The sequence below is a fragment of the Coenobita brevimanus genome, chromosome 71 (assembly GCF_032717465.1).
Source record: "Coenobita brevimanus isolate Jiangsu-jjx chromosome 71, ASM3271746v2, whole genome shotgun sequence".
In the NCBI taxonomy this organism is placed as follows: Eukaryota; Metazoa; Arthropoda; class Malacostraca; order Decapoda; family Coenobitidae; genus Coenobita; species Coenobita brevimanus.
Genome location: NC_137024.1, coordinates 46,666,652 through 46,719,151, shown reverse-complemented (window position 1 = coordinate 46,719,151; position 52,500 = coordinate 46,666,652). Strand labels below are relative to the sequence as shown.

Below are 52,500 nucleotides of genomic sequence, written 5' to 3'. Positions count from 1 at the left end.
GCTGGAAATCTAAACCGTGGCAGCTATAATGGTGGTGTGCAGTTAGTGTGTTCTTTTCTTTGCCTGCATATGTCTGTTCTCTCTCTCTCTCTCTCTCTCTCTCTCTCTCTCTCTCTCTCTCTCTCCATTGCCGTTACACTTCAGTTTTCACATGCCCTGCCTCCATTACAGATATCCTTTTACGGTTTACACTGAACCACATGAGGATGTGTTATTTCGTGGTGTCACACTGCCTTCGAGGAGGTCATGATCTGTATTTAGCCAGTCAGCCGCAGGACAGGAACCACCAGTCTACAGCGTGAAAGTTTTGTCAATAACCAGAATTTTCCTCTCTCCATTTAGGTCCAATACAACTCTGAAAGGGTGTCTGTGATGTAGAAAGATTTGCGAAACTCTGAATAATGGCAGATATTACTGATGTAAATCGTCAGGATGTGAACAGTTGCTAGCATGTGATAGGATATACACTGGCACCTATATTAAATGTTTTCACTGGCCTGTATTCCCGTTCCCAGACTCATGGTACACTCTTGCTGGGAAGCGAATGCGGTAACCACTGATGTGGCCACAGAACACCTATTAAGAAAAATAATTTGAAAACAAAGGTGACATTTTGGTGCCATATTGAAGGGATTTATAAGGAACGTGTATAACCTCTTCAGGCTGAAGAAATTCCGGAGCTTACCATATCATGGTTGAGCATGAACAAAAAAAAAATAAATAAATAAATCTTAGTTACGGTTGGATGATGAAAAAAATTCTTCAGTTTATCATAACAATCACAGAAGCCGTCAAAGAAAACTGAAGAAAATGGATGTATGAGGGGCCTAACTACTTTATATTTCACATGCTTATTTAACAAAAATAATACGACTTCAATATAGATATATACCAGGTGTGACTAGCAGCTTTAACAACATGTGATTTTATTTTCGTAATCATTGTTTCTCTTCAAGACTTTCACCACTTTATTTGACACCACACGGCTTCTGTAATGTCCGCTTGTGATGTTACATCATTCGGAAACTCTACGACGCTCAGCTTTTTTCTGTTTATCTGTACAGACGATAAGGAATACCTCTCTTCAGTCTGATTAACGCGCTGATGATCCTGTCAGCTGACGTTTACTTGGCAGAGAAGAGATACTTTTTTTTCTCTTTTTTTCTATTTGACATAAAAGAGGGAAACCGTTTCCTCGCCAACAGCCGCAGGAACCTCATAGAGAGAAGCTATTTTGTGCCATGAGTTTTGGCTGGTTAGTTGGCTGTAGACCAGTGGCACGGAGGGCAATATTAGATGGTTGTGTTACCTGCGCGTCCTCTAGTAATAAGTTATAATAACCATTTCAGGCAAAGGTACCTCATTTGAATTAAATGGTTCAGATTTAGGCTTGTATAGTAGCAGTAGTAGTAGCAGTTGTTGTTGTCCCAGCATTAACTGGACATGAACCTGGTGGACTGAACGTTGAATTTTCCTTCCCCGCAGTTCACCATGGACCTCTTGGGGGATGGGGGGTGGGGGAGGCAGATGATAGTCATGCGCTTACCCAGGTAGCGGAGCCGCCCAGATGTGTGGGTGCCATCCCGTTCAGGCGTCCCACTCCAGCCCCTACAAACCATGGACTGGGTTGTGATCGCCGCCTCCCACCGCCAAGAAAATCACGAACAACTTTGCCATGTCTATAAAGCTGCAGCCAGGATCAAATATATAAGTGAGTCCTTGTTCCCTGCACTCTCTCGGCCTGGGGGCGTAGAATACATTATTCGATATACCATTACCACCAGACGATTTCATTAAACAATTTTATTCAGACAGAGGGTTTAACTGAAGATTTTGATGACCCCTTTGGTTCGCAGATTATCTCCTGATCTGAGGGATATAATCTATAGATAGTGGCAGTATAAGGTACATCAGACTGAAGGCATTTTGATTTCTGTTAATTCATTTTACGTTACTGACTATTTTAGTGACACTTTATTTCGTATATATATATATATATATATATATATATATATATATATATATATATATATATATATATATATATATATATATATATATATATATATATATATATATATCTGATTACGGTGGTCTTTTACTATAATAATTGAGCTACCCATGGATGATACTGTTCCTTTTAGGAGACACTTTGGAAAATGAAGGGGGTAGATTAAATCTTCATTTATCCATCATTGCAAAAGACATCCCCACCTCACCCCACCCCCAGCTAACTGTTGTTGGACGTATCGAGAATAAACCAACAAGTCTCGTCACTGGATTCCAGGGGTTAACTTAAGTCAGTGCGAGAGTTGCTGAGTTTTTTCTGACATCTTCACTTCAGCATTAGCCCTTTAGTCTGATATTTTTTTTTCCCTTGCTGCCTCTAAGCGATTGTATTTAAGAAGACTGTAATGGAAAGAGGAGATTATTAAAGACTGATTGTAATCACTATTCGTCGAAGTGTCCCTAAGGCAAAATAAAACCGTCTGAGAGTAGTAAGAATGAAGTAAATGCTCGTCATGGGAGTATAGTGGCTGACTCCATTAATCCGATGACGTACGAGTATGTTTCTACTTTATTCGTCCTTATTATAAACGAATTTATTCAACTTGAAATATTTTTTTAACTGGAGGAGTTAGGTATAGCCTACCCTCCATTTTCTCCACTGTGGAGGCGCTCTCCCAGAGCGAGTAAAATTGTCTGGCATTAGCAGGAATAAACTTATAATAAATCACCGATTTGCATGGGTTTACCTAATGTTGAATATAAACCCTTTTAAAATCTGCATTGCACCGTCCCCATTTCCCCTACAGATTGGATAAATAATTTGGTCAATGTATCCACTGGTCGAGAACACAATGTATATTCTGAAGCCATATTTTCAGATTAATACAATCTGTGTTTATTGAAAACAGTGTAATACATTCTGTGTTTATTCGTAGTAAGATTATGTGTCCACGTGTGTCGAAGTGATCACGTGCTGGTATTAATTCAAATTGCCCTTGTTTATTCATGTGTATTTATTTATATATCTAGATCTTTTATTATGTAATATTTAATAGTAATTATTTGTATTACGTAATATTTACTAGTAATTGTTTGTGCCAATAGATATTTCTACAAAATATATTAAGTGAAAACTAAAAACAAAATACTGCGGTTTATGGTTGTTATATATTTTTTTATTAAGTACTTATTTTCATTTCTTTTTCAGAAAGGTATTGTGGAGAGAAAAGGGTAGTACGGTGTGGTTCAGAGACGAGGCGGCTTAACGGGCTGATTCCCCACCTGCAACAGCACCACCAGGTATGTGGCCACGAAGCTGCCAACCTGCAACAGAGAGATAGGTAGTGTGTGAGATAGAGAGAGAGAAAGCATTGGGGTGAAGTATGGAAGAGTAGAGAGTGGATTTAAGTAGTTTGGAAGGCTAGAATTTATTTCATTTAGAAATCAGTTGTTAGTCCTCATGCTATTGTGCTAAACTTTTATCTGGTCGTTCCAGCTCCAGTTTTTGTGGTAATTTAGGATTATAATTATGACGACGATGATGATGATGATGATGATGGTGATGGTTGTGGTGAATCATGAAGCTCTGCACAGATAAATCTCATATGAAATTCTTTCTACTTGAGTCCCTTGGGGGTGGCTTCCAGGTTTTTCAGTCCTATTTCATTAACATTTCCTTCCACGACATACCTTCATTCTTAATTTACTCTCTCACATCGTCCCACTAATCTCTCTTAGTCTACTTTAGTAATGCCGTTAATTATGTTTCGTGTGACTAAAATATTCAGGGAGACCTCTTGTAATGAGGTCTCATGAGGCTAAAGTGGTGAAGGGAAGCCTCTCGTAGTGAAAGGTTGAATTAAGTCTCGTGTAATACTGTATAGAAATATTGTGAGATTAATCTTTCAGACAGTAATAAGAATATACTACCGGGACGAACGTGGCCGAGGACAGGTGGTACCAGTCGCAGACGCTGAAGGGGATAAGGGCTGAGAGGCGGTGGCAGAGAGCGTCCACCTGAGGGGAATGTGACATGAACATCACTGCAGGACATGGCGAAGAGGACATAAGCACTGCATGGTACTATACATTGTATTCAGGTTTCATGCAGTCTTATTCTAAGGTGCCGTATCTATCGTTCTGCGTATCTCTCCATCCATCAGTCTGTTCAGCTAGCTATTAATCTAACACGGCGAAACTCCTAAGGCTCTTAAAAGTTAGTGACAGTTTCCTAAATATTTTCTCTGTATACCTTACCTACAGCAGATAACATGCACAGTACACATATAACGCCTTTAAAAACGGAACAGAGCTTCTGTTAACAGCTAATGCCTCAGAGCCCTCTAGAAACAGAACCACAACTATTTCTTTTAACTGGCATATTTCGCAGTGACAATGTATGTGTCGTCATGAACCATTCTGTGACACATTTTCCACAAACTCCTACAACATTCATGGGATTTTATTATAACTTTTTTTTTTTCGCACATTATCTCACCATATCTTCGCTTCATCCTTTGCTCACCTAGATTCATGTGTGTATGCTTATGCTAACAGACACTTTTTCTGTATCCTACTTTATGCCCAAGTAGCTGTCTTTGCAGAGAAAACACAGTGTTATAAACCAGTTTATTCTCCATAACTTAAATCATAAACAACTGTCTCGATTACCTGCTTGAATACAGCTACGTCTTTTTTATTTTAGCTGTCTTGTTACTTACCATTCATCCATCCATCATCCAATCCTACGTTGCCCCATGAAGAGCGTAGGGGCCTGGGGCTAGGCAAGTTGTTCCTGACATTTAAGATGAGAGTGACCAGCCTCACTCATCCCTGAGTGGCATTACGTGATCAATATTACACAGGATTATATGCAACTTGTAAACGAACCCTGGTACCGTAGTGGTTAATGAAGGCTATGTCTGACTTCTCTAGTTCGAAAAGTTTCTTTCAACTGGATAAAAGCCCTTCCGGGCAGAATGGATTAAGCAGTGAAATTCATCTTTGCATACCTGTGCCTTTAACTGCACCTCCATTACCTGGCTGCTTAGATCTCTCAGGTGACTCACTGCTTCCTTCACCTGGCGGAAAGAAAAACATCAGTGCAGTACTGAGGAGGAATAAAACCTGGAGGGACTTTATGGAATGAGTTGGTTGCTAATGGTGTTGTCTGTAAATTACTTGTTCCTATTCCAGGGCCATGGCCCCTTGAGGGCCCATAATGTATTTCTCTGGGGGCCAAGGAATTTTTGTAAGTATCTGAAATCACAAAATTTTCTCATAATTTTCCTAAGTCAGAATTTCTGGGGATTTTTATTTTCGTAAACCTTTTTGTAGAAACCAAGATAATTCCTCGAATTTACGGGCGATTCCCTTGCCATGGACACATTCGGAGAGGTTCTTGATGAAATTCAGGTTGAGAATTGGTTGCTGCTTTGTTTTCAGCAAAGCGGTTATCGGGTTGCTTCTGGAATTCTCGTCTACGTATGTCTGCGAAGCCGTGCTGTCCAAGATGCTGATCATCTGATCGAAGCAACATAAATCGTTTTACGTTCAGGATGATCGCTGCCGTGCCTTTACTGTAACTGAACCACTGTTAGTCTAGCATGTAGAGAAAATGCAATCTAAGCCTTACCCTGCACATAAATTAACACTTTTAATTACTCATTTATATGCATACACCATGTCCTTAGTTTTGATTACCCGAACTGTTTTAAAATCTTATATCCAAAATGCTCTTATGAACGATGATCCTCAGTTTACTGCAAAGATGGCCAGATGGAAACCACTGAGGTTACCTCATTTTGTTCGGGGAGCAATGGAACGGAAAAGGTTGAGAACCACTGGTGTAAATATTTATCTTCTTTTTGGTGGTGTTGTTATTTGCTGTGTCCATAACTGTTTACCGGACATATACCAAAATATCAACTACATTCCAACGCAGAATTATCCCGTCAGGACCGCTGTCTGCATACGTATAAATTCATCTGTATCTATCTATCAATCTATCTATCTCTCTATCTATCTGTTTATCTCTATCTGTCTTTCTATCTATCTGTTTATCTGACTATCTATCTGTCAGTCTATCTGTCTGTCAGATGCATTATCCTTATGTAAGGGATAACCACGCCATAGTCCTCTCCATGCAAAACTATCCTGCCACTATACCTTGCTTCCGTAACTCTGTGCAGCGAGACACACGAAGGTGAGGGCTCCAAACGGGTAGCAGAAGGTAGGCGCGTGAAAGACCCAGTTCGAACGGTTTTGGATCGTCAGGAACAGACTGGTTATGATCATTGTGACGAACGTGCACAGTAGACAGCTTAACGCTGGACTCCAACACAGAGCTACCCTCTCTTGGACCACCTCCACCTGGAAGTCAATTTTGAACTTTATAATTTTTTTATGCAGTACTCTAACCACTTGGCCTGAAAATACCATCTTTCCATCTTGAATATTAAGCTGTAACACGAAATTAAAATTAGAATATGAAATCAAGTGTAGTTGGAATTGTATAAACCATAGCATACTCCTTCCTCTGTTACGTGACCTAAAATTGCTATATCTTCATCTTGAATGCATAACTGGAACAAAATCTTATCATTAGAATATGAAGCTAGTCACGAGGCCGTGCTGTGGAAAGGATGTAGCGCCGTTATAGTGTCTTATTTTGATAATTGAACTACGTGAAATAGACTGTGGACATCAGCCCAATTAAGTTACTTGAAGTATTTGTCTTGCTTTAATGCAGTGACATGCGACCTTTGCATTTTATTCCACTCATCACCAGACTATTTTACAGCAGAAATAAAAGCTAAAGGCTTGTAATATAACTTTGAAGCTGCTTGTTACACACCACGTACAGTGCTACATTTTCGCCAACTCCACACGATTTTACTTAATTCAGGAAAACGCACTGCAGCTACAGCGTTAATCCATGCATGCATTCCAATGAGACAGCACTGTAATCAAAATGAATGTCACCTCAGAACCACACTTTTTCCCTGGGGGGGGGGGGAGAGTGGCAACCAAAGTTAACAGTTTCTTATGTTGGCGAGGTGCGACTGGGGAAGGTGTGTCAGTAGGAAGAGTATTGCATATTAAAGTAGAAGTGTTGCAGTGATGTGTTAGTATGTATCAGAGTCTGTATGTCATCAGTAGAGCCGACAGATTGAGAACATATGCATGCATATGAAATTAAATGCTGCCAGCATCACTTCAAGTGTCCATCACGCTTTGGGTTTCGAACTCAGCGCTTATGAAACAAACACAGCGAAACGAATTTGCTAACTCCCGAGCCACCGCAGCTCTTATCTACTTTTATTTTCAGACACCACTGGTCACAAATATTTACAAAAAACTGAACTATTCTGCAAAGACGTCAATTTAAGCAAACAGCACTGCATTAGGTTATCTACCAACATCAGATTTGAACATTTCACTTTTCACCATCCCGCACCATATTTAACTTACTTTCCTTCATTTTCCATTTGACTTCCCTTATGACCTTATGCTTATGAAACATCACTAATTCTTGTTTCTCTCCAAAACTGGTAGTGGACAACTCTCTCAGACATGCTTCATTACCATCAGCATTCAGCCGTTTTCCCCTTGTAAAATAAATTCTTCCATACTCCTTCCTAGTTTCATCATAATAGGCCTTTATTAATCCATAGATAATTTCTAAATCTATAAACTTTCTATAACATTATACTAGTTACAATAACTGAAGTTTTGAATTTGTAATGCTTATACCTAGTCAGAGATACTGTACACCAAATTCATGATTCAGATGAATGAAATAATATTTTATAGCAGGTTACTTTTTTTTTCTGTGGCTGTATTTCATTAAACACCACGTATCTTACTTGTCTGATCAGTCGTTCAAGTAAATGCAGGTCCTTCATAATGCTCGTGACACCATTCTCTTGTTTTGTCATGATGCAAAGAGATGAGACCAGAGTAGGTGAAGATGGTAACATTTTCTCAACACACTGCTGCGTCGCCTTTGTCAAACCAGTCCCAAGGATTTGTAACAAAGAGTAGAAGAGCGCCATGTACAACATTATTCCTCCCCAGAGGAAAGCAAAGTGAAGCACCTTTAATGACATTAATGCAGTTTGTCCAGCTTGTGTAGCGAAGTATGAATTTGCTGTAAAACCAATACCTGACATGAATGTCATGGTCCAAACAAGTCCCAGTATTAAGTCGTTGTATTTTAGACATACTGTCTCCCAGGATGATAAGTTTTCCAAATCAATGAGAAGATTTTTGAGTTTCGGACAAGTGATGATCATAAGATACATGGACAGCAGGAAAAAAATGTTGCTGAGGTTCATTGAGAGTTTGTGGACCACTCCCCCAACGTCAGCTGATGGGAGGCTTTCTAGGTCACTGAAAATCAGTATCACACAGCAGGTCTGCAGCACCTTCGTCGCCATTAGCCACAGAAGAAGATCCACACGCAACTTTAGAGAATGATTCTTTGGCCATGAGTATGGAAAGAAACCGAAAACCTGGAGCAGAGTGACCTGCAGGTTGAGGAGCCGTCTAAGACTGAAAGTCAGTTGCATTTTTTGTTATTCCTGTGGGACGATTTTGTCAGGTTGCTGACACAGTTCGTCTCGGAAAGTTTATGCCTGGTGCACAACCTCTCAGCGCTACTCCCAGCGGTGTCTAAAGAAGACTGCCTAGCTCACACGTAAAAAATTGAAATAGAAAAAAGAGAGAGAGAGAGAGACTAACATGAGCAGGAAGAACAGATCAATATACTCCGTTATATCTCCCAACGAAGAATTTTATGCCTTGGTCTGCATTTGAATTGGATAATTATATATTCCAACCATAACGCCATTACTAGGACGCATCGAACGTAGGTCTTGTAAATACAGTTTGCAAGGGACACGTGAGCACTGCAGCTATTATTGTTAAGAGATGGGTATGATTACTGTCATTGTGCAGATGATTGAACATAGCAAGTACTGCCCGCCTAACCGATCCCTTTTATCCTGGTGATGCACGAGACCTGTTGCTTTTACCTGATAAAGAAACATGGTGGTTAAGAGCGTTTGGAAGAGTATTTATTTTTTGGAACCTATAATTTGAGAGTTGACGGGGTGTTTGAGGGTCTCCTACCTTTTACTTCTATAGCTGGTTCGTTTACGAGTCTTATGACGTTTTCAGTATTTTTTTTGTCTGCTTGATCATCTACCATCATCCAGCAGTTGCGAGTACTAATGCTTAACCAAAAACGAACTCCGCTGCCCCGTTCGCCCCAAGGTTTGGTTGTTGTTTTTCTGTTTAACTTCTCCCTTTCTCTCTCCCTAAGTGATCGCTTAACTGCATGTGCTCTGTTGTGCAGTTAGAGTCTTTCTGTACCAGCATGTGCATTAAACGTGATGATGAAATTATTTTATTTTAATTATTTATATTTCGTAATTTGGTCCCTATCCAGTCCACCTCTTTTTTTTTTTTTCCTATATACAGGAAAATGTTCATTATCTGCCTATCTCCAAATTCCACAAGCATTTCTCCATCCCGCTTGCATGTTCCTCTCTCCAGTATTCACCACTTCCCCTGCCTATAACTTCATTATCCTTCCCCACCTCCCCTATCCAACTCTTCCCATCGCATTTACCTTTTTCCACCTCCCCTACCTCAATCTCCCCCAACCCCAACCCCACTTTCCACCTCCCTTACATAAATCTTCCCCACCCCCTTACCCGACTTTTGCTTACCTGACTCTGATGTACCCTGTCCTTCCCCCTTTCCCCTACTCACCACTTCCTCACCTCCCTTTCCCATCTCTATTTTTCATTATTCTTTTCTACCTTCCTACCTACCACTTTTCCACCAAACCATTCCCTATTTCCCAAGTCCATCCTTAGACCCCCTACCCAATTCTTCTCCTTTCCTACTCTTCCGCACCTCTCCTCCCCTTCACCACTTCCGCCCACCCTTCTCCCGCTCCCCTCCCCATCTCCCCCTCCCTTTCCCAACTCTCCCCCACCTCCCTTACCCAACTGTTTCTCATCTCCCCTGTCCAAGTCTTTCCCTCTCCCTCCCCTCTCAAACCCCATCTGTCATCTCCTCCCCATTCCTACATTCTCCCCTCCCCATCGCCAGCTTCCCTTTCAATTTCTGGCTTTCCCTTCCCATGCCCAACTCTTCTCCCCATCCTCATTTTCCCTTCCATCCCCACCTCTCTTCCCCTCCCCACCTTTCATCCACATTATCATTTTTCTTAACCTATCCATCTTCCTCGTCCAACACCATCTCTTTTCCCCTCTCGAAATTTCCTTTCTTCCCCTTCCCCATCGCTCCTCATTATTACCACCTCCCCTCCCAGTTCTCAGTTTTCCTTCCCTCTCCAACTCTCCTTTCCTTTCTTATCTTGTCCTCACCTCTCCTCCCTCCCCAATTCCTCATTCATAGCTCCCATCCTATATCTTTTTCTCCATATCCTTTCCCTTCTTTCTTTTCTCCTCACCTCGCATACTTTTTCCTCTCTCCCCACCCCTGTTTCTGCTTTCTCCTTCCTCATGTGCTCTCTCTCTCTCTCTCTCTCTCTCTCTCTCTCTCTCTCTCTCTCTCTCTCTCTCTCTCTCTCTCTCTCTCTCTCTCTCTTTCTCTCCATCCCTTACTCTTCATCCCCTCCGTTTCATTTGTCCCCTCCTTTCCACCTTCCTCTCCCCTTCTGCTCCTCCTCCCCCCTGCCTCCCTATTAAGTATGACGTCGGCTGAAGCCCTACCAGTGGAAATGAAGCCACAGCAGCGATAACATTTTGCATCAGACCCCCCTACTCCCTTCCCCCCCCCCCCCCCGCTCGTACATCTCGCTCACTCTACTGTACACCTCCCATCCTCCTTCCAAACCTACTCCTCCTGTACCTCGCTTCGCCTCTCTACTCTTTGTTCTGTGCTTACCTCACCATTATCTTCATTGCTGTGGTCGCTTGCGCACAATTGTATGCAACTGAGGTCTGGATTAGTAGTAGCAATTGTATTATTTTTCATTAGCAATTCATACATTCAGGTTAGGAGAGATGTACAGTAGTGACGGGATTAGCGACAAACCTTAAAATAACCTCTTTTGCTGGAAGAAGCCTCTAATGAATATATATATATATATATATATATATATATATATATATAAATATATATATATATATATATATATATATATATATATATATATATATATATAAGAAGTGGCTAGAGCGGTTACAGGACAGGGATTCAACTAAAATAAGAAATGAATATATTGAGCAAGAAGCACGTAAAGAGACTATTGAAGAGGAAAAAGGAGGTACATGATGATCTAGGAAGAAAAATGAATGCAAACTGCTCTGAAAAGAGGAAGTTGTAATGGAAAGAGGTGCGGAAATGTAAAAGTGAAAGCGAAAAGAAATGTGATGGTGTGAAGGATGTAGGTGGCATATTATTAACCCATAGGGATGAAGTAAGGACCAGATCGAAAGAATATTTTGAAAGCCTGATGAATGGAAGTAGAGAGAGCAGAGCGGCTGTAAGCATGATATGGTTTGGGGGGGAGGGGTGCAGAGAAGGAATGAAGTGGAAGTGCCAGGAGACGTGACACTCGCACAGGTGAAGAGTGCTGTGATGCAGCTGAAAAATGGGAAAGCAGCTGGGGTTGATAAGGTGTATGCAGAGATGATAAAGTGTAGTGGAGAGAGTGTAATGAAGTGCTTGTTGGAGATATGTAAGAAGGCATGGATGAGTGCAACTGTGCCAGCAGAGTGGAAAAAGGCTGTGATTGTACCCCTATACAAAAATAGAGGTGAGCGAAGTGATTGCAAGAATTATCATGGCATAAGTTTATTGAGTGTGGTAAGGAAGGTATATGGAAGAATTATTGTAAAGTAAGAGAGATATCAGAAGTCCCAGTGAGTGATGAACAGGGTGGCTTTAGGAGTGGCAGAGGATGTGTGAATCAGATATTTGCAGTGAGACAGATAGCAGAGAAGGCTTGTGAGAAGGACCATAACGTGTTTATGGCATTCATGGATCTGGAAAAAACTTACGACAAAGTGGACATGGAAGGATTATCGGAAGTTTTGTGCATGTTCGGTATAGGTGGTAAACTGCTAGGTGCCTTCAAGAGTTTTTATGATGGCAATGAAGCATGTGTAAGGGTTAATGGGAATCTAAATGAATGGTTCACAATCGGTTTGGGCGTGCGACAAGGTTGTGTGATGTCCCCATGGTTGTTAAACATATAAATGGATGGGGTGATGAGAGTAGTAACAACACGAGTAATGGAGAGGGGGATGGCGTTGGTAATGAATGGTGATGGATGGAATATCTCAAATGTGTTGAATGCTGATGATGCAGTACTGCTTGCAAATAACGGACAAGAACTTGGCAGGTTAGTGCAGAGTTTTGCTGTTGTCTGTGAGCGTCGTGCTTTAAGAGTAAATGTAGAAAAGAGTAAAGCGATAGTTACTGAGAGAGAAGGTGACTCCCAGTGCGATGTTACAGTGAATGGAGAGAGACTGTAATTGGTGAGAGAGTTCAAATACCTGCTTGCAATGATAGACAAGAGAGGAAAATGTACAAAAGAAGTGGAAAGTGGAGTAACACAAGGAAGAATAGTAGCTGACGCAAGGAAGGCCTTGATAAGAAACAGAAGCTTGAGTGTTGCAGCTGCACGAGGCTTATATGAAGGAGTGTTATTGCCAACTTTAACGCATGGATGTCAGACTTTGGTGTGGCATGAAAATGAAGTCAAGAGTAAGAGCAGTGGAGATGGGACTGCTAAGGAATGTATGTGGAGTACAGAGAGTGGACAAGATACGAAATAGTGTGATTCGTGAAAGATGTGGAGTGAGCAAGTCTGTGGACACCAGAATCGAAGAGAGTGTACAGAGACGGTATGGTCATGTGGTGAGAATGGATAACAATAGAGTGGTGAAAAGGGTATATCTGAGAGAATTTGAAGGAGGGAGGAGGCAAGTTAGGCCAAGGAGAAGGTGGAGAGATATGGTGGATGAGTGTGTGAGGAAGAGAGGTTTGGAAGTCGGTGAGGCTAGGGAAATGACAAGAGATCGAGCTGACTGGATGATTGTTGTAAGAAGTGCATGATCAGGGTTTGGCACCCCTTTTTAACGTGGCAGCGCCCGGACTGACTCTGTCGGATACGTTTAACGTTTATGTGAAGCTACAGAACGTGATGAATGTTTTTGGTGTATACGATGGAGCTAGGATTCCGAGCGCTTGAATGATGAGTGATTGGAGGCGAGCCCATTGGATTGGGCAGATTTGGGCTGTCTGGACATTGCTACTCCTTACCCTGCCCTAGGGTGGGAAAGGAGGTTCGGATGATATATATATATATATATATATATATATATATATATATATATATATATATATATATATAAATAAATAAATATATATATATATATATATATATATATGGAGCCTCTGTGGTACAGTGGTAAAGTGTGCGTGTTCGTACACTGAAGAACGAGGGTTCGCGCCCCGCCAGGGTAATAAACTTTGGGAGCGTTCTTCTGGCCACGTATTGCATTGGCGGACATCAGGGGTGCTGTGGTTGAACCAGTGTCGCATACTATAAAGTATACTTGCACCCAGTCGGCTTGCGCGGGCCGATTACACTTGGTTCACCGACTACACACACGTCCAAAGCCACTACAATACACTTACAAGCACTTCCCACCTTACATACAATCTCTATCAGACAGCCTAAGCCACTTGGTAGAGATACATTGGCTGTATTGTCCCCACTTCGGTCGGGATAGGCCGGTCCTGCAGTGGATACTCAAACGGCCGATGATGATGATGATTATATATATATATATATATATATATATATATATAGAGAGAGAGAGAGAGAGAGAGAGAGAGAGAGAGAGAGACAGAGAGAGAATCATAAAGGCTCCAGCACACACACACTTACAAGGAAAGTGCTCCTTCCCTGTTAAGAACCGCTAAGACTGCTATGTTAGACAAACCCTTCCCAGGGGTCATGTGCGCCACTCACCTTCTCATGCTTCTGGGAATATCTACCATCCATACTGAATCTGTGCATGCCCTGGCGGTCTCATTCAGGACTGATGGAATTGTATTGGTGGGGATGCTTTACACGTCGGAGGTTCGTGTGGGACATTATTAAATACTGTTTTAACGAGGGGTTTCTCGATGACGCATACAGACCTTCATATATAGTGAAACTCAGGTAAAAGTTCCACATGATCTTCTCACCCATATACTTTGTGCTTACCACACCTATACCCGCGAGCGTAGGAGGAGGTGAGAGTTTGTCAGCTCTTCAACAATAGTAGTAGTAGTGGTAGTAATAGTAGTTAGTAGTAATAGTACTACTACTACTACTACTGATAATAATAATAATAATAATAATATAATTTATATAGTTCGAAATATTTACGCAATACAATTTTGAAGGTTAAAAATCAAAAGGCTGAGCCCATTCAGTAAAATATATATATATATATATATATATATATATATATATATATATATATATATATATATATATATATATATATATATATATATATATATATATATATATTGTGGGCCTTTTATTAAATAATGGAAGACTGTTTCCCAGGTCAAGGATCTAAGCAGCAGTAGCGATATTTCTTGTCCTACTAATCAATTGTCCTTAATGCACAGTTTGAAAGAGCATAGTAAAGCTGCCCGTCCATGCCAGGCGTTTATAAATCGGAAGCTATGATATATTTCTTCACTGCAGTAAAAGATAATAAGTACAAACGGAAAATAGACATGCATAATCATCTCTGAACAACGCTTTGCAGACTGAAGTAAATACCCCTGAGAATTCTCGGGTATTCATAATGGAGATGAAGAAAAGAAGAGGCAACATTTGCAAGAAAAAGCGAAACCATTTCCCGACTCAGACTTATTAGTTGCTTGTATTATTAACTTAGATGGAACAAGCGAATCGCAGAAAAAGCAACCTAGAGGTCTTGTTCAATCAAACTCCCTCCGTCCCACAAATTCATCCAAAGACAGACAGAACACGTACTTGTACTGGAATGGTTGTCTTGGTACCTTGTGATTTGCGTTAATCTTTTGGCGGTTACTTGTAATTTTTTTGTTGTGTACAGTTTAAGGGCTCAAGAATAGTTATCGATGCTTTAATGTTAAAAAATGAGAAAAGTGCCTCGAGGTACTAGCCCAGGTGTTTGCATGGTAATTTTCAGGCTAATTGACCGAGAAATTAAGGTGTGAGGCCGTGGCAAAGAGCGCTGGTAAGAAGAACGAGGAGGAGAATACTAACGTCACAAGCAAGAACTAGAAAAAAAAAAAAAAATCTTGAAGTAAGAAAAATGATGACTGACGAGACTGTCACTAATGGGAGGCAGAACACAGAAAGTTGGGATGTGTAAAGAGAAAAGGAAAACCTAGCAACTAATGATAGGTATGAACTGAAAAGATAATACTGTGTTAAATGTCTTGCCAATCAGAAAAAGTCAGCACTCACAAAAACATGATATAATGCAGCCAAACTCAGACTCTGTGATAATGTCAAGTCTAGTTGGCACCTACGGTTCAGTGATGCAGTTGCCTCTGATCTTGCGACATTGACCCTTGTGGACTAGATACTCAGTGGTTACATCTCGTGATTCTCTCTCTCTCTCTCTCTCTCTCTCTCTCTCTCTCTCTCTCTCTCTCTCTCCTTCCTTCCTTCCCTCCCTCCCTTCCCTATTCTTTCCCATCCCATTCCTTCCTGTGTCTCTTCTTCATCCTCCCTACATCTTTCTCGCCGTCCATCCTTCTCATTCTTTTCTTCCATTTCTTTTTTTTTTCTGTCTCCTTCCTGTCCATCTTTCCTCTCTCTCTCTCTCTCTCTCTCTCTCTCTCTCTCTCTCTCTCTCTCTCTCTCTCTCTCTCTCTCTCTCTCTCTCTCTCTCTCTCTCTCTCCTCCTCTCCCTCCCCTCTGTAGTAGGGTGCTGCGTTTGCCTGGCTTCCCCCCGTGGCAATAAGTACAGTAAGTGCGTCGACATACACCAGAGTCTGTGCTCAATCGGTCTCCCTTTGCCACCTCAGTTACGTCGGTTAAATTACCCGGCACCTTTGTTGTGTTCTCCTGTCAGGGCGTGGGTGTGACGAGAAGAATGGGGGCAAGCAGTGTCGAGGAAAAGAGACGATGAGAAATAGAATGAAAAGGCTTTGGCTGAGGAGCAAGGCAGTATGAAACAGAATGAGAGATATTTTGATTCAGGCGCAGACACAGCGGAACAGAATGAGGAGAGGGCTTGACTAACGAACATAGACAAAGCGAAACTGATAACTTGAAAGAACAGCAGTGAGAGTTGAACAGAAGGAAAGATGACTTGGTTATGTAGCTAAAGTGAAACAGAATGAGACCACAGTTATCCGAGAAACAGATACAGAGCGACGCAGAATGAGACGACGGTCTGGTTGAGGATAGGATCATGAGCCTGTCGGATATCATGATGCCCCAGTCAGCGACATGGGAAGAACTGAAGGTGAACTTGAAAACATGGCTACTGGTTCATTTTGACAGTGGTACAACATGACCATAGCTGGGGTTTTCCTTCTAAAAATCTTCACACAGCGTACTTTGCACAGTTGATTTTGCACACAAATCTCACGAGAAACCATGAGGAAAGCCTGGCAGTTAACAAACATATTACAAAATATTTATTACGTCTATGAAGAATATAAGCATTGTTTAGTCTATACAACCAGTCTACAAAATAACCCCTGACATAAGTAACACAACAGCCGATGGTGACAATACTTCTGTAAGACTGTTGACTACGCTGTTATTCTGAACTGTGGAGAGTGTATTAAGCACAAATACAGTAAACTTTGCACGTGAACGTCATTATTCAGTTAGTCAATACTTATGCATGTCGCGCCAGAGTTTTCTCTTCAGTCAAATGAACAGTGGATTATACTGTGGAATAGTTCTTAGAAAGTTACTCGAAGAAAGAAGTATGTTTCCGTGAGTGTTAAATAGGAACATACTTACGTTCTTTCGAGACTGAGCACAAGTTAATATACAGTTGTGGAAGTAGAGAGTCGAGCATGAAATACACGTTCCCTGAGACCGAGGTGAATAAATACAGTACTGAAGATAGAGAAAGCCGCACATTTACGTTCTTTGAGACTGAACACGAGCCAAAACGTTTCTTCAAAAAGGAGAAAGAACAACACATGTACAGTTATTATGAGTGAGCGCAAGTAAATACAACTGTAGAGGTACGGGTGAGATCAGTACATTTACGTTCTGTGAGACTCAGTACTAGTACATGAAGTTGACGAGGCAGGGAAGAAGTCAACATAATTATTTACTTCTCTGAGAACCAAAGTGAGTGAATACAGTTCGGAAAACATACAACAGGTAAGTAGAGCAGTTAATATACAAGAGGTGGAGGGAAAAAAAAAAAAAAACAGCTTATATACAAGTGTGGAGAAAAACAGATAACATACAAAAGGTGAAGAGAAACGCAGTTTATACATAAGGGTTGAAAAAAAGAGCAGTCGCTGCCATGAAGAAGGTGGAACTGAAGCGGAGTGGCCACAGTGACATCCTGGAGGAGCAGGAGGAGGATGGAGAAGTGAACGGCGAGGCCTCCTACCCACCCTCGGCCAGCCCTCAGGCACAGGCACGCCGACATGCCTTCAGGAAGCTCAAGGAGGCTAAGCAATCGGAGGTGAGGGGAGGCCACTCTAGAAGTATATACAGATGCTACTAGACTGAGTGGTGGCGTGTTGGTTTATGGGTAAAGTAGAATTAATTGCCGTAGTAGCGTGTGATTTAATATTATGCTACAAATCATAAGTCATTAGCTAATGACCCTTGAAAACCATCTGATTTATCTTGACAAAGTCTCTTAATCATTCACCCTTTTAATTGCATAATGCAATGAAATGGACCAAAATATGAAAACCTGCAAGAAGACATCCCCTCCAAAACATCTGTCAGGCGAAACAAAATTCGTCTGGTGATAGCTTGAGGAATTTTTTTCGCTAAATCTGGCCGCCACCATATAATCCTAAGGTATCCATTGCCTGAGTAGTTGCAACATACCTTTTGTCGATGTTTCCTGCATGCCAGTATTCCAAATTGATCCTTTCCCTTTGCAGTGTATAAAGAAAATTTGAAACTGGGCCTTGTGCACTGCTTCCAAGACAGTGAATGTTGAGATACAGCCTCTTGTTCCTCCCTGCTGTTCATCACTAACTCTGTTTTAGATAAGTATACTGTGCTAGGTTCATCTTTCGTACCTAACGCACCTGAGTTTATTCGTCTTTACGCGGAAATGGAGAAATGCATCAATGTAATAGAATAAAAGTATAATCAGTCCCATGCTGAGTTACTGAACCAATGTGCACCCAAGGAACAACTAAATCATCATAATGTAACAACAGGATTGCCCTCATGAAGAATAAAATGCCAACACCGTATAGTTGATTTACTGATGGTTTTGTTTTAGATCCATGGTCAGTTAATGGGTTGGTAAGAAATTTATAATAATAATATCAATTGGATGTACTGCATATGTTTGCAATATAACTGTCTCAGCTGTAACTTTGCGCAAAGGAAATTAATAGTATTTAGAGACATTCATTTTTTTTCTGGTACGTATCTACAAAAAAGTTTTAACAACGGATGAAACTAGTAAAATTTTGTAATGGCACATCTAACCGTCAGAAACATAACTCGGAGCCAGTATGCCTGCCACTGAATGTTTATTAGGACGTTATGATAACAAAGTCTGGGTTCTCGTCATCACCAGTTTTATTTATTTATTTTTTATTTTATTTTTTTTTTTTGTTACACACGTTCTCGCTTTCTTTAGAGGAACTAGCACAATCAGCGCGCAAACTTCTGGTGTGCATGGCTTAGAATCTCCAGCTACCCAAGTCTCTTTATTAGCATAATAAACCTTATGACACATTATAGCATGTATTAAGATTTACAAACATCTCGTATATCGATTTTTCTCTTACTGTGTAAATTCAAGTAGTCTGAGATGCTGTGGTAATCGAAACGTTGATAATACCCAGCAGTGTAGACACGTACTGTGATACTTGGTGTTGTTTGTGTTGTTAGTTCTTAGAGAATGGATAAACTATGGTGGTGGTAGTAGTAATAGAGTTACAAGTGTACTAGATCCTCCATGAGATAAATATGACTTGTAAAAGAACATATGGGAGATGCGGCACACCTGAAAATTCATGATTAATGTGGTTTCTTCCCAGGATCTTAATCAGTGACACTTCTGCAGTGCTGTATGACTCCAGCAATCATTTGATAGCCAAGCAGGATTTTCTTGATCAAAGGATCTTTTTTTTTTTTTTTTTCACAAAGCCGTATGACATACAGAAGATCGGGATTTTTTACTTGAGGAAAGAGGACTTGAGGAAGGCAGAGGCTAGCTGATGCATGAGGGCTGTATACAGGATGTTCCTTTGACTCTGCCTTATGATAGTCATGGGTTTTATTTACGGTGGATAAGGGAAACCACTGTCTTACATACGTACATTTTCAAGTCCATTTTCCATGTTTGTATGGATCAGTCTTGTTTATCTAATGGTCGCTATCCAGACTAGTCTACCCTAACCTTCATGTCAGTTCCTTTAACTATGAGATCGCTTTTAAGGAATTTTTGGTTAGTGTGAGCGTGTGTGTGGGTGTGTGTGTATGTGTGTGTGTGAGCGGATAAATTGTCGGAGCAGTATAACCATGATGTATATTCATAGTATCAAACAGCTACAACAAAATCTTCCATTCCTCTACCAGAAATCTATGGACTTTGACGACCTGCTGCCCCACGTGGGAGAGTTTGGTCGCTACCAGAAGCTACTCATCTTCTTCATCTGCCTGCCGGCCTGCATCCCGTGCGGCTTCCACGCCTTCAATCAACTGTTCATGAGCCCCATACCCCCTCACTGGTGCAGAGTGCCAGAGCTCGAGGCGGCGGGGCTCTCTCCACTACAGGCCAGAAACCTCTCTATTCCTAGGGTAGGTGTGTTGTGTGTGTGTGGGGGGGGGGATTGTAGCTGTGGATGTGTGTTGGGGGGGGGGTTGGCTATAATTCACCCACTTCAACATTTCTTAAGTTTATACTGCGTAGAAGCAAAAATCTGGCGGCCGTATGTTGTTGATAATCACCATGTGCTGTTTCTGATGATCGTGTGTTATATTGTTGCTAATTATCATGTATTGTGCTTCTGATCATGAGTTCTTTTTAATTATGATGTACTGCATTTCTGATGGACATGTGTTGAAGTGCTGCTAATTTTCGTCTGTTGTGTTTTGACGATCATGTGTTGTTGCTACTTATTCTGACGCTTGTGTTGTTGCTAATTATTTTGTATTTCACTTCTGACGATCATGCATTGCAGTGTTGTTAATTATCGTGTGTTGTGTTTGTGATTATGTGTTGTATTGTTGTTGCCTATCGTTTGTTGCGCTTCTGACGATCATATATGTTGTATTGTTAAATATTCTGACGATCATATATTGCAGTGTGTAGTCTCTGATGTGTAGTGTTGCTAACTGCAATGTCCTGCGTTTCTGAAGATCAGCTGATTTACAGTAATATTGTGGTATTGCTAATTGTAATATGTGATGCGTTTCTGACGTTGAAAATGTGTTGTAGAGTTGCTAAGCATATTGCATTATGGTTTCAGACTCTCAGCTGTTGCAGTATCGCAGTGTTTTTAAATCGTATGTGTAGTGTATTCGATGATGACAACCAGCACAGCAACCCACCGTATTTACAGTAGCTGACGGTCTTTTGTTTCCCCCAGTCCGGTGAAGGGTTCGCACAGTGCTCCCAGTACGTGGTGGGAAACTACTCCCTGATGGACCTCCAGCCAGACCCCACCTGGCCCATCGTACCCTGCAGGAGTGGATGGGTTTACGACACCTCAGAAATATATTCCTCCATTGTCATTGACGTAAGTGGTAGAAGTGAAATCAATCCCCTTCAGTACGATGATATCTTCATTTATTTTACTCATACTATCTTTTACTGAAGAAAAAATTATTGAGGTCATGTTAAGGGTGAACTTTAGTAAGCAATAGGTTAGAAGCAATTCAAATACCCCTTCAGTAGGAAGATATTTTTACTGCCACCAAACAATTCTTTTCAATTTAGGGAAGACCCACCATTGTAAAGGAGTTAATGCAGGTAAAGATAGCCTATCCAGATACTTAAACGTTACAGTTGACAAATGCGCTGGAAAGGGACGCCTTCATATTGTGGCACAGATATAACATGGCGGCTCAGCTACCTGGTTATACAAACGTCCCTCAGCTACTCTCCTGCACCTTTAAAGGAGGAGGGTGGACTACAGAAGAAGGGTAACTTAAACCTGCACCTTTCTGATGAGTCTGGGCCCAGAATAATGACAATAACACCAGCCGGTAACGAAAAAAGTACACCATCGTTACTAATGGGTTTGAGGAAACCAAGATGCATATGGATCTTGGAAGAAACTGGACCTGAAAGATACGTCACCGTATGTTTTGGCATGTCTGGTTGTTGATGTTGTTGTTGTTTAACTCCGGTTTGTCTGGTCAAACATAAAAGACGACCACAGGGAAGCAACTTCTCTCTTTTTTTTTTTGGGGGGGGGGGAAGGGGGTATCCTAAAGATCCATTAAAGTACATACATCGTGCAGGAATCCTGCGTCCCTTTCTCGCAGACAGGGCTTACCAGGGTCAGACCAGGGTCCTTGCCATGACCAGGTGCAGAGAATTAAGTGGAAGTTTGACTGTCGGGTGGATGCTGCAGCTGCTTTGCTCCACCCAGGGTACACACCGCCACCACGCGTAGGCTCCTTGTCTGGTATTTGTGTAATGAAATATTGAGGCTGAAGCCTTAGGTAACAATGAACTTAGGAGCATTATTTTATGGAAATTAAAATCGAGTACAGTACTTCAGAAGCTTCTGTATTACTTAAAAGGTTATGCACATTTGAAGTAGTGATACATTTTGTTGAACGTACGGGGCATATAAAAAAAACTCCAAACCTGCTATATTCTATAGAAGAGCGCGCGCTCGCGCGCACGCACACACACACACACACACACACACACACACACACACACACACACACACACACACACACACACACACACACACTATTTATATATATATATATATATATATATATATTTATATATATATATATATATATATATATATATGTATACACACTAATATACATACATACAGTATGTATACGTACACGACTCCCTAACCTCTCGTCCCTCCTTTCCTCAGTATGGCTTGGTGTGCGATCGTGCCATATACCCCACTATCGGCCTTTCGGCTCTCAACATTGGGGGCATCATCGGCGTCTACGTCTTCGGCACCATCTCAGACAAGTGAGCGAGGCGAAGTTGTGGTGATAGGAGGTTGTGAAGCTCAGAAATTAGAGAACTAAGAGGGGCAGCGAAGGCAGAATAGAAAGAGAAGAGGGTGAAGTTGTGAGGTTGAGAAAATTAGAGAAATTAGAAGAAAGGAGATGGGAGGAAAGAAAGGGAGGAGTGATGTTTTGAGGTTCAGATAACGCAGAAATAAAAGGGACGGAGAAAGTAGAAGAGAAAGAGAAGGAAGTAAGGGGTGAGATATGGCTGGCTTACTGGGAGATGGTTTGGCAGGAGGGAAATAAGGGACTGGGGCAACAAATTATCTGCAAATATTAAGCTGTTTGGTAGACAGTAATATCAGGGTGGAGTGCAGAAAGAGGACCCGAGACAGAAAAATGTAAAGTGAGAGAAAGGAGGATGGGAACAACAAATTATTTCTGAATTATAGGTTCTCAGGTTGAGAGATGGAATACAGTAGAAGACACTGAGACAGAAGAGGTAGCAAATGAAAAAGAAAGGACGTTGATACTGTCTGTTTTCTAGACAGTGGTTATTTCTTGGCCAATTCTGGACCACTATGAGGTGTCCCTCTCCAGCACCCTTGTTGAGATTGCTTATGACTGGATAAAATGTAGGATTATTGAGCAGCTAAAAAGGACAAATTGGAAGGAAGGTCTGCATTGTAATATTAAAAAAGAAGGCTCTAGGTACGAAGGAATTAAAGTACGAGTATCTGTTAGAAGTATTATTTTACAGTGATAGTTATTGAAATTTCTGTATACCGTATTATATTAATTCTTATGAAAACGTATAATTTTTATGAGAAAATAGAGAGCAGTGTGGAATGGGAAACGAAAAAGAATGAATTATTTCTAAATTTTAATAGTAAATTTAGATTTATATATTTTTAACTCTTTATGGGTAAACTGACTGTACATGAAAAACTCATGCTCCTCAGTAAGAAAATTTATGCTAATTGACACAAATATTATTAATGTGTTGCGAAATGAATATCGGAGTAATTGGTATCATGAATACATAACCTAATTGCTGTGTCTGCTTGTTAAGGTGTTCTTCCTTTCTTCCTAGTTCCTACCCTCCGGTTTTCTAAAAGCGAAAATAAGGTTACAGTGATGATATATTTTTCCAACTGCTTGTTTGAGGATCCTACCCACCTCTTTTAAAACAGTGAGAATAGGGTTATGATGATGCTAATGTTGACGTTGAGAACGAAAACGGTGATTGATAATGATGAAGAAGACGATGATAATCAAGATGGATATGAAAGTGTATTTGTGGACTGTAGGTATAGTCGACGATACTAGTAACCATGAGAATAACAACGACGATGATGATGATTAGTAACCATGAGGATGACGACAGTGATGATTAAGATGAAGTTGAAGGTGTAGGTAGGTGTAGAGTGTAGATGTAAATAACAATATCAGTAAGCATGAGGATGATGACAACGATTGCACTCCACCTCCCCTGTCCAGGTTCGGTCGTCGCGTGTCGTTCCTGGTGTGCCTGGGTATCGAGCAGGTATTCGGCCTCGTCACCGCCTTCGCACCTGACTTCTGGACCTGGACCTTCTGTCGTTTCCTGGTTGGCCTCACCGTACCCGCAATATACCAGATACCTTTCATCATCTGTGAGTTCTCAAATCCGGTGTCCTTCAGTTTATTACGAGTATTTCTGTTGTATAATAATGTGATTTAGTGTAACAAGCTGTGTGTGTGTGTGTGTGTGTGTGTGTGTGTGTGTGTGTGTGTGTGTGTGTGTGTGTGTGGTTTAGACAGGATGCGTTTATGAATACATATTTATGAAAGTTACCCAGCTATGTATTTTTTTTTTTTTTTTTTTAGCCCTGGAGTTGGTGGGTCCGAGTTACCGCAGCTTCGTGACTGTGATGACGTGCCTGTTCTACGTGGGCGGGATGCTGCTGCTGGCGGGCGTGGCTTACCTCATCAGGAACTGGGTCTATCTATGCCTGGCAACGTCACTGCCCTTCTTCATTCTGGTTGTATATTGGTGGTGAGTAGGGAGGGAAAGAGATAGTGATGGAGAGACAGAAGGGAGGGATGGAGAGAGGTGGGGGACTGAGAGAGGGAAATTTTGTAAGAACTGGGTCCATCTGTGCCTTGCAGTATCACCGTCATTCTTCACATTTGTCGTATACTGGTGGTGAGTACATGGAAAAAGAGGGGGAAAGGGGGAGGATAAAAGGGATGGAAGAAGGGCGCGAGACTGGGAGATGGAAATATTGAGAGGAACTTGGTCAGCTTGCGAAACATCTCTACCATTCTTCACTCTCGTCATATACTGTAGATGGCGGTTTTTTTTTTTTTTTTTTTTTTTCAAGTGGCGTATTTTTATACAAGAAAGAAAAAAACAGAGTGAAAGCTCTCAAATCATGTCTCTTCTAACGAAACTTGAGCCAAAAAAAAAATCAAGGTCTGTTCATTTCGAGATGCGCGGACACATCGCATTTAAAGAATGGAGATCATAAGCAGACGGAAAGAGACGGCTGAGGAAGACAGTTCAGGGGTCGACCCTTTGTGTACATGAAAGACTGAGAGTACCCACAAATTCCTGCTTTAACCCTTGTAAGGTAATCTTGATTTTGTTACTATATTAGGTAACGTGGGGTCTGACAGACCCCACGGAAAAAAAAAAAAAATACTTCCGTTTGAGATATTTCAAAATGCTTCAATACACAAATAATTCAACCCCTTATCTGTAAATAGGGCCAGAAAAAATAAAGTTTAATCGAAAAAATATATATTTTTTTTAAAGTTTATACAAAAATGGTAAAATTTTAGGTATAAAAATTTAAAAATTAAATCTTGCAAAATTGAAAAGTAATATCATGATTCCTTGGGTGGTCTGCAGTAGACCGATGTTGGGACCTTCTGTATACAAAATGAGAAAGACAGCAAATTGAAATAAAAAAATCACAAGAGGGCTCGACTGAGGTTACATTATAGGTAATCTGGGGTCTAACATACCCCAATGGCTCTATAGAGCAAAATCAGAGCCAGTTACAGCTATGACCCCATCATCCCCATAAACAGCATCACTAGGCAGGAAGGTAATGAGACGGACAGATCTGTAGACCTTATGCTCATATTTTTTAAAATTAAATTTCGGGGACTGGGGTCTCTGAGACCCCACATTTCCTATCTAGGGTTAAAAAGATGGATATAAAAGAGGGGAGAGTGTGCAGCTGGACGGGTGTTGTGTGCCCTGTGTAATGGGAGTTTGAAGAAAAAGTTAGAAAGGAAAGATCTGAGAGATAAAGAGGTGAGACGGAAGATTGAAGAGACAGAATAGGGGTAGGGTATGAGACAGAAGATAAAGGAAGACAGAAAGGGGAGGATACCTAGTGGAGAGTATGTATGTATGCATGCAGTATGTAGTATGTATGTATGTTTAAATGTATATATTATGTATTTTATGTATGCATATATGTATGCATTTTTAACATGTATGTATATATGTATGTATGTACGTATGCATATAAGTATGTATGCATGTAGATATGTACTGTAAAGGTCGCACTGCACACCTCCAAAATGGGCAGGTAGCTCAACTATACATGATTAAGGTATGCTTTACAGATCTTGAAGGGTAACTGATCCGCAGGCCCTGAACACTTTTACTGTCTGTGGAGAGGTAACTCGCCCCTACCCAGTGCTTCAGGTGCGGGTGTAGGTGTTGTAGGCTCTTGTAATGTAAGGTGGGGAGTGGAATGTAACAAGAGACATATTTAGACTAGAAGAGGGAGGATCTGGGAGAGAAGAAAGTAGGATAAGAGACTGGTGAGAATTAGCTGAAGGAGAAAGGTGAAACAGCAAACACATAGGTGGGATGGTACTGGGGAGAGAAATAAGGAGAGTGAAAAAAGAACAAGAGGAAAAGGAGAAAATGAGAAGTGTGGGTGGAAGGATAAGCGAGGAGAATCAGAAAATGGGAACGTAGCCTATAAGGGGAACCAACTTTCAGAAAGGAAGTTGGGTTAGCTACGTCCTAGGGCAGAGATAAATTAAGGATACTGTGCTTCTAAGAGTGACTGAGAGAACAGATAGCCCCAGTGAATTAATACGACACAAAAACAAATAAATAAAAACTGAGCTCTAGAAATTACTGCCGTACTCCCCTGAAACTTTTTTTTTCTGCTGTCTGATACTCATTTTGTGGCGTGGCATGTTTAATAAAAGGTAAAATATCTTTCGGTCTCTTGATATGTAGAGAGAAAGACCCTGAACGAGGTGGAATGATGGAATAGAGGAATACTTGAAGGATAGAGATAAGTGCTGAAGGGGGGGGGGAGTGAAGTAGTAGTGTGAGGTAACTGAGAGACTTGGAGGCCTCATTGTCGACACTACCTGGATTTGTTGTCAACTTAGGGAATGATATAAAAATAAATAAATGGTAAGTGAGAGTGTATTGACGAATTAATTTTGCTAAGGTGTTTTGTGTCTGCAAAAAACTAATTGTGTTTTAAAAATCAATGCCAGAATGTTTCCTGATAGTCATCCACAAACATGACCGTTCTTGTCGATACTGCAGATCATCTCATTCCAGTGACGTTGAAGAAATTTTACCATCATCATCTTACTTTTTCCTTCTCTATATATCCTTAAAATGACTAATCCCCTCAGGGTGCTTCCAGAGTCTCCCCGGTGGCTGCTGTCCCAGGGTCGGTTGCAGGAGGCACGCATCATCCTCAACAAGATGGCAGAGGTCAACAAGACGCATCTGCCAGAGTCGTTCATGCAGAAACTCCAGGTCAGCGTTCTGTACATGCGCCGTCGGGTTTATAGCAGAGTCACACGTTTGATACTACGTTTCTGTATATATAGCGTGTAAAATGAAGAAAATTTCTTAAGAACCCAGGAAATTTAAAAGTGACTATATATAAAAATGTCAGCGAAGTTATGTATTGCTATTGCATTTGTTTAACCATTTAGAGGCAGTTTCCCTCAGCTAAATACAGTAATATAGCATGGATGCGTGGTGTAGCAAAAATGCAATATCTGAGACTGCCTTTTAGTGACTTTGAAACGTCAATGGATAATAAGTATGCTGAAGGTTAAATAAAATTGCTGTAGAAACTTTCAAAGGGGAAAAGTTACAATATTATTTTTCCATTAATAACCTACGTGTTTATTTTTTTATATAGGACCGCATGCTGGCACAACAGGCGCTCAGTGTCAGCTCAGCACAAAAGCACACCAGCTCAGGCTTCTTCAGCATGTGCCACACCCCCAACATGAGACTCAAAGCCATACTCATCACAGTCGTCTGGTGAGTTTCAGCTTCGTGGCAGTCAGTGTACCTGTTTCATGCATTTTTTTTTTCAATTGTGATTTTGTGAAGTTGTTCAAGTTTCTTATAATTGCGTATGTTGCTGACACACTTGGGAATAATTAAAACAGTGGGTATAGTACTCTTATTTCCATGGCTGGGTAGTGAGGTAATTTCTTATAAAGTGGAATGTAACCTTCCTATTTATAGCAGTTCTCTTTACCCTCTAGGGATGGGTGATGAATAGCTTACCTCTGCACCATGTAAAGATATGCATGCAGTTTATGAGAGGATGGCAATAGTAGCAAATAACAATACAGAAATACTACACAATTGTTCAGTTTTATCATTTTTAGGTCTAGTGATATCATATTCTTGTAATACGGCTGAGGGTTTCATCTGTTTCCCCATTATAATCGATTGTGTTTGGTGCTGTGCAAATGCAGTACGCAGCACAGTGTAAGTGCAAATTACTGGAGAAAACTGGCGAATTTAATAAAATATTTTAGTTACCCATTGTAGACATTGTTTTCTGTGAAGGTTCGCCAACGAGACCGTGTATGTGGGACTTAGCTATTACGGTCCTGCCATGGGGGACAACGAATACCTCTCGTTCTTCCTCTCCTGCGCGGTCGAGGTACCCTCCTACCTCCTCTGCTGGGTAGTCATGGATCGCTGGGGACGCCGCTGGATCCTGGGTATCGGAATGATCGTGGGAGGTATCTTTTCTATCTGCACCGTCCTAATGCCTGAAGGTTAGCAGTCAATAACCTAACAGTTCTTATTCTTCCTGCATCAGTACAGACGAAATGGAAATAAGGATTGCAGAACTTTTCCAGTCTAAAAACAAGTGACGAGATTTTTCGAATATGTAATGCCATCAAGAATCGTAGGCTGATCATCTACAGGTCATCTACCACCAAATGATGTGGATTACTGTAGCTTTGCATCTACCCCCAATATCTTGAAGGGATATAACATGGAGGTGATTATTAAAGGTTTCTGCTAACATTTGCTGTCCCATTATTTACAGCCTTCTTTTTCTGTAACAGTTATAAACAAGGATGTTTGTGTACGACTAAAACCAGGCTGCTTTAAGTTGCAATGATAATGGTCATTGCAACTTATGGTATTGTAATAGCTTGATATTTATATTTATTCCTTCATTTTCGTGTCTTTACTTTTGTTGGGGCCTGATTTAGTTTTCCATAATAATTCCTTCTTTACAGAGCTTACACTTGTTTCCGTTGTTCACCAGTTTTTTTTTTTTTTTTTACGTTTTCTCATTGTATGTTTTTTTTTTTCCCAGTTTCAGTTTTCTCATTGTAATTACTGTCTTTTAACTTCGTCTCTGTTTACCACATTTTTATTCCCCTCTGTCAGTCATGCCAGGTTTCTCCATTAATGTTTCTCACACGATGTCCCTTATACCATTCTTACTTCGCTGTTCTCATTGGCAGACAGACGGACAGATAGAACAGACAGACAGACAAACATATAGATAGATAGACGGACAAACAGACAGACAAATAGATAGATTGATTGGTAGATTATACTGTAGATAGATAGATGAAAAGATGGATAGATAGACAGATAGGTAAATTGGTGGGTAGGTTGGCAAATAAATAGACTACCTAGTTAAAATGAATGAAGACTGATCGGTCAACGGTGAAGTACACTTATGGACAGACTGATAGTCAGGCAGGTGCACAGATGGATAGATAGATAAAAAGAGAGAGAGAGACAAGCAGAAACACTGATATAAGAGAAACAGAGCAAAATAGAGAGCAATGGCCTTATCACCTCCAAACAGATTCAGTACCTCATCTTGGCCACATCTCCCCATCCTCGAGGTGCCTTAATGATTAGATAAATGAGAAGATAGATAGGTAGATAGGGAGGCAGGCAGGCAAGGCAAGTACGTATATAGAGAGAGAGAGAGGGAGAGAGAGAGAGAGAGAATAAGTTAGGTATATGTCCAGCATATGCGTTATAGGCTGTGTAGTCTGTCTGTAATATTTCCGGATTCCGACAGAAGTACACTTACCAATCCGTTTTCTCAACCTACTCCGCCTCCCATGTTCTTGAGGGAAAATTTGTATCATGCAGGTAGAAAGACAAGCAGAAGGATAGACAGACGGACAGGTAGACAGACGTACTGTAGCTACACTTTCAGACAGACATCTAAATGCAGGTACACTGTTGCTTAACATTTGGCATACTATCTTAACACTAATTCACCCCAAGCCTTTCGTTTTCCTCCTCATAGGTGCTTCAATCCCCACCCTTGTCCTGTAAGTAAATACAGATTTATAGATAAGCCGACAGACAGAGGTACAGCTGACTTATTCGATTCGCGGTCACTTGTAAAGCTATAAAGCAGGGAGAGTGATCCTTCCAAACGCATGTATGATATTGCTTGGTTGACAGCATTTACCTTAAGTGCTAAAAACAAACCCACTACTGCATCTTCCCTGTTCCTACGAACATGTTCTCCAGCGACCACCTTATCCTGCTGTTACGTGGAAAGATAGATAGCATGATAGGAAGGTAGCTATATATTAGACAGATAAGTGCAGATACACAGTGATGTAGAGGCACACAGATACTCGTATGCCACAGTACCTTGTCATGTAAACTATATTAAAAACAGACAAACCAACACACTTTCCCCATCCTTCCACCAGATGCATCCATGGCCACCCTAGTACTGTACTTGGTGGCCAAGTTTGCAGAGTCAGCGGCCTTCCTCATCATCTACCCCTTCGCTGCAGAGCAGTACCCCACCGAGGTGAGGGGCGTCGGCATTGGGTTCTCGGCCTACGTCGGTGGCCTCGGTCTCGTTATCATCCCCTTTATTAACTACTTGGTGGGTGTCCTTCGGTTATCTATTAAGTAGCTTGGTAGAGGATGTTATACCATTTTCACTCTAACTTGGCCTAAAACTGCAGTATCTTCATCTTGAGTGCTGACTTGTAGCAATGGATAAACTTGAAAATATGACGTTAATCACGAAGTGCTATGGAAAGGGTGAAGGGCCTTAGTAATGTCTTTTTCTGCCACTGAGCTATATGTGAAATAAGCTGCAAAAGAAAGAAAATCTAGACCAAGTTATGGCCATGAGGGGGATGTGGGGGGGGGGGAGTGGAAGTGACGGGTACGCAAGGAAATCCCTAAAGGAGGGTGGTGTGCTGCAGGAGGGCAACTCCAGCCTGCAGTAGGCTAATCAAGGTTGAGGTAAATTGCTGTGAAGTTCGTATCCTGTCACTTCGATCATCCTTTCCGACCACAAGACATGTCATTACACATTTATACTGCTTTTTTACTTTATCCTGGCCTAAAACTTCCGCCTCTCAGTTTTCAGTGCTGTGTTGTAGCAGTAGATTAGCACTAGAGTATGATGCTAGTCACTAAAAAGACTTACAAAAAGGATGTAGAGTCATGGTATCGTCTTTTTCTGCCACTACGCAACGCGAAATTGGCAACAATGAATGAAAATCTGGGCCAAGTTAGGGTGAAAAAGTATGATCCCCTCACCCTGATAACGTCATTTTCATTTCATTCTTGCAACCACCAAACGTTTTTATCCAGCTTTGGAGATAGTTTGCAAACAGGAGTTAACGTTAGCCTTCAATACCCTAGTACAGAGAATTGTCTTCCAAGTTGAAATTATCATCTGACGGAAGCTAGAAAAAAATTTCAGATATACGTCGTCAGAGTGAAGGGGATATTCCTTTGGCTGTGTTGTTTCAGTGAGCTACATAAATTTTTTTTAGTGTGAACCGAAATAAAAAACATAGGTTTTCTTGGCCGAGATATAAATAGATATAGAGTATTATCCCACCAGTATGAAGATGTCTTTCGTGTGTGTGTGTGTGTGTGTGTGTGTGTGTGTGTGTGTGTGTGTGTGTGTGTGTGTGTGTGTGTGTGTGTGTGTGTTCTTGCTACCACCAGATGGGTTTATTAAGCTTAGGATATGTCTGACTGGAGGGATCAGACATATCCATCACCAAGTCATTCACAGCCAGGGAGTTATTCGGGGCCGAATGAAATTGTCTGGTAGCAACAAAAAATTTTACTGGAGAAAGGCGTCTTTGAACGAATGGAGGTCGACCTTTTAGCGGCGATAGTATTTTTATTAGCTGTATAGAATCATGCAGTGCTATGATGAATAAATACATGTTTTTAATTGTCGGTCAGATCGCTGAAAGAGGCAGTTTATTATTAATTAATTAATTTATTTATTTATTTATTGCTCATCTCTATGCTCTTGTCTTAATATGATAGTCGGGCATTAACCGGAATGAATTACAATGGTGATAACAGGTATAGACTTAAGTACAGCGGAATGACCAGTTGTTACAGTGGGATTTAAGAGCCTCATGTGGCAAATGTCATGCTAACCTTCCGGCCTGTGCTGACATATAATTTCTTGCTACAAACACAGGCAATAACAATGAATGAACCCATTAACTAACGAAAGGCGTCATTACAATGAAGGGAGTAATGCAAATTGTATCTGACTATTAATATCAAGGGTTTCACCAGAGTTGAAGTGAATCGTTTAGAGGAAGCAAGAAACAAACAAAGACGAAATCGTACTGAGAGCAGTGATGATGATCATGATGATAATGTCACTGGGAATACACGTATGTACAGTACATCAGTAATAATAATAATAATAATAATAATAATAATAATAATAATAATAATAATAATAATAATATACTGCTGCTGCTGCTGGTAGTAATGTTAGTAGTAGTAGAAATAATAATAATAATAATAATAATAATAATAATAATATTGTGGGCAACTTAAAATGTGTGGAAATTGTGGAGGGAAGTGTGTTTGTCAGGCACCACGTCTGGTGAAACACAAGCACTCACCGTGGACGCCACACGCTGGGAAAAGTGCTTAATTAATATTGGACGGATTTTTAGTTCTCTCCGCATCGTCGTTGCTTCCGTTAATTAAGGTTGTTGTTTTTTATTTTCCTCTAACTACCTGGCCGAGCAGACTTATCAACCACAGGCAAGCAACAGACCCTGCAGGGTCATTCCGTACTGTGACTCGATGTTCCCTTGATCCTCTCCACAGCGAGGCGCGGAGTAAAATGTGGAGACTTGGTTCCTGGGTAAACGCCGCATTTGCGTCCCTCCACCCAGGAGGCATCATTTCACTCCGCAATTTGGATATGTTTACCACCCAGCGTTGTGAATGGTTTCCTGTGTTACATGAAACGATTAGGCTTGTCACTCAGTGTAGAGCCACGTGAAGTAGAAAGAAGTAGTAATAAAAAGTGGCAGGAAGGAAAGGGAGAAACAGGAAGAGGGGAGGGCAGACACATTACAGCGAGAAAGGGGAAGAAAGAAGGAGGCAGCACAACGTCAAGTGAGCGGATGATGGCCGCCACTTCGACCTTGTTAATTTAGGTTCTGCCCCCCTACACACACACACACACACACACACACATATATATATATATATATATATATATATATATATATATATATATATATATATATATGTGTGTGTGTGTGTGTGTGTGTGTGTGTGTGTGTGTGTGTGTGTGTGCTCCTCACATGGTCCACACGAACGCAATGAGCATGAAAGCTGAATAAGAACTGCACGCATATATATATTTTTTCTTTTCCTATCATAGTCTGTTTTCTGTTTTTCTTTCTTTTCTCTACCTGTATTTTATTTCTTTTTCTTTTTCTTCTCTGCCAAGGCGGGTGCTAGTAACGGCGGAGAAAATTGTTTTTTTCGTGAGGACTTGGAGTGTATTTATAAAGTTTCTTGAGCAAAAGTTGTGTTTATGATTTTTTGTTCCTTTTATCTTCATTCACACGGTTACAAAGCGGTTCACAAGCAAACTATAGTAAAAAATAAACAAGACGGAAAATAAGATATACAAACCGATTTCTGAGAACGGTAACCTGCTAGGAAGGCTTGTTTATCATGCGAAATTATTAAGACATTCTGTAACTTCGAACCTCGAGTTACTAATACTAATCCAATTCCTACGATAAACACGTCTAATTTTATGTGAATGGTTATCAGATGTCGGTATGTTTGGTCGTTTTTTTCACTTTAATTTTGAGCATAGTTTTGTCATGAAGAGTTTTGTGGTTACATGGGTGAAAATTAATGTTTAAGCAACCATTCGTGTAAGTTCAAGAATGTTTATGCATACGGCAGGGTGGATGGAATTAGTAAGCGCGTTAGGTTGGGTGGGACAGATGGGGGGGTTGGGGGGGTGGAGCAGGCAGGGTGGAGTCGTGTGGCGTGTGGTAGGATGAGGTATTCAGGCACGGTTGGGTGCGGTGGGTGTGGCTGGCAAGGTAGAGTTGGGTAGGGTGGGATGGGTTAGGGAGAGGTTGGGTAAGGTGGTGAGGTGGCAGTTTGACGCCTGCGGGAGGAACATGTTTCCTCACCTCTGCTTCACGAAAGAATGAAAACATTCTGGTTTAACTTAAACACTGTTTTGACACTTACTCTCCCAAAGAACGAGGAGACAATAATGAAATCCCAATTACTTTTCAGTATATGTTTTGTTAACTGCACCAAACTGCCTATTTACATTAATACATAAAAAAGCAACGAGAGTAATGCATATGAAGGTCGAAGCATTGTATCGGGTATGTCTGCGTATGTCAGAAACCGGATAGGTGACCATCTGCAAGGACGAGGAAGGATACAGCACACATTAATGTCTGGGTTTCTATTCCTAGATTCTGAGCACACGCAAATCGCCAGATGGACCTGATCCTACTGAGCAACTGTGGCTTCGTTTATGGATACTCTCCATTAATTTTTTTTCAGTGTACATCTTTGTTGCCCTAAAGAATAAAGTGGAATTTACATTGCTTTTTAAAAAATCACCATATGTATAAACATACTAACTTTTCAGTTTGATGACGTATAGTCTGTTTTGGTCTTGCTCTCTATAGACAATTTTATTTACCTTAGGATAGACTTTTAGAACTGGTGGGAATCGATATAATCTTTATTAACTTTTTCAGTGCAAGAAGCCTTTTCTAAGTATGATATAATCGTCTGAAAGTACAAAGAATATACAGGAATAAAACACCGGATTGAAAGGGTTGAAAAACAATACTATCATTCACTGCTCATCGATCGACCTCTTGCATGACGGTACTTCAGTATGGGACTGTACATTAATTACACTCTGTACTTGTATGCCTTGGTGACAGAGAGGGACGCCTTCATGTGATAGCATCAGTATGACCACACTGGCTAACTGTCTGTTTATACAGACATCCCTTAGTTACTTCTCTATTCTCCGAAAGGAGGATGGTGGGTTATGGAAGGAAAACTTGACGCTGCAGTCCACCGGATTCACGTTAAGATGAGCGTGGGGCCACAGTAACAACAGCATTGGCAACAACACCAACAACAACATCAGCAACAACTTGTATATCTTGGTAAAGTGCTAGAATGAATTCTGTGTTGGCGTGGACATGATACATAGATTTACTTATATATTTTTCAAGCCAGGGCTGTTTTACAGCATGTGCTTTTTTTTTTTTTTTTTTTTTTTTTTTACGTGTTGCTTTTGAAGTCTGTTGTTCCTCAGTTGAGTGTATTTTGATACGTGCTTGTTTATCGAGTATGTTATTCTGTCGACAGGGTGCAACGTTTCGAGTCACTTATATTTTAGAATATGTTACATTTTGAATAACTTTTTTTTTTTTTTAATTATTATTATTGTACTGCTTTTCCAATCACTGTCGCTTCTTCGAAAGCGTGCAATTTTTTCGAGTATGTGCAATTCGATTTTCCAAACTGGACAGTTTGTAATGATATAGATGATTATTATATATATTTTTTAATTATTATTATTGTGTAGAGTTCCACACTAAATTGGGTATGTCATAATGGTGTGCTGAAGCTTGTAATGATGACGACGACGATGATGATGATATGTATGTGTCATTACGTTGTACTGAAATGTCTCACTGTAATGATGATGATGATGATGATGATTTTTTGTTAGTACTGTTCTGTCTTCCACTAAGCCTGCATTATGGCATAATGAATTACTAAAACACCGCTCTGCACCAGTTTCTTCCCACGACGAAAAGACGACACCCAGGTTTTTAATAAAGATAAAATTCTGTTCTGCATCCCTAGCAAAACAATTCGCATTTCGTCATGATGTAGTGAAGCGTGTCCTTGGAGAGTGCTCACTCCATGTTTGCTGTTTTTATTTTCTACATATATTTTGGACTTTTTCCGTTTTTAATCATCGTTGCACTGTGCATTCCTACTCTCTCTCGTTTCAAAAGGTTCCCGATGCTGGAGTCAAAGGCTTTGTATGCCCCGGAAAACAAGAGGAAATGCTGCCTTTGAAGTATTGTGTACAGTCGCTCCATTAGGGAAGAGATACAAAGGCAAGTTGTCGCACAAGTTCTCCTTCTCTCTCGCGCACCAGCCATTCTCTCAGTCCTCCTCCCCCCACCCTCCTCGCAAATGCGTAAAAGTGGGATGATACACGTTTTTTTATCTTTTTTATTGGAGTTTTTTTTTTTTAATGTAAGCGTTCGAATGATGATTTATTTTTTTCGTGAAATTATTATTCAGAACAAGAACAAAAGTACTAGATGCAGAAGCTTTAGGGCTCTTCAATTAGTGCCCTGTATATGGTGTGGCGTGGAAGCGTGATCTGACTTGGTGTTGTGTGGCTTTATAAAATCGGAAAAGTCTACGGGAGTAAACCACCTCCCATCCGAAAAGCCCCAGAGATGTTCTTGCATCTAAAAAGGGGATGTATATTTTTTTGGCCTAAATGGAATAAGTATTATTTCGTTCGTGAAGTACGATGACTGTGTGTGTGTGTGTGTGTGTGTGTGTGTGTGTGTGTGTGTGTGTGTGTGTGGTGAAATGAACGCTTTCGGTTCGTCAAGTGGGCTGTATCATTTTTAGGATTGCAAAATGAAAAGGTTGCTTCATAGTTCGCAAAGTGCGATGAATGTTATGTAGGCGGTTCTTGAACTGGGATGGCTTTTGTGGTATGTATTTATCATTTTTATTAACTTATTTATTATTTAGCTGCAGAGTGAGATTAATGTGTTACTGGTTTATTAAGTGGAATTGTTTCGTTTGGCCTGAATAGATTAGTGACTTATTAAAAAATATTAATGAATGTTTCCTTTTCGTAATATAGAATTTTTTCGTAAACTGGAATTTTTTTTCATATTCATGGAGAGGAACGTATATTCCTTCACAGGTAGTGTTTTTTTTTTTTTCTTAAAGTATAAGTAGTGGTAGGTGGTGGCGACCATCATCCACTCACTTGATGTAGTGCCTCCTACTTCTTCCTTAGCCTTTATTATTCTTTTTCTGTGCCTGCCGTCCTCTCTTCCTATTTCTCCCATCATTCCTGTCACTTCTTATTCCTTTTCTTTCCTTTACAGGTGGCTTTATATTGAGTGACAAGCCAAATGATTTCCTGCAAGCCAAGAAACCATTTACAACGCTGGGTGGTAACCATATAACCAAATCATACGTGCTCCCTACGTGTCAACAAGTGGGTTGGTGGAGGGTTAGTGCCCCTCCCCGTAAAGCAAATAACTCAAAGTCAAATGGCCACCCCTTACAGTATTATGGCGTCTGGCAATAGACAGATAGATAAATAAGTTTTTGGGGGGTAGGGAAAGTTAGCGTTCTAAAGCGAACATTTTTTGGTTTGTGAAGTGGGATGAGTGTTAAAGAGAAATAAATGTTATTGATTACGAAACTGGCATTATTGTTTCATCTATTTTATTTATTCATTTATTTATACATTCATATACTTATATGTTTATTTCTTTATTTACTTTTTTATTTGAATGACCAAGTCACTGCTGAAGAGCTCTTGGTACGAGTGGTCCTTCTGAGTTAGTCCGCTCATGTTTGCTTCTTTTCTTGAATTATATTCCAACTAAGCCAGGCGACTTTCACAAAGCTGTGAGTAAGTAGTGGAGCTTGGGAGTGTTAATACTGCTTCGCCTTACCCTCTCATGATTGGGGCAACTCTAGTACTCAATTATTCAACTTTGGGAAGAGGTCTTGTAGAGAAGGGAATACCTAAGTCTGTTAATCAGGGTTGTAAGATGGAGAGATACAGTTACTGATCTCGCTATCGTATGCCGCCTCGATTTTCTCCATTACATCCAGTTCCTAAAGTTTTTCCTCGGCTGAATAAGAAGGAAGAAGAGAAGAAAGAAAACAGAAAATGCGTCATCGTACGAAAGGAGTTAAGGTCTCTCTTTCAACTGGCTTTACTAAACTTGTCAAATCAGCGTACACGCCCCCATAAAGCCTTACAGTGGTTGGATCATTATACACCCAATCTACCCGAGAAAAACGGTGAGGGCGGAGAAATATAACGAAGTACTTATTTTTGCCCCGAGTCAGTATTTTTATGCGCCGAGAACTTCAGTGGAATAAATTTGAGGAGTTGTTTGAAAGGCACAATACCTTCTCAACATTATTTTTCCCCGCAACAAGTTCCGTGGAGCTATGTTAAGGCCATTTGCATCAGGGGTAAAATACTGCCCTGCCTACATCTTTCCCGTCTCGAGAGGGAAATTTTTAGTCTTGTAAATACGGTAGTGCGGAGGATACCGAATGCCCTTTCCCCCATCTCTCTCTCTCTCTCTCCCCTTCTCTTCTCATCCCTCCATCCCTCCCACTTTTCCTCCCCTATTTTCCCCCCTCCTCCCCAACTTTCATCTTCTCTCGTCTCCCAGCTGTGTTCTCTCCTCTCGCCTCCACTCTCTCTCTCTCTCTCTCTCTCTCTCTCTCTCTCTCTCTCTCTCTCTCTCTCATATCAAGCCTTCTCTTCTCTCGCTCCTTATCTCTCCTCCCCTCTTTTCCATTCCTCATGTCCCCTTCCCGCTCTTCCGCTCACCATGTTTCCTCCCCTTCCCGGAGTCGTTTCCTTTATTCCTTTCCTTTCCTTTCCTTTCTTCCTACCTTTCTCTCTCCCCCTCCCTCTCTGTCCCCTCTACTACCTTCTGTGTGAACCTCATCGACCTTCTTCGCGGATCCTTATTATTTTCTTATTTTCTCGAGGCTCTGGCTGACCTAATTCTTGCCCCGATGTGTAAAGTTCCCTTCAGCGCTCCTGCCCACTTCCCCCCACCCGTCTCTCTCTCTCTCTCTCTCTCTCTCTCTCTCTCTCTCTCTCCTCACGATTCATCACGCTTTTACTTACCCACCATTTGCTCCTCCATTCAGGACGGGATAGTTATTCATTTCATTTCGATATCTAGGGTGCTAATGCGGGTCGGGCGGGGGTGAGCGGAGGCATTAGTCTTGGACGGTGAAAGGAGGAGATACAAAGGGGTACCAAGGGGGGGATGCGTAGCGATACACCGACGCCTTTCTTCTCACTAAGGAAAATCGGTGGGAAAAATACATATCGGTACGCCAACGTCCCTTCCCTGTCTTCCTCTACCTCTCCTCTCCTCTCCTCTCCTCTCCTCTCCTCTCCTCTCCTCTCCTCTCCTCTCCTCCTCCTCCTCCTCCTCCTCCTTCTCCTCCTCCTCCTCTATATCAATAAAGGAAATGCAAAGTAAATTCTTATCGGTACACAGACGTCCTCTTCTCATCAGGATGGAAGGAGAACATAAGGAAAAACAAAGAACAAATGCTTATCGTTACATGGATGTCCGAGAAAGTAAATGGGAAATACATATCAATCCACAGACATTCTCCTTCTCCTAGTACCCCTTTTATTCTCCTCTCCTTTCCTCATCGCACTCAGAGGGGGGGAAAAAAAAAAGTGCATACGCATCGATACACAAACTTGTCCCTTCCTCCCTTTTCCTTTCATCTCTGCTTGTCTCTGCTCATCTCATCTCCTAGCCTTTCACAATGGAAAATCTGTACTGTAAGAATCGACATACCGATATCTTGCCTCTCGCTCCCTCTCGTTTCCTACTCCCTTCGCTCCTTTCCTCTCCTCTCCTCTCATCTCATCTCGTTTTACATAGGAGAATGAAGGGGAAATACGTATCGATACAGCTACATCCTCTTCTCACGCCTCCAGCCTCCCAGATCAGCAGGAAGAGGAACATCTCTGTCTAAGATCTGTGAGAAGGGAGTAAGCCATCATTAGAAGCAGATTAAAGCAGAGGTCTTCATGCTAACACGACCTCGCTCCCTCCGTCACTCCATCCTCAGCCTCTCTCTCTCTCTCTCTCTCTCTCTCTCTCTCTCTCTCTCCTCGGCTCTTTGCTCGTCACTTTCATAGCGTAAATTATAACTCACTCTCTCCTGATCGATTCTTCTTCCTTTTCACTTTCATGACGCAAATTGTCTCGTACTCTCTCACAATCTGTTCTTTCTTCCTTGTGATTCCCAGAGTACAAAATATAACTCTTAATCTATCCTTTCTTCCGTGTCGTTCTCATAGCGCATAATACAACTCACCTTCTTATTATCAGTCCTATCTTTATCACTTTCATGACACACACACACACACACACACACACACACACACACACACACACACACACACACACACACACACACACACACACACACACACACACACACACACACACCATCATCATCTATACCCATAACAGATATATTAACTATTAACTATTTCAGTACGATGCCATCTCTTGTAATTTACTCATGCACTCTCCAATCGCATTTTAGTCTGCCAAGAGGCTTGTCAGTTAACTCCTTCACTACTGAGGGCCTCCCCTAAAATGAATGAAATCGTCTAGAGATACCACGAATCATGTAAATATAATGGTAGTGAAGGGTATAATATTGCCCTGCATATCAGTCAAATTTCGTTCAGATCTGCAGTACTTGCGTTAATCTCTTCAGTCTGATGAAGTATCTTATTCTTGCTGCCGCCAGACGATTGTAGTCTACTGTGGAAGGACTATGTATTGTATTAATCGATGAAGGCTGTATCTAACCCCTCCACTTCGCAGTCCTTCCAAAACTTAATCAAAATAATCTGGTAGCACAGCAGGAATAAAGCACAAAATACGAGTAAGCCATCGTAGTGGTTTCAGTATTGTGCAAGATAGTGGGAGGACGGACTGTATATGGAAATTATATTCTTGCCTTTATTCAGCTTATTAACAATCTCTCGTACTGAAAGAATTTAATAAAGCCATATTTAACGTCTCTTGTTCTAAAAATCTCTTCATAACTAAATAAAGTCGTCTGCAGCTAACAGGTACGAAATTGCAAAATAAATCATTGGCCTGAAAAGGTTAAGGAAGAGGAGCTAGACAGACACCCTAGCACACGAGAATACACAGATCTCTCTCCTTTAAGCCCGTCTGTATGATGACGTTGCATTCATTTATTCTTGCTCTCCCCTGACAATTTAATTCAGCTCTGGGGAGACCTCGCGTGGTAGATGATTAAATAAGAGCTCTTTCTAACTCCTGCCAGTTCGAAAAGTCTATTCCAAGGGGAAGAAATCGTCTGGAGACAGCAAAAGCAAATAAGTAAATAATTGAAATAGATGATAAAAGAAAAAAAGATGTCATGTATTGAAAATGTTCAGGAAGAAGTTCTAGAGACGGGAGACCTCAGGTTACGAAAATATTTATGCAGATCTACACATATTCACAGTCACATAATTAGCTTCCTTTCTTTCCTCCTTTCCTTCCTCTCTCCCTCTTCTTCCTTTCTTCCTTATATATATATATATATATATATATATATATATATATATATATATATATATAGTATACACACACATTCATACATATTTCCCGTATTTTGTCTGTGGCTTTCTGTTTTTATCCAGTTTTTCTTGTTCCTCTCCCCTCCCCCGTCTCTCTCTCTCTCTCTCTCTCTCTGAAAGGGATAGGAATAGTCTTCTTTAAGCCATTGTGCACTATGACCTCATATATATTCTATTACTGTTACAGCCAGATAGCTTAACTGCTCCACTGCGATGACCTATTGGGCTTATTTACTCTTTTGTACTTCAAACAGTTTGCTTTCGTTTTATTCTTCTTAACTTCAAACGATTCAGCTGCAGAGTGACTTTCTGAAATGGAGATGTTTGATACAGCCTTAACTAACCCGTTCATTAGTCGGTTGACATCATCGGCTGAATACAATCGTCTGGTGGAGGGAAAACAAATATAAAATACGTCGGCGAACTGAAGGGAATAATTAAACTTGAGAGACTTCCCTCGTTCCGACAGTCATAGAAATAGTCTGTACTAACGCCTTCATTACAATGACGTCTTTATTTAATTATTTCATTTATTTATTTATTTTTATTTATTTTTTGATCCTGCCACAGGCAAATGGTTTAATTCAGATCAAGGAAAAAAACGGTCCTAGGGAAGAATATTAGCTGACCTCATACTGGGCACTAAGATGCTGATAAGTTGTTTGTATGTACGTTACTCTTGTTACCACCAAACGACTATAATTTAGCTTATAGGAAAGATCCCTCGTATTGGAATTGTTGCAGTATCTTTGATGGAATTTGGCCACTCCCGCAACTTGAACACTAAGTGGTAGTTACATGAAAGTCAGTGAACTTTAGCTGTGAAATTCACCCCTACAATCTAACTACACCTGGCCAGCAACTGAGCTGAAAGGGGTTTGACTTCTTTGTCAGCCAGAACAAACATGCACACGAGACAGAGATGCCAGTGCCGTCGTTTTTACACACCTTTCTCTTGCTACTATCAGAGGACTTTATTTACTCCAGGAAAGACCCGTTGGATTGAAAGTTTATCGTCTACTGATACTTTCACGTTTATATATCGGTGTTTTACTCTTACTAGGTTCAGTTTCATAAAGGCGCATACTGAAAGGAAAAGTATCGATTGACCTACCTTACCGGACAAGGGTAATGCTGCCATTATTTTTATTCTTGTTACAACCAGACAACTTTATTCAGCTTAAGTTAATGATTGCTGATTTCTCTCCCAGGGCACAGAGATGCTGGTGTTGCCGCTGCTGATTATGGGTGTGGTGTCTGCCCTGGGTGGGATCCTGGCCTTCAGACTACCGGAGACTCTACAGCAGAAGCTACCCAATACCATGGCCGAGGGCGAGGCGTTTGGACAGGACTTCGGCTGGAGGGATTGCCTTGCTTGCGTCCCTGAGCAGTAAGTAGATGTGATATTGAGCAGTATATTTGTTGGCATAGCACAGCCTGACCTGTTTTATTATTTTTATTTATTTATTTATTGAGGCATACGCATATCATAGACCCTGTTATGGAGCCGTATTCCTGTTGGCGTAGGATTCTCTGTTGATGAGTATATTGAGCCGTATTCCTGTTGGCGTAGGACACTGTTGATGAGTATATTTAGCCATATTCCTGTTGGCGTAGGACACAGCTGATGGGTATAACGAGCCGTATTCCTGTTGGCATGGGACACTTTGTAGATGGGGATATTGAGCCGTATTCCTGTTGGCTTAGGACACTTTGCTGATGGATGTATTAAGCCGTATTCCTGCTGGCGTAGGACACTTTGTTGATGGGTGTATTGAGCAGTATTGCTGTTGGCGTAGGATACTTTGTTGGTTGGCATAGTGAGCCGTATTTTTGTTGAGTTAGGACACTTTGTTGTTGGTTGCATCGAGTCGTATTCTTGTTGGCGTAGGGCACCTACATTAAGTCCTTTCCGTATAAGCATAGGACGCTTCATAGAGGGTGATATTTAGCCGTTTTTTTGTTGTAATAGGACACACTGAGCCGTATTTGTATTGGCATTGGACATTTGATAGGTGCTTCTATTTGCCGTAATTGCAAAGGACATTTCGTGGAGTGTGATACTGACTGTATCTAACCCCCTTGCTTTTCGAAAAATGTCTTCTATGCTGAACATAATCGCCGAGATAAAAAGGAGATTTAATACTTAGACTGTAATGGGGGCTAAGGGAAGTGGATCTGCTTTAAAGAATTTATTGTGTTCCTGTGAAAAAAAAAATGACTGGAAAAAGGATGAAAAAAATAAGGTTTGCTCGAACAAATATCAGTAATGAGCGGGAGAGAAGAATGCGTGCAATTTGTCGCTGGAAAAGAATTAAGAGAGCAAGCAGCTGTAATAATATGCAAAATACAGTGGAGTACTTTATCGAGTCATGTTAGAAGAGAGTTTTATTTTATCTTTATTTAACTATTTACAGTAATGTTAAATGGGCGTATTGGATCGACATGAATTTCTTAGTACAAATGAGCTTTTCAAATCGATGATGTATGTTATATTTTATTCTTGCTCTCTCCTGACGATTTTTATTTAACTTGGGGCATATTTTTGAACATGGAGGATGAAATAGCCTTAGTTATGTGCCTCATCATTGTATCATCGTGATATATATGCACATTCTGGAAGTACGAATGAACGAGTATGTAATGCCTGGTTATGAGCTTCCTTTATTACCTTAAGTTTTCATATTTGTTTTATTAACATCATTTGCCGTTTAAACATTTGCTTTTTTCCAGAAATGCTGCTGGTTTTAATGAGAGAGAGAGAGGGGGGGGGGATACTGAGATCTACTTTGATTGAAAAAAGCTGAAATTGTCACTTTAATAAACGAACCATATTACGACATATTCGACATCTAAATCACTCAGGTAATTAGACGCATTCCTACAGCTGACAAAGACGGAGAACTCTGTCAAACCCTCCTTTACCTGTGATTAGTAACAGCCGCATTATTAAAACAGAAGGCGTTAAGGTGTAAGAGAGCCCCTAATTACTGAGTAATTTGTGGAACACCAAAAGTAGTTAGAAGTGATGAGCTTGCATAACACATTACAGCAACGACACAGAAAAGTCATACATATTTTTTCATCATCGTATACTTTAGATCAGCGTTTCTTAACCTTTTCCGACCTCAGCACCCCCGTGTAATAAGGTCTCAGTCCAGCATCCCTTTACATCTGGTTACTGGGATTACAGTTGCTACACTACTGCAGAGTTAAAGCAAAGTGAAGTTCTGCCTAACAGTTTATTTTATACATTCTCAAAAAAAAAAAAAAAAAAATCAAGGATGCCAATACCAAGCAAAACCAATAAGAAAAAAAAAATGCAGCATTTTCCAGCACCCCTAAAATTGATTTCAGCATCCCTTGGGGTGCTGGCACCCCAGCTTAAGAAACGCTGCTTTAGACTGATTGCAAAATAATGTTTCCCCACACCATTGCGCACTCAGTTCCAATTACAATGCCCTATAAGTAGCCTACATGTTTTGGAGATTGAGATTCAGTTATTATCATTACATTTTATACGAAAGGAAAAAAATTACTTGATGTAGGTATATCTCATTCTCAGTAGCAGCTACTTTACTTGGATGACGTACTTTATGTTCTATTATTCCTGCCAAAAGACTGTTTTATTAGGCTCTGAGGAGACTTTTCGAACTGTAAGAGTTAGTTTAACCTTCATTAATTCCAAGGCTAGAGGGTGTAAGTTAAATAAATTCAGCGTATAGTAGCAAAATTAACACTACAACAAAGTGCACTCGGAAAGTGCGAAAGCCAATTGGTCTAAGAGCTGAACGTTTGACTTTGCCCTGTGACCTTGACATTCAACCGAATTCTCTCATTAAATTGCTTCATTTTATCCTGACTCTTAACACCTCCATAAAGTTTGGTTCAGATCGGATCACCATTATTTAAGCTGAGCTTTCCCTGTAATCTTGAACTTTGACTTACTGTTCTAAAAAATAATTGGTCAATCCCTTGGTTGACCATGAACACTTCAACCAAATTTGGTCCAAATTTGCTCAGAAGTGTTTTAGTTATTATTGGTCACACACACACACACACACACACACACACACACACACACACACACACACACACACACACACACACACACACACACACGGATCGAGCCTTGACTTTGCCCAGTGACTTTCACCTTTGTTCACAGAGTGAAATTCGTTTCGTTTTTTGCCTTGCCCTCAACCCTTCCACTGAGTTTAGTCTTTACTGTATAGAAACTTTTAAAGTTTACTTTGCTAAAGCAAACTTCTACCTGGCGCTGTGACCTTGACCTTTGACCTGTTGTTCTCAAAAACAATAGGTCTACTCCCTTGGCAGCCCGTAACATTTTCACCAAGTTTGGTTAAAATCGGACAGAAAAATTTTAGTCATTTTGATCACACACACACACACACACACACACACACACACACACACACACACACACACACACACACGGCAGGCAAAGCAAAATTCCCTCTGGCTCCGCGAAAGCAGGTACTAAAAAAAAAAAAAACGGCTAGAGAGGATTTATTTCAGTCAGTATTAAATATTAAGATGGGACTTTAAACACTGCTTTCATGAGTATTAGAGAAAATGATAGCTTCTCTCCAGCTATGCGTGTCAGTTTGTAATATTAAGTACAGTCTAGTTATATTCTCAAGTCACGTGAAATTGCTAGTCATATGGTTATCAAAGAATGCCACAAAAAAGGAAAGAAAAAATATTCGCGGCGGATACCGAAGATTTCACCATTAAATACCTCGTAAATATCACTGAGACAAGACGGTTTGGCACATTTATTAAGAAATTCCCGAAACCACATTAAAAAAAAAAAAAACACATGATTACCATATTGTTCGCGGCAAATTGTTAAGAAGAAGCATCCCCGCCAGCGTTTTTTTTTCTTTTTTTTTTTCCCGAGTACATTTAGTCATTCACTCGTATTGGCAGCATCGGAGCGAGTTCAGCGAGAAATGATTCGGCAGCGTCGCACCTTTGCTTGGGAGTAGGTGAAACAAGTCGGCTAATCAGACCATAAAATCATCAGAAAAGCCATGTTTTGACATTAAACCAGCCTATAGCTAACAAACTTAGGCCTAACTTAATTTTTACCTACCATAATACGTTATTTTGTTTGGGAGGATGACGAATGTGCGATGTTGCTGTGTCTTTCCTCGAGGCACGCCGTCAGACGTTCCCAGTATGACTAGATGACTAAGTGTACGTGAAAAAAAAAAAAAAAAAAAATGCTCCCCGCCACCCACTGTGATGTAGCGGCCACTTAAAAGGAGGTTTTGAGGACGACAGTGAGCCGTACCAGGACGCCGTCGAGAGGGAACTTGCGGGATGGACGGGGAAAAAAGCTAATCATCTTGGGAAAAGAACAGATATAGTCGGTGGATGAAAAGTAAAGGAGAACCGTAGAGAGACAGACAGACAGACAGACAGACAGAGACGTCATTCATTGTTGGGGGCAGTTAGGTAGAACTCCATGCACAGGTTTCCCTTCTTACTCTGCGCGCGCGCGTTGATGTGTGTGTGTGTGTGTGTGTGTGTGTGTGTGTGTTTGAAGCAAGTGTTCAGTAGTTAACAGTTATCGTGCCATTATTTACAAGCATGGTATAAAATTAAATATCGTTGAGAAAATATGTCGCGTTAACCCACAGTGCAGATAATATGTGAATTTTGCCTAGATTTACTGTACAGTGGAGAGCAGGCTTGAGTGCTGCTACGACCTAGCAGGACCAGATTACTGTAGATAGGGCCTATTGGCAGCAGACTAAAAGCACTGCCCCCACCTGAGTCATAAACCAGTATATTGGTTGTTTTCTCCCATACAGATGAAGTCAATGCCCTGCAGTGTATGTATGAATGTAGGTAGGTAGGTAGGCAGGTAAAATTGATCTGAGTGCTGTCAGAGCTCGCAGTGTGAGAAGAAATATTTTAGTCTGCCTTTGCATTGCGCTTTCCCACTAATAGCTATATTGCTTTGTTAATCGAAAAACGTAAGAAGCTTGATTCAGTATGTTAAATATAGCTGTTTGTTTATGGCATAAAACATAATCGCCTCTAGAAAGTATCATAGCTTATCCAGGAACGTTGTAAGTATTGCACTGAACTTATTTACCAATGCCATTTTAACATTTCTAGAACGAAGAAAGATGAGAATTATGAAGAAAACGATGATGAAGAGGAAATAGTGCCAGTGGAGGAGCTGGGTCAACGTTATTCATCCACCGTGGGCCGGGATGGTGAGGCCATGGGGGAGGCCACACCTCTACGAAGGCTCGGTCGACAGCCCAGCCTCATCCGCCAGACCAGCGTCATGGACACACCCATCATCATGGACGCGTCGGGGGCCATGAAACTCACATTTTGGGTGTAGCAGTCCCACTTCCTGGACGTCGCAGCATCATTGTTTTGGTGTAGTAGTGTCACTTTTTGGATGTACGGTAGCAACGTCACAGTCTTCGTGAATCAGGGTCACTGTCTGAGTGTAGTGGAGTCACTGTCTGGGTGTAGCGACGTCACTGTCCGGGTGTACCGGCGTCCTTGTCTGGGTGTAGTGGCATCACTGGTTGGATGTAACGACGTAACTTTTTAGGTGGGTGGCGTCAGTGTTTGAATATCACGCCACCACATTGGGTGAGAGAAAGAAGGGTGAGTTTGTTACGGATACAGATTAAGGTGGGAAGGTTTTGGAAAAGTGTAGTTATCTTAGTTATAGGCTCATGTTAGCTAGTCAGTGAACAATACAGGGCTTTTGAGTGGGATTTTCCCCCCGGAACTTGACTGTAAAATTATCACACAAATCATTTGTATTTTAGTGGGAAATCATTCTAACTTCACAAACCATACACCTATTCCCAGGTTACTGTGAAACCCTGCACTAAGGACAAATCAGTGACAAGAGTGATTTTGTCGAGTGTTAAAAAAAGTAAGAAAGAGACAGACAGACAGAAAGTATGAAGGACAGACAGAAAGAATGAAGGACAGACAGAAAGAATGAAAAGAAAGAAAGATTGACATTCAGAATGAAAGGAAATGTGCACTAGGTCACCGTGGCTTTATTTTTCTTAACTATGACGCCATATTGAAACGGATACCATATGGAGTTTTACTTTTAACAGTCCATCCATAATTAATAGATAATTCTGGATGTTAGTTCGTATGAACCACTTAATTTTTGTGCATCACCTGATCTTCTATAAAATGTACCATAAGAAAGTTTGAGGAGGGCCTGCAAACATATCAGATAGAAAGGATACTGTGAAAAACTTATCAGTGTGTCATGAATATCCCAGTCACTCGATGCTTCAGTAAGGCCATTCACCATAGCAATGCCAATGTACTCTCAGTTTTTAATTCAGGTAAGTTGGTGGAAGGCGCCAATTTTTTCATTTCCTTAAATCATTTGACAGCGCTAGTAGGCTTTCTCGTGCAGTGAGTTTTCCTGGTCCCCTCCTTTCCTATTTTACATTAATTTGTCTTTGACAGGGACTATTTCTCATGCGAAAAACTGTTGTGGATGTGTACTTTGCAGTAAAAACTAAATAGCTGTGATTTACTCTAGTACAACCGCTAAACTGTAATCTTCGAAAAATTATATTGCAGCTTAGTACAGAACAAAATATTTCTCTTTCTAGAAGCCTTATAGACTGCACATATACATGGACAACATGACGATGGCTGATAAGCCACATATAAATATGCTTGGCCAAACATTTGTATCATTATGAGTATCTTTAACTATTAAGTAACTGCAATAAGGCAACAACAGGCTATCGCTTAACCACTGGTAATAATGCCTGACTGTACTTCATACCAGGAAAGCCATTCTTCGGAAGTTATAACTAAGAATAATTTACTATGATATACCTGTATTTCCCATTGTAGACTTTGATCGTGTAGTGGATCGGATTCCAATAGCCCAATTAAGAAATAAATTCAGCCCTTTATCAACTTCATCGTTTTCTTCAAGCAGCTCTTATTATACCAACCAAGCTTGCACTACGTGTGCATGAATGTTACATCACTTTCAGCCAAAGATGAGAGGGTAACTTCGAGGAGCTAAAAGATCAAGAATAACCGATGTTTCCATTGTTTCATTTACATGAACCTTTTCATTATGCTACTAACAAGAAACAAGGAAATTTATCTCTACCCAGACACCTTAATCCTGGACCTGATTGCTGAGACCAGTTGCTTGCACGTCACACTGTCCTCTGCCTTTCCTCCTCCACACACAACCCTCATTCATATACCTCTCTATCCCGTCTCTTCCTGCCTTGCATTTCTTCTTTCCGACTAACAGAATAACACTTATGTTACTTATATTCTACCCTATAACAGTCTCGAAAGGATCGATAGATTTGTTACTGTCTGCATTCCTTTCTGCTCGATGCTACTCCACAATCCACAGGTCTCCCACTCCCTCTCTCTCCCCCTCCTCCCTTGTCTGGTTAAGAGTTACCATTCGCTCCACATGGCCAGAGAACTCCTTACATAATAATGCAGTATCTGAAACGATGATTATGCGTGTCATCTAGAAAGAGTTTCTCAAAGATGTAGTGGGTGACATACTGCTAAATGGGGTACCTTATTATGGCGACATAAAATTGCAAAGAGGATTATCTCGTGGTGGCATCAGTAGCACTGAGGAACCACCACATCAGCACGCGCCAAGTTGCCGCAGGCAATTAAACTTACCTTATTTTCTCCGACACACAAGCTACAACCAACAAAACATTCCCTCCAGACACTAACATACAACTTGTAACATCAACCTAATCATAACTAACCATGACGGGAGAACGCTTCATTTAGGAAAGTGTGTTACAACAAAAATTACTAACCGTCAACTGTGCTGCGTGGGTGTGCTGTGCTGTGGATAGCCGACAAGATACATAAGTATGTGTTACTGTCTGGGTGTTGGTGTGCGCTCGTGAGAGATATCTGATTATGAGAGATTATTGAGTATATTGTGCTTTACGTCTGTCTGCGTGTGGAAGTTAGTGAAGTGAATGATAAGCTGGAGGACTTGGTGAAACTGTAACAGGGGCTTGGGCCGCAAGTGCTTCATCCGGTAATGAGGTAAGGAGTGAGGTTGCCTGCCTGTTTGTGCGAACCGTATCCTCATTAGCTCAGGAGGCTTTCCATCACATCTTGCAAGCTTTTTATTTTTTTTTCATGTGGCCCAGCAATACTGTATACTCTTGTATGGTTCATAGCCATCTGTGTTAATATATAAAAGTGCCAAATAACTATATAAGGTGCTATGAAATGGGCAAAATAAATCGGTTGGGGAGAAGTACTGGAACCTACTGAGCTAAAAAAAAGGCCTACTTATGTGTTGATCTCATTGTGATCTGTTATTTAATTCTGTGGGACGTTTCTCGCTGGTGAAGGAGTGACATCGTAAAGTTCTTCCTTAGCATTTTTTTTTTTTTTTTTTTTTTTTGCGTATTACCCATAAATATTCTTAGGTATATGTTCACGATGTATCTTAGGCCATTGAAAATACGGCCTTGTGTGTACGTTATTGCGCGTTTTTGTAACTTGGTGTTTGTTGTCATATGCCATATCTGTCTTACCCAGGGTACCCACTAGAAAATGATCAGTAGCCAGCATCCCCGTACTCGTTATTTTATTGAATTGTATGATTCTGTTTTACCGATAATACACGGTAAACGTTTGACCAACTTTGCATGCCTCTCCTGCCACGTGCGTCACCGCGCTATAAGAGTACAGTATGTACACACAATCAAAAAATACCGTTACAGGGAGGTCCGATGAGTTTCGTACTGAACAATCCAGCTGTCTCGGTAAGGTTGGAGGAAGGCAGTTATCAAACGTTTCATTCGTGGTGTCAGTTTGTATCGTTACAGGGGGGTCAGATGAGTTTCACAGTGAACAATCCAGCTGTCTCGGTAAGGTTGGAGGAAGGCTGTTATCAAACGTTTCATTCGTAGTGTCAGTTTGAATCGCGCAGAAGGTGTAACGATACTTTTTTGAGTGTGTGTACCTGTACATGTAACTTATTTCCTTCCCTGTATCTTCTATGTTTATGTATTTCTGATACCATCACTCAGAGACATTCTTCATTTCCACGAGAAAAATATAACATCGCCTACACAATACACATCCTTGTCCACATACTTTATTCATGATACTTTTAGATATATAACCAAGTTATCTGTGGTGCGAATGAGGCAGAGTAAGATTGCCTGCCTCTTGCTACATGTTCTCATTGTACACTTTGTGTGTGTGTGTGTAATTCACCGGGTCGGTCAGGATCACGTGATGGTTTTGTGATCATCGGCATTTTACCCTCCCGGAAGAGAGCTAAGAGCTCATATAGTCCGATCTAAGGGCAAAGCCTTGACCTTCACACACGCACACACCCATCCTCTTGCTCAAGGAGGACAGTGACCACCCGCTTTGGCAGTTAAACTTTTTCGCATCCCGAGCAAGGCGCGAACCCCCGTCTTAGCAGATGCTAGGCGAGAGCGTTACCACTGCACCAGCGAGCGGTGTGTGTGTGTGTGTGTGTGTGTGTGTGTGTGTACAATGCCTTGCTGTTTTTCTTCGCGTCTGTCTTGCTGCCTCATTTCTCTCATCCAGGGTTGCCCCGAGATAATGCCAGTGGCCTGAACATATTTTTTATTATACTTATTCTTTATTTTTTCATTTCCTTTACTGATAGTGTCATAATGCTAGGCAAAACAAAATTTCTCATGCGTACGCAAACACTGATAACCACGTCACCGTAATAGTCGTAGATGTATGACGTCAGTGATCAGTCCAGCGTGTTAAAGCAGCAGTTCGTGGTGGTCACATGCTAAGGTAACTGCTTTCGTATCTGATGTTGTCTCGTATGAATGTTGTAACTGCTAACAATATAGTTTTTGCTATCGAAAGAACAAATCTCTGATCATCCAGTCAAGGGCAGCAGTTTATTACAAATAGTCAAAGAATACAATACCGGTACGCTATCTCATATCCCCTTCCTCTAAATAGGAATTACCCATGAGAAATGAGTTCTTTCTT

At 40.9% G+C, this 52,500-nt stretch overlaps 1 protein-coding gene across 1 annotated transcript; it reads left to right on the top strand.

Moving 5' to 3' along the window:
• Window positions 1-17,535: 17,535 nt before the first annotated feature.
• CarT (Carcinine transporter) lies at window positions 17,536-47,836 on the top strand. The gene is made up of 12 exons (XM_080277867.1): window positions 17,536-17,726; window positions 19,820-20,041; window positions 20,833-20,982; window positions 22,315-22,418; window positions 23,900-24,054; window positions 24,269-24,437; window positions 27,068-27,194; window positions 27,589-27,713; window positions 28,254-28,468; window positions 30,401-30,582; window positions 42,660-42,838; window positions 47,602-47,836. Exons 1-12 carry the CDS (start codon window positions 17,562-17,564, stop codon window positions 47,834-47,836), a joined length of 2,028 nt encoding a protein of 675 aa, XP_080133993.1. The 5' UTR covers window positions 17,536-17,561.
• The last annotated feature ends 4,664 nt before the right edge of the window (window positions 47,837-52,500 follow it).

Excerpts from the sequence above, each read along its gene's own strand:
- CarT (XM_080277867.1), top strand. The coding sequence starts at position 17,562 with ATGAAGAAGGTGGAACTGAAGCGGAGTGGCCACAGTGACATCCTGGAG. Across the intron at positions 27,714-28,253 it reads ATACTCATCACAGTCGTCTG|GTTCGCCAACGAGACCGTGT; the intron begins GTGAGTTTCAGC and ends TTTTCTGTGAAG. Across the intron at positions 42,839-47,601 it reads CTTGCTTGCGTCCCTGAGCA|AACGAAGAAAGATGAGAATT; the intron begins GTAAGTAGATGT and ends TAACATTTCTAG.